This window comes from Chaetodon auriga, chromosome 16 (assembly GCF_051107435.1).
Source record: "Chaetodon auriga isolate fChaAug3 chromosome 16, fChaAug3.hap1, whole genome shotgun sequence".
Lineage (NCBI taxonomy): Eukaryota > Metazoa > Chordata > Actinopteri > Chaetodontiformes > Chaetodontidae > Chaetodon > Chaetodon auriga.
Window position 1 is genome coordinate 19,914,722 of NC_135089.1, and position 71,771 is coordinate 19,986,492.

At 40.9% G+C, this 71,771-nt stretch overlaps 4 protein-coding genes across 5 annotated transcripts; all 4 read right to left on the minus strand.

Annotated features, from left to right (window-relative positions):
- Positions 1–2,770: 2,770 nt before the first annotated feature.
- Positions 2,771–4,557, minus strand: coa3b (cytochrome C oxidase assembly factor 3b). The gene is made up of 2 exons (XM_076752945.1): positions 4,353–4,557; positions 2,771–3,276 (listed from the first exon to the last, which is right to left on the minus strand). Exons 1-2 carry the CDS (start codon positions 4,519–4,521, stop codon positions 3,170–3,172), a joined length of 276 nt encoding a protein of 91 aa, XP_076609060.1. The 5' UTR covers positions 4,522–4,557; the 3' UTR covers positions 2,771–3,169.
- A 3,801-nt stretch (positions 4,558–8,358) lies between these two features.
- On the minus strand, positions 8,359–18,013 carry LOC143334618 (beta-1,4 N-acetylgalactosaminyltransferase 2-like). Its single transcript, XM_076753478.1, has 12 exons — positions 17,864–18,013; positions 17,055–17,188; positions 16,369–16,509; positions 14,951–15,057; positions 14,727–14,764; positions 12,093–12,159; positions 11,280–11,393; positions 10,959–11,045; positions 10,621–10,802; positions 9,918–10,061; positions 8,979–9,207; positions 8,359–8,876 (listed from the first exon to the last, which is right to left on the minus strand). The coding sequence occupies exons 1-12, from the start codon at positions 17,879–17,881 to the stop codon at positions 8,680–8,682; spliced, it is 1,458 nt and encodes a 485-aa protein (XP_076609593.1). The 5' UTR covers positions 17,882–18,013; the 3' UTR covers positions 8,359–8,679.
- Positions 18,014–29,389: 11,376 nt separating this feature from the next.
- Positions 29,390–44,426, minus strand: LOC143333750 (NACHT, LRR and PYD domains-containing protein 3-like). Of its 2 annotated transcripts, XM_076752009.1 has the most exons (12): positions 44,226–44,426; positions 40,878–40,951; positions 40,165–40,450; positions 36,733–38,413; positions 36,471–36,641; positions 35,476–35,649; positions 35,140–35,313; positions 34,419–34,592; positions 34,156–34,329; positions 32,304–32,477; positions 31,523–31,569; positions 29,390–30,592 (listed from the first exon to the last, which is right to left on the minus strand). In XM_076752009.1, exons 3-12 carry the CDS (start codon positions 40,436–40,438, stop codon positions 30,009–30,011), a joined length of 3,627 nt encoding a protein of 1,208 aa, XP_076608124.1. In that variant the 5' UTR covers positions 40,439–40,450; positions 40,878–40,951; positions 44,226–44,426; the 3' UTR covers positions 29,390–30,008. The 2 variants fall into 2 exon arrangements, with proteins under 2 accessions (XP_076608124.1, XP_076608122.1); XM_076752007.1 differs by lacking the exon at positions 44,226–44,426 and having other exon boundaries at positions 40,878–41,174.
- A 967-nt stretch (positions 44,427–45,393) lies between these two features.
- Positions 45,394–51,763, minus strand: nags (N-acetylglutamate synthase). The gene is made up of 8 exons (XM_076752010.1): positions 51,352–51,763; positions 50,530–50,810; positions 50,142–50,355; positions 49,829–50,009; positions 49,566–49,605; positions 49,238–49,369; positions 48,939–49,121; positions 45,394–48,641 (listed from the first exon to the last, which is right to left on the minus strand). The coding sequence occupies exons 1-8, from the start codon at positions 51,724–51,726 to the stop codon at positions 48,431–48,433; spliced, it is 1,617 nt and encodes a 538-aa protein (XP_076608125.1). The 5' UTR covers positions 51,727–51,763; the 3' UTR covers positions 45,394–48,430.
- Between the last annotated feature and the right edge of the window lie 20,008 nt (positions 51,764–71,771).

Here is a 71,771-nt window from a genome sequence, read left to right on the forward strand (position 1 = left end):
GTTGGCTGCAAATAGTAGCTATTCATTGATATTATTTCATATTAGAACATTGAAACTATTACTTATGTACAGTTTATCAATGCCAAGAAGTGTGAGTTTGAATAAATTGTTACTTATATCCCAAAGGTGGGCCCCTTTTAAAAACAATCCACTCAGTCCCCATCCCCCCACCCAACCCAAGCAGGGGGTTGAAGGTTCTTTCTAGTTTTTTCTGCTGTGTTTTGAATGTATTTTATTGATCCCTGTAGACCAAACAGAGAAACTGTGTCTCGAAGCTGCAGGTGATGATATCTCCATAGAGCAGACTGCAGGCTGAACCAGCAAAAGTGTTTCTCATCCCTCTGACGGATGATTTGCTGTAGCGTCCTAGCGCTCCCTAGTGGTCATGTTGGAAGTCTACCATATTTCTCTCTCTCTTTTTTGTGTGCTTTTAACCCCTAAACCCTTAACAAATCTGTCATGATTTGCATTTGTGTGATTTTTTAGAAGACAAAGACAAGGAAAATTGTCTAACAATGTGATAATCTTTCATTTTAGTGGCTTTAAACTCATGCATGTCACATTTCTGAGACCACAGCTAAAACTTGAATGTTTGCCATATAATGTTTTGCAATGTAACACTGTTCATCAACTTCAACGGGTGCAGAAAGCTGCTGCCTGGATTTGAACAGGCACCAGCACATCCTTGTTCTTTGATAGAAAATCGTTCATTTGTATCCATAGGGTTAACGTACACTGCAGGTCTGCTGCTAACCTTGCAAACATATCTGTTTTTATCAAATGCTTCAGCATAAAAGAGGCTTAAACCTTACATTATTTGGTTGTAACTCAAGCATAAACCTGGTATTTGCCGGTGGCAACGGAAATGAAAATGAGACCCTCGTTCAGACATTTGCTGTACATATAATGTATATATATAAAAAAAAAAAACCGTTGCCAAAGAACTTGAAAATTCTGGTCTCCTTTCATGCATTTGGGTTTTTACTGAGCAAACTAGCCTATTGTACAATCAAGGGACTTATTTATACATATACATCTATATTTAGGAAACCAGCACAGACACACCATCACACATACCAGGAGCTTCCATCCCAAATGGCACAAAGAGAATGCTGAAGATCCAATCAGAATTTGAGAACAGGAAACAGAGTTTGAGGTTGTGTTACGCTTTCAGGAACATTATATACAGAAACACTTGTCTACAGAATGCATACACCAGAGCCAAACAGCTGCACGGAAAAACTTTACGATGAAGAACTGCTCCCAAATGTCACAACATACAGTACACAAACAGAAAACACTAAATGGATTCTACATAGGAACTGGGGTGTTATGGAGAGTGACGGTATGGTAAATCAGATCTTCCCTGAACCACCATTAATCACAATGAGGAGATACTCAGGTCTACAATACGTACACAGCCATCTTCAACCAAACACCCAACAAACATGGTTGGGTCCAAAATCCAAAGGGTCCCATAAGTGTAACCGACAGTGCACATTTCTGAATTTTACATCACAGAAGAAGTTCAACATCAATCATCCATTAAGTTTAGAACAGAATGGCCCAGCTGCAAAATGCAATGGGCAGACTACAGAGTTCAAGCTGAAGGTGTTTCTATTGGTCACGTCACACAGAGAAGCAGCAACTCTGCTTTGACGGATGGAATCAATATGAATCCAGCAGTCACTGTTAGCTCTGAACTCTGAACTGCTGGAGCTGGCGAGCTAACTGTTAGCTCAGTCACAAACTTACTTTCCCTTGGCATTTTGGTCAGGGAGGGACTTTGTCAGGGATGTAAGGAAGCAGTGGGTAAAACAAGTGTTGTTATACGTATATAGCACATAGTGTTGTTTTTATGTGCTGGTACAGCAAGAATAGAACGGCTGCATTCCCATATTTGCCTACTTGTGGTAACTCAAAAAAACACCAGTTGTGTTACTGCACACCATTTTCCTAAGCATACCAAAGCATTAACCTACACTGACTTGAAGCGAAATCAAAGCAAACATGGACATTTTGTTAAAAAAGGATCATGTGAACGTGGCGATTGGTTGAATGAAACCATTCGCTCTGTTCTCGTTGCTCGTCGTGATGCATTATTGTACTGACCTCAAGGAAGATTCAGTCCTCTGCAAGGTCCTTTGTGTTTTTAAATTCCCAGCCAATGGAAAGGTAAGTGTCTGTTTGACGGGAGCATCTGGAACATAAACAACCAAGTATGGGTAATCTTCATACACTGTATGGAATCACTGCTTGTCACTGTGCTTTATTCACTCTCTTATTAGGAGAGTATCACATTGAACAATGTGACAGTCACACAAGATTGTTTACTTTTCAGTAAAGGTTCATTTCTAGGTTCACCAGATTTATTCTTCAATGCATCACATAAAACATATAATCAGCCAAGTAGTGGTAATATTTCAAATGTCTAATGTGTTTCCTGTTTTTTCCAACGGATTAAATCACAGAGACCATCGCTGAGAATCAATCTGAGGCTCTCAGCTGGTTAATGGGCTGGATACAAATTCAGAGTTTGGGTCAAATATTTTCAGTATCTGTCTATAATTTTTCCTGTCTTTTCAATTTGTACTTGTGAAGCACTTAGTAATGTCTGGTTTTGATAAGTTCTATTAAATAAACTCAACTATTATTATGAATAAAACGTTCTCTGAAAATAACCATAATCTGGTGCACGGGGCTTTCGGCAAGGACAATGTGTGTGTCTGAAATGTGCTCAGGGGTTAAGAGACAGAAATGAAGACATGAATTAATCGAAAATTAATGTTTATTAACACAACTGATAACACATATCAAACAATACCATATTGTACAATAACAAACTGTGCAAAGCAAACAAAATGGTCAAGTGTCTATTTCCTCATTTGTTTGGGACTGAGAATGTCTTTGAGAGTTTTAGATTTTGTCTGGTTTAATAATTAGGCCAAACAGAGGAGTTAATGTATGCAATGAACAATTTCAACTGTAGCTTTGATGTATTATATATAATATAAGAGCAGAAATGTGAACATCTGAAATGTCCTAATTGCAGTGGCAGGTGGCATGTAAGCGTTAGCAGACATGACTCATCACATGCCGCTCAGTGGTGTCCAGACAGTCTCCTGTGGTGAGGGAACAGGACGTCCAGGACAGTTCACGGTCAGTGTCATCAGGAGTTGGCCCCGGTCCGGGGCCCTCTGATGATGTGGATCTTGGCTTCGTCATCCAGCTCCTCCATGATTCTCTCCTGCTTGACGGACAGGATGGTGTAGCTAACTGGACAACTGCAGGTTAAAGGTCAACGCTTTAAAACAGCCGCGCACCTTGTTAATTTTGTTGGGTGTTCAGGAAGGCAGGAAAGGTGAACAATTTCAGCTCTCGCCTAAAATGAGAATGAGGATCCAAAATCCTTTCCTGTACATGAATGAGGACGCTTGATTGTTTACTTTTGGTTTTTATTCATTACCTTTAATTTTGAAAAGGGGCTGTAAAAAAGCCGTTTCCTGAGTTTCCTCATAAAGGAATAAACAAAGGCTGACATCAAGTCATATCATCGAGTTTCACTTTTTCATGGTAGACGATTTTACAGTGAAACAGTGCTGTTTGAAATCAATGGGCTAGACTTTGGCACCCCCTGGTGGCAAACAATTATACTGCAAAAAGAAAAGTGACTGTTACGTCACAGGCAATGTTTTCAATTACACAACAACAAACGATGTTAATTACAGACTACATTATGTTCCAGACAGAGTTAAACGCCCGGTGTTCTCCTTTGAGTTCATTTAACTCTGTTTTGAGTGATTTGATCTTTAACTCTCTATCAAGGTTATACTGTAAATAATTTGAACTCCAGACAAAGATTTGTCACTATATACAGCATAGTTTACTGAAGCTTCACTCTTTCTTAGATAAGGCATGATATCTGACACATGTGCACTGTATGCAACCATATTAGGATCTACAGAGTTCATGCAACGCACTCGTGTTGAGAACAGGTAGCAGTGAGAGCACTGTTCAATGCAAACACACACAATAATAACAATAATAACTCTGTTAGTGTTAAAATAGCAGCACATAAGTTAAAACTCAGTGTGGACACTTTTAAAGGCTTTGCAAAAATTCTATATTAATTTACAAGCAGCATTTAAAACTTGCTTGGAGTGTTAAGATTATTATTATCATCCGTGTGTGTGTGTGTGTGTGTGTGTGTGTGTGTGTGTGTGTAAAAAATAACGTCCTGTATGTTACTTCAGGTTCCTCAGTTATAAGTATTGTGTGTTTGTTCTGTCCTTGCAGACCCTGAACGCCGCACTCAGCTCATCTGACCTGAGCAGGAAGCCTGTGAAGGATACACATGCCGACCACAAACGCTCCGATAGTCAGGCCGGTCAGCAGGTTTCGGCGGCGGATCCGCGCTGCATTCGTCCTCCAGTAGTCGAGCTCCTGTCGGCGGCGGAGCAGTTGTTTCTCTGCCGCTGTTTGTGGAGCTTTCGCGGGTCCTTTGGCTCCTTCCTCTGCCATGACTTGTTTGGATAATCAGCTGCTTCAAGTACCGTCTCACATGAACCGGAAGAATTCTTTCAAAGGAAAACTGAAAGAAGCGCCTACCGCCACCTACTGTGTCGGTGGATGTAGTGTCGTTGCATGAACTCGAGTACTGACTGGAAATGAAGTGTATTATTTTCTACAATTGTGTCCCACTTCTACTAGCTAATTTTCTGTAATAATGGTAACAGGACATTACATGGCTTTTGGAAGAATAAATACTTCCATACTTTAACCCCCAGAAACCCACATATAGGAAAAAAAAATAAAAAATAAAACAAAATTTAAAAAAATTAACCTTTTGGTTGTTCTGGGAGGCATGTGATGCAGAAATCAGTGTTTGTTTGTTTTTTTTTAATTTTGACATTTTAGTAATTTTTTGAGAGAGTTTCATATTTAAAAACACTGGATGCAGATGGTATGTACAAATCCTGAAAAAACTAAACAAAACTGAATGCTCATGTTTTACATGTTGATCCATTCAATTGTGGTAGTCCCAAAAGCAGTTGGTCGACCTCGCTTTGGTGTGCTCTTAGCTGTGCCGAACAGGATCAGAGAAGATGCCAACTGGGTCTGAAACCGTCTCCTGTTCAGCACCTCTTTCTTTGAGATATCCAAGGCTTTGCAGTCCCGTTTGTACAGAAGCAAAGAACTGCTCACAGCTAGGACAATGGTGTGCCAGAAGATGTAAATGTAGCAGCGGCAGGACTGCAGTGGAAACTTATATTTTACTGCAAATGAGTCTAACAAATCCACTCCGCCCATGAATTTGTTATAGGCAGTCACGATGTTGCTAAATTTCCCCCTGAAAGGAATCATCATTTCATCCACAGAGTTGTGTTCTTCAGGGACCACCTGTAGGCATTTCTCTCTGAAAGCATCAAGCCATGGTCTGAGTTTCCAGAGTTTGTCAGAGTTTTGTTCCATCTCAGACATAGTTAGATTGTTCACAAAATGTAATGATGTCAACAGAGACTGGAATCTGTTCCGTGACATGACATCTGCGACTGGACTGTATCGTGTGTCTGCTTCCCAGTACATGCGGACTCCAGCCATTTGGACAAGACCCATCTTCAGGTACATGCCATCATCATCATCATTTACTCTATTTCCTTTGTGTTGGTGTTTATGGATGCTCCGTTCTTCTGAAAACTGTACTGATTGGTGTTATCTGCCATAGCCTGGATCATGTCCTCTGTCACAAACTTCTGAAAGTACTCCAGTGGTGTGCAGAGAGAGGGGAGTCCATTAGTGATATCCTGACCAGGAAAATCAGTACTGGAACTGATGGAATCCTTTTTCATCCAGCGATACCTGTGACGGGGCATGGTCTGGGTGTGTGGATGCTCTGCTTCTGATGGGATATGTGAACATCAGAAGGAAGGTGGTCGTTGGGTATCTTGTTTTCCTTTTCCACTTTACAAATATCTCCATACTTCTTCATCACTTGAATCTGAGTCCTCAGAGGACATTTCCACGTCACTGTCCCCATTCTGGATGGCCTCGATAACATCCTGCACACCGTATATGATGCGGCCCTTCCTGGTTTCAGGCATTCGGAAATTTAAAACAACTGATTATTTTCCAGGCTAAATAATTGCAATGCAAATTGACTGTAGCTCAAACAGAGGTCAAACAATTCTATCAGGCAGACCTATTGCTCACTTTGTCATAATATGAGCACTTACACCCCCACGTCCCTGAACATTATCACCTTATTATCATTCAAGAAGCAGCTATTTGGGCAACCAAGCAGAGCCCAGGAAAAACAGGACCAGTACTATAGTATTTTTCAAATTGTGCTACAGAATTCTTTCTGTCATAGACATAGCATGCTCAAAATCTCACAATATCAGTATATTCAATGTTGTCCTAATATCAGCATGATCTACACATATCAGTTATGACAGAAAAAAATATTTCAGGCATTTTATTTACTTGAGTCTTGATTTATCCTGTACAAAACAACAAGGTGCTGTACTCCAAGCCAGGTTCCCAGGTCGTATGACTTCATGGTCAGATTAGCAGGGCTATTTACACATTCTACCATCCAATAGCATTGAAGAACTGAACAATAGGACCTATTAGTCATGTAAACGTGGTTTTAAAAAGGGGAAGGTTTATTTTTGTAGACTTAAATGTGATGTTATAAAATTACAACCGTGGATTGGGTATTGTTACATCAGGGGGATTAATTTGAATTAAAAATCCAAATTTACTGTCAAATATTTGTATTTATTTTATATTGTGTTGGTTTGTTTGTTAACCAGTAAAACAGATTGTGGGGGTTTGTGCTTCCTCAAACATACTGGCTAAAATGAGCTGTAATTAATTGAAGTTGTTAATAGTGGAGCTACAATGACCCAACCTATCAAGAGACTCAAGTGCAAGGATCAGAGTAAAAGTCAGGCAAAGCCCAAAAACATAAGGTTGAGAGAAAACCACTAATATGCAACAACAGGAGTAGCCGAGGCTGGACAGCTAAGATAATCTAGCAAACAGGCAGTGAATCACTCAGGTTATAAAAACTATAGAACTGATTGGATGACAGGTGGTGAGTTAAAATGGAGGGAAACGAAACAAAGACAGAAAGAAAACAGAAATGCACAAGGAGGGTACTACAAAATAATACAGGAAATGCAGTTAACAAGAATGTGTGCACAATGTCACAGGTGCTTGCAAAGACAACTGAAGTCTGATGTCTGTATCCAATGAGTTATTTACAGGCATGTTGTGTTTTGCTAATATTGGATTATCATTTCTTGTGACCTCATCAATACCCCTGTATGTAGAAAGATACTGAAGTGATAACTTCCGCAAACTGAACTTGAACATTTAATGAAGGTGCTACAGAGGAACATCGTATGAATAAACTGTCATAAAACTTCAACAACAGAGCTCTAAATAGACTTAGAGGTGTATGTTTTTTCACCGGAACCCAAACACACTGGGGTTAAATTTCTGTGGGCTCACTTGTGGGCATATTGAGGTCCAGATGTGGTCCTGTTCTGGATGCCAGGCATGGTCATTCCAAACCAGATGTGGGTCACAAGATATTGATGAGTCCGGTCTGCAGATGGTTTCCCTGTGGTGTAGTTTGACATGCTAAACAACCTGTTGTACACTGGGGATGCCCCACGACATCCAGATGAAAAGTCTAACGTGTCGGAATTTTTTTGTCTTGAATTGCCTCGTGTGACATCTCCCATGGTATGTTCTTTAACGCTGACCAATCAGGTACTCTCTCCATATCTGCATTTCAAACGTGCCACCCAGGATCAGATCCTCAGCCACTGTTTTTTTTCTACACAAGACTGCCAGCATCACACACAACTCTTCTATCGCCATGAGTAACAGCTGCTTCACCTGCCTCCCCACTGATCTCTAAACTCACACCTGATGAAATAAGACGTGCCGTGATTGGTTGGGGTCATATGTGTAGTCTTTGCCAGTCACCTGACCATGACACAGAGTTTATGACACTGTGATCGTTAGATTTGACCCGGTGACCATTGACAAAGACAAAAACATTGTGTAGTCTGATCCCAGCATTGGTGCGTGGGTTCCTCTGGGGGCTCTGAAAGGACCTATCTTACATCAATTCCTTCACCCAGGCACTGTCTTAGAGCTGGAGTTGGTTCCTGAGGCTTGCACAGCGGCTGCTTACTGCTCCTCAGAGATGGGTCAGAATGCAGGAAACAAATTTCTCTACGCTGTTCTGAGTGTGATTGTATGTGATGATGAAGAAATCCTCTAAACCTAATGGCAGGTGGCTGGAGTGTGTTTGAGAAACGAAGAGATGAGGCAGCAGTTGAAAATGCAGAGCAGTTTTATTTTCTTTCCCTTTCCTTGTACATTTCTTTATGAGTTTGTGTGCTGGGTTTAAGCTCTGCAAAGACAGAACATGAGACTGTGAGGTCTAAGACTGTTTTTCTAAATGTTTTATTGATGTCTTTTTTTGTCATTCAGTGGCAGTTATAAATAAAACTAGCAATGAACAAACAATAATGGCAAAAGGAAGAGAAAACTAAAATGTATTCATTTGAATCAGTGCAGGAAAACATGGTGATACCATCATTGTGACGAGCCAGTATGTTGCTACAGCCAGAGGTCTCAATGTCTTCCAGTCATCTTCTAGCCGTATTGGACACATTTTAGGTGGTTTTTGAAGAAGTGAAGCTGCAGTTTAAAGTCCTGGTCTCTCTTTGCAGGGTTTCTGAACTGTCTGTAGTGAGTCTCTCCCTTGTCACTTGCTGTGTTGGGCTGATGGCCAATAGACACGTGGCCACAACTGGCAACCAGCAAGGATCCCAGGCCATCCATAAAGAATTCTAGAGTCAGAGAAACACCAGCTTTATCACGGCCAACAAAAGCTCAAAGGGTGTGGACTTATTGGCAGGTGGAACCTAGACTCTGTCTGTATCTGGACCTACCTGAGTGCGCTACCCTCTGGAGCTTAGGGTCAAATCCCACCTTCTGTACGGCATCTGTACGAGCCAGGAAGAAGTTTACCACCCCACTGGCCAGAGAGCATTGTGGATAACCAGGAAGTGAGTGGAATTTTCCATTGGACTTCCTGTACAGGCAGCCACCATCCATTTCCTCTCCCTCCTCATAGTGAAGAGAGAAGTAAAACTGGTTTCCTTGTACTGACCCACCCAGCTGATAAGAGCAGAGACACCAGAGAACTGGTTAGAAACTGGTCCACTGTGTACCTGCCTCTTGCCCAGTACATGCTGGTATAGGATCCAGCTGCTCACTGGTTCAGTGGAGGTTAACAGTGCTGATTGTGAACTCTCTGGACCTCAAAGTTATAAAAAGAAAAAAAAAACAAAAAGAAAAACCAAGAACAAACGAATGAAATCAAAAACCAAAAGCCTGGAGGATTCCCGGATAAACTGGGTCGAGCAGAAACCTGGAGCGCCTTCGTCATGCAAAGTGAGTTACATGAAGCTACAAGAACTCCATTTATTTAACAATATATTTTCACAGCCAACGACAGAAGTAACTCAAAGGGCATTCAGAGAGGGTAGACGTGAACTTAACTATATCCTGGGTTTAAGATGCATGACATTTATTCCACCACGGCCAAATGCCAGATCTCACAATGTTAACAAAGGAGAAAAATAATTTGTGTATCTGCCCTGTGATTTGGATCTGCTTGAGAATTTAATGTGTTCTTCCTTAAAAAATGCTGCACCCTTGTACCTAGTTCTATTACAGTTGGGCCAGTAGTTTTTCCCTAATCATGCTGACAGACAAACAAACAAACTGAACCAAAAATCTAACTTCCTTGGCAGATAACAATACATTCTGCTTACTTGTAATGACATTTTACTTCTGAATGAAATAATCAATGCAGTGATTCTCACCACATCCAGTTCAGGGACTGCCTCCATCACCTCTACCAGCTTCTCTATTTTCGTCTCCTCTGTAAACACGAAGTCATCGTCCACCCACAGGAAGTATTTGGTGGTCACCTGGGAGACAGCCAAATTCCTGCCAGCAAACCAGCCCTGAGGCGAGGCACATGCTTCACATATGGGGTCTTTCACAATCTTAATAATGTTCAAGTACAATGCACTGCAGAGCAACCAAAAGTGCAGCATCTGGATTTGATCAGATTATCTGTGTTAACTGCTGTTACTGCAAAACTTAAATGCATAAAGTATAAAATAATTGCATTTTAAATTAAATAAATAACTTCAAGTGAAATTTATCATAGCAACTAAAAAATGTTATCTCTCAACAAATAATGTGATTGAATCCCTTTTTACCATCACCTGTATAATTCTATGTTATACTTCTTTGTGTGTTGTATTATGAAGATCTTTATATGTGTATGTTTGTAGGTGTGTCATTCACACGTATCAAGCATTGTTAATATATTCAATATAAATGTGGTTAATACTTTCAGATTTACAGATTTTAAATTAATTGACACACAAAAGCTGCAGGAAATCGGCCAATATTCAGATCTTTTGCAGTGTTCCGAAGTTTCCAGTATGTCATTTATGTGTTAAAGTAATAAATTACTGTGTGTGTGTGTGTGTGTGTGTGTGTGTGTGTGTGTACCTGCGCTGGAGGCATGATGTATTGCCGGATGTGGTCTCCAGTAATGTGTTCTGGTTCAAAGTTGTCATCTGCAATGATGACGTCTATGTTGCTATAGAAACGGCGGATGCTGCTTAGCAACACTTTGAGCTTTGTGTAGCGCAGGAAAGTCTTTGTAGTGATGGTGACGTGAGAGCTGACATCTGACAAGTCAGACACAATGTAGCATGAACTGAACTGTGAGACTTATATCTTCCTGCTTCCTCCTTCTCCAGAGTAGACAATTAGCACTTTCCTGCCATAAATAACTGAATGTTGACTTGACTTTAACCCCCAGACCACCACGATAAGTTCACTACCTGTTCCCATGTCATATAGGACTGGCAGGTGAGGCTGCTTGATGGTAATAGGAAACACAGCTTCATGGTCCTCAAATTGGAAGGATGCTAAGTACAGAAAAGCACAGGTAGTGTCTTAGTAGCAACACTCGAGCTAAACATGACAATTAGAAAACAAGGTGGACTCAAACTAAGCTACCAGGGAATCTAAGAAAAACAAAGTGACAAAGAGACTTCACTCATTCTAACTGTACATTAAACACACAGAAACACACACATGCTTTTGCAGATCATTTTGTTCCTTCACTTTTCTGGCCAAGTTCCAATTTCCTAGACACATACCGAGGTCTCCAGTGTGGATATGGTACAAAGTGCTGGTGTAGGACACTTTAGCCAGCAGCTTGTTGAGGATCAGCAGGCTGCTAGATTCCATGACTAACCCCATCTCACCATTACCTACCACATACAAGCAACAGTCAAACAACAGTTGGTTAATCATCAATTTCCAACCACGTCCATAAAAAGTTTTGATGTTAGATTAAAGTTAAGCCATAAAGAATTTCAGGCGATAGCACAGGAACACTGGCAGGAGTGTAAAATATTTCTGCTACAAGATATTCCAATATGATACCAGGGAAAATGACTAATCCTTTGATTAGCTTTTAATTAATATAATATTATTATAATGCTGATTGTGGAAATCGTATTCTATCAAATGGCTATGTCCTGCAAAATCAACATGTCAAATTTAATCTTGTCATGGCAAAAAGATTAAATTGCATTTGCGTATTAACAAGTGAAGTAATTATTATTATTATCACTATTGTTTTGATTTTTATCATAAAGAGCAATACCAGTGCAACTGGGAAAAGGCAAAGTTGAAATACTCTCCAGTAAGGCAGATAATTTTTTGTTTTGAGATGCTACGGTGTTACATGCTGGTAGCTGACTGCAATGTGTGTATTGCTACTGCAGTTATGGCTTATTGGATATGTTTTTTATCCTGACTGATTCTGCCAGAAACAAATGCAGCACAACATCAGCTACTGTCAACTATTGCTTGCTTGTTCCCTTAACCAAAACAGAATTATTCAAACTCATTCAAGAACTACAACTACACCCTATATGAAATTAGCTGTGATACTGGAATCTCACCATGGATCGTCACTGCTTCAGGTAGAAATTCTGCTGTCAGGATGCCTTTGGACACATTCAAGGACACCTAGAGTAGACATACCTGAATAAACTCAGAGTGCACATACAGTGCCTGCATTATCTTTACAACAGAGATCAATTTTATGATTTATGTATACCATTTATTAGACATTATATACATTTCAATATGACTATAGCACAATAGCACTATAGTTTAGTTTAAGCACAAAGTGGTCACTGACAGTTTGTGTGACAGTTTACTGGGTATATAAAATAGATTACGCCTAGAAGAATTTCGTCATTTAAAAAGGTAGTATTTCATCAAATCTGAGACAAAGCGCACACTTGGTCGAGACACTTCTTCCTCCTTATTTCTGTGGGCGGGGGGAAGAACCCCTCGAGGTAAATAATTCTGGTCCAAAGGGAGTTGGAAGGACTTTATGACGTAGAATTTTAGCCACATCTACCTGCGTCACACACAGTCATAGGAAGGGCTCAGGTCCCCTGGATAGCTTGTACCGCTGCAGGTGGCAGTCCTAACCTTTCCAAGGGCTCCAAGTGAACCAGTTGCTTGGATGCACGCATTCCAGGACATGTCTAATTGTAATCATGTGGAAAGGCCGGTTCATAATGCCCTTGTTGCACAGAGACATGTCAAAACTTACCCTCACTGGAGTGTGTAGCCTCTTGAATTTAAGCTTGACATCCATGTATTCATTGACAGGACTTTACCACGAACAGGTATGCACACAACGGTTCAGTGTCTGTTGACATCAGCTTATAGCCTTTTCTGCCTTTGTCTGAAGGGACTGGTGATTTTGTTCATCACCAGGTATGGGAAGGCTGTCTCAAAAGGCTGGCCATTGTGCTGGAAATGTTCAGGCCTTTGTGTTCAACAGTCTGAAACAAGTCATGCTGAGATAACGCCACTAACTCGCCCTGGCTTTCTTTGTGTGTTTGATTGGTGGACGGGTTACATGCTTGCCCCCAGTTCATGATGGGTAGTGTGGAGCCCGCTGAGCCATGGAGGACATCACTACTATGGTAGCTGGGCTCTGCTTTAGTGGTGGGACAGAGGGAAAAACTTTTTCAATGTCTTTGTGGACTCTGATGAAAGGATCACACCTGGAAACCAGCAGTTTTCTTGCTTGGAAAACATTGCCTCGATGAAGCAAGGCCACAGCAGGAAACTTTTGGCTAGTGGTTTCTGGTCGTAAACATCTCTCCCTAATAGGCCATGAGCAGGTGCAAGTCGCTCTGCTGGCATCAAAGTGACTGTTAGATTTGCCTACTTCCTGATAATAAATAGCAAGTCCTGGAAAAAGTCCCTCAGTGGCTGGCATATGGTTGGCTGACTGATGTGGTGAAGACAAGAGCCAAAGATGGATGCCACACCCAAAAGGTGGCACAACTAAATTCATCTGTATACCTTTGCTAAAAATTTAGTTATAGAAGATTGACACAGTGACTACTTGCAGGCCTAGTTGGTGAACTACTGTAGCTGGCAAGCGAACCACTCGCCAGCTGGGAATCAATCAGTCAGAAAAGCTCCCCAAAAGTCTCTCTACTTGTTCTTGTTCTTGAAACTTTGACAGAGGAAGTTAAAAAAGTGGATGGTGCTTCTTCTATTCGACTCTCAATTTCTCAGTCCCATCAAAGACGCGTTGCACAAATTTGCAGATCACAGTTCAACAAAGTAACATTTGCCATGAAAATTTTCTACAGATTTAACTTAATTTAAGCAAATCCACTGATCACGTAGATTACATTGAAATCAGCTGATTTTGCCACAGATTTTGCCGCTTTAAAATCTGGTGCAATAAAACCTTTCGAGTTTTTGAAAGCCAATACTGTGAGATAGTTCAGTTCATAGTCCTGTTCTGCCATGGTATTCATCACCTTTAAGTTTGAGCTACAAGGAAAAAAATAATAATTTGATAGTTTGCCTGACATTATGCAAATACTGCAATTGGTGGGCAAATAATTGGTTAACACTGAATAATTTAAATAATGGTTTGGTATAAAATCAGAACTTGAAAATATATCAATCAGAATGAGATTCACATAATGGCTTTCAAAAATCAAACCCAGACCCTTCTATGCAGCCACCAAGATGGCTGCTGTACAATGACAGATAATGCTAAAGACATGTATCTGCCTCAGTGATATCGCCACAAATCCACAAAATTCTTTCTGGCCATCATGACTGTCTGGGACGCTAACCCTCCACTCGCACTCATATTAAGAAACAAACGTTTGAAATGCTTATGTAACAATCATGTTTACATGGAAAGCTGTAGGAGGCTCACACAACTTGCCCCGAATATGTTGTGTTGTACGATTTCTCTGTTCCCCAAATCTTTGCAACAGAGGTGTGGAGTTCAAAGTTAGCACAACCCATTGTCACAGTGGCTTCATTTATAGGAAATGTGGCAAGTTGAAATTAAACATGATCCTGTAAAACTTTGTGATGTTTTATTTGAACTGATTTCAGCATACTGTATCATGAATCACTTTGAATTTTCAAACATTCAGCAGCCACCTTGACCCAACAAGCCAAATGCTATCATACTATCAGGTTGATCTGGGAGAGAATGATCAGTTTATCTGTTGTGTCTATGGGATCAAACCAACCTTGTAGCTGCTTCTTTGTCCTGCATGCAAGGATAAACCTGCAATCAAAATGGCCTTATAATTTCATGCTATTCTCTATGGAAGGACACAAGGACATCTCGTTCATTACTTTTTGGTGTATTTCATCATGATTAACGTGAATCCATCCTCCTCCAACTTGCTATTGCACCACTTTGTGGTGTAAAGTAGAAACTTCATGTTGATAAAAATAGACTAGAGCATACCTGGTATGAAAGTGGAGGTCAAGGGTCGCACTGTAAAACCCTGGATAGGATACTTCAAGGGAGAATTTGGCAAAGCAAACAGCAGTCTGGATAATAAAGAAGTAGTCCTGTTGAGGAGATGGGGGAGGGTGAGTGGGTGGTGCAGGGTTGTGTGGTTACACAAACACGCATCATCATATTGACAAAGCGATATCCAAAGAATCAGCAACCAATAAAGCTAACAATACAATCGAGTGGGCATTCAGATGGAAACAGTGTGTCTGTGTTGGTGGAACATGTTGTTTCAGGTACTTGTGAGACACTGAAATACAATCCACAAGGTCCAGTTTGAACACACTGCAGCTTAGGAAAACACATTCAAATAGACAAAGTACAGGCAAAATGAGGGCACATTCACAGCACTACAGCCACACTGCAAATATACAAACACACTGCAAATATACAATGACACTTTTTGGTGCTTTTTGGAGAAAGCAATCTCAGTACACTTTCTGCTATTTTTGTTGTTTTCAGGAATACTCAAGTTGTCTTTGAGTACCGCTTGAGTAATACTTGAGTGTACTTGAGGTACACACAACTTTTTACAAACTTTATGTGTACTGAAATACACCAGTGAAAATCAGGATTCATGGGTATTAAAAAAACACTTGCAGTAAAATTGCATTATATCACCAATGTTTTGGAAATATACGTAAATGTAAAGTGAAATTAAAGTATATTTTATTTAAGCATGCTAATAATGTATTACAATGTAAAATAAGTATACTTTTCATGATTGTACTTTATTACTATTAAAAGTATTTGTAATTCAGTACTATTTTTAAAAGTACACTTAAGCACAATTTACAATACACATACAAAAAAAGTACACTTTTTATAAGTGCTTTCAAATACAACAACTGCAATACAACAAGAAGTACTGCAGAACTAATATATTCATTTAAGTAGAACGTAATGACATCTAGAGGTACAGTTTTTAAAAATATATGTCAGACATACTTTAAATTATGCACAAAAGGTACAATTTACATTCTTAAATAAGATAAGATATAACTTAATTAAGTTGTTATTATGACTTGCTATGCTTGAATTATATTTCTGATACACTAAATTACTTTTTGACCTGGGGTGCGTTCAGTGGATGCAATGGGGGACAAAATCCACAATCCTCAATTTGTGTAAAAATGTTGCAAAGTTTATCTGAAACTAACTTAATGCTTCAGTAGTAAAAGTTAAACAAATCAAGTGGATATCTTTCTTTTTCATAGAAACTTCCGTCTTTATGTTTCCTAGGACGTGTTTCTGTTTTGACCTGCACTGAAGGTATAGTTTCAAATAGAGGATTTTACACTGAAAGGGCAACAACTTGAACAAAAGCTCCTGGCATTCATGAATCCATCTATCCATTCATCCACTACCTTGCTTTGTGTTGTTGGAACTCCTTAGCTCGTCGTTGCACCAGCTCCTCATACTTATCTTTGGGGAGGTGATCTTTGAGCACTGATCTGTCAGGACAGGTGCATGGAGCAGTTGAGGCAGGATGACTGGAGACTGTCAACCTGGGTCGGGGTAATATAGAGGTCCTTAAGAGTGGATGTTTGGTCGTATTAAAGAACAGCAACAATTATTAAACTTAACCCGTTTCTATAGTTCACTACAGGTTGGTACACTCAGTACAACATATCACTATGGGGATCATGTCTTCAGACCAATGTGAAGAACTCTACTAGTGTAATCATTATTATTATTGCACATTGTCATTTGAAGAAGTGGTTTTACAAAAGTGGTTTAAAAAGTAAGAGTCTGAGACGCCATTTGGTAATACTATTTTCTTTTTTAAAAAATAACGGCTATAGAAATTCTCAATATTGTCATGCAAACATACAAATCAAGATGTTTTGATGAAACTTTCATTGTTCAACATAACAGGTATATGAATGGATTTCCTGCATTGCTTTGAGAACTTCCTTTGGCGATGTCAAGCTGGAATTTACAGAAAAGTCAATGGATATACCTGAAATAATACTGTCAAATATGGTATGATATCTAACAGTAGATAAGGAGGAGTTAGCATGCACACACAGGGACACAGAGTGGGCTTTACCTCGGTTTTTGTGTAAGGGGAACGCCTTTGGTTGGCTCTCCAGAACAGTTATGGAGTATCATAAAATAGAATGTCACCAGGACGATCACAAATGTAACAAATGCCACCTGGGCTGGTCTGTTAAACACAACCATCTGTAGAGAGACAAAAATTAGCCCATGGCCAAAGCAACAAACGGTCAACTCATAAAGCATTTTACGTTTTGGCTTGTATCTCCTGATCTATGAGGTGTTGAGGCAAACAGTGCTCTAAATATGATCAAATCTTTTGGTATATTTGATACATAAAACCTTTGTGTGTGACAGTGGTACAGCCCGAAGAGTGGTATTATTGGCTGAAGGGTGTGACAGCAGTTTGCATTATATTAATGATTCACCACTACATGGGCCTACAGGCCCTACATGTCGATGAAGCATTAAATAATGTAGCGCACAGAAGAAAAAAAAATGTTTGTACAACTCTGAATAAGGTTTCTGTGTTCTCTTCGGACTAAAAAAAGCTGATGTCCGATGGCGCTAAATATGAATCCAGTGAGTAAATCTCTTTGGATTGGACTTTCAACATTTGGAAGTTACCCAAGGTTTAGTGAGTAGAACTCAGAAACTCAGTTATCAGGATATGAAGCGCTGTGTCAAAATTCTTAGAAGGATAATGGTAATTAACTGGAAGACCAATAGTTAGAGCTACTGTAAACTCGCTGTTCAGAACCAGTCACCAGGATCTAATGCTGTTACTAGGTGTCAGAATCTCACCACGAGAACAAAAACACCACCGTTATGCTAATATTATAGAAACAGTACAGCTCTTACCTTTTCCTCTTGCCTCATTCATGCGGCCAACAACTAACCCTCCCTCGATGGGCAACAGGTAAAGGAAGCACCCTGTGATTTGCTGCCACACCTGCTTTTCAATGAGTGACGGCAAGGTGCGAGTGAAGGTTTGAAATACTGAGGTTCAGTACTTGGGCTCTGACTGTAGACGGTGCTAATTTCTTCCCTGCCAGTGACTCACCAGTCCCAAGAGAGCTGAAAGGAAGCAGTCACTCCCACACAGCTATAGCACGTAGTCCAAAAGGAAACTTACAGCAAAACACTGCATTGTTTTATATCTAAACACTGCCAAGCCGGCAGTGGAAATCATCCTTATCTTAATTTGCATCAGTCCTGTGTTGCCTGGAATCCTGCAGTGCCTTGCAAAGGGATTTGATTGTGTCCCATGTAGAATGAATGGGGGCCAACTTTGTATGGCGCCAGATCATACTGTGCTTAGTGGGAAGTTATCATAAGGAATAAGTGAATTTCCCAAAATGTTGAAATATTCTGACAAAAGAGAAGGAAACTTTTATTTTTTGATAAAGAAACTGAGGCTGCAATGGTACAATTTCTCTATTCTTTTTATTCATCACTCAGAAAAGTCCACTCAAAATACACATTGTTTACATCTTGTTCACAAAAAAAAAAAAAAAAGGAGTCATATTTATCACCTGCTGTTATCCAAATGTGGCAAGCTTGAATGACTTTTCCATATATGTAATATAGAAAAATGCTTGCTTCATTTAAATAATTTCCCTCTTAGTTATGTAATGAACGCATGCCCGAATCATCAGGTTAATAAACCGTGGACACAAATGTTTGATGGGCCAACTTGATTGGGTGGTCAGGCTTTTTTTCTTCAATTAATAAATCATATTATACCATACAGGCCATATATGGAATATATGGAACAGTTGTAATTCATTATGGAGAGTTCTGCATCTCATAGTAAAATGAAAAGCAAACATTGAAAGCAGCCATTACGACACAGTTTTTTTTAAGAGACTTAAAATGTCTGACATGAAATGGAAAATAAAGCAGCCACACATACAAACATCTACTCTTCCCGTCTTCCAACAAACTTTGAGGGGTCATGCTCAAGCATCTGACAGAGCAATGGCTAATCAACTGGATGTATATCCAACTGCCAGTATGAGCAAATCATTAATTATTGCAGTGTGAAATTTAAATAATATAGTTAATTATATAATTTCGACTGTAAATAAAAGATGCAAGCAGAAATTGCTGATGTTCACAGCATACATTTATTTAACCAAGGGGACTGCCATTTCAATAATTCGAGTAAAAGAATAATTGACCATGTACATTTTCTTCATTGTTTGGTGAAATTAAGTCATCAGGGGCCTGTTTCACAAAGCAGGTTTAGTTAAGCCTGACATGAACGAAACTCGGAGTTTTCCGTTTCAAAAAGGGAGGTAACTCAAACCAGAGAAAGAGGGGTAACTCTAACCTGTTTCACAGAGAGGTAACGGTCAGTTACCATAGTAACAGACTCTATGAACCTAACCTAGTCGGGACCAGGTTTTTCTCAATGAAGCCGCACACGGTATTTGATTTCCTCAGTCATTCTGTCAGCAGGCGAGTTTTGGCATAACATAGTTCTGCGGTCTGTTATTTTAAAAAATCAGACAGTAGGCCTATGTTAGAAGTCCACTTTTTTCACTAACATGGCATGTCCTTTTGACAACGATCCCGTGGATGAAGGTGCAGCATTACTGCGCAGGGAATTAAATACTCGTCGGGAGATGGTACGGTGGCCGACGAGGGCAAACGCGCCGCAAATGGCAAAACGCTGCAAACACATGAATGATGCAAAGCCAAAAACACACAAACACATCAAACAAATGCAACAGAAAAACAATGCAAGAGAAAAATGCTCCAATCACAGAAACGAAGCAGAAGCAAAAACTTACAAACACACAAAACAAATGCGAAAGAAAAACGCTGCAAATATCAAAACACACAAAACCGCAAAACAACTGCAAGAGAGAAACGCTGCAAATTCACTCGACAAAACGGAAGTGTGCCAGGCCACTAGGGGGCACTAGGTACGTTTTCCTTTGTGCATTTTTTTGAACACTTGGCCGTAACCTTTTGCAATTTTATAGAAGAGCAGCATAGTTACGTAGCTAATGTTAGCGTGTTTTAATTTAATCTAGCTTTAGTTTTCACTCGGCGATTTCTATAAAATTGCAAAAGGTTACGGCCAAGTGTTGGAGTGGAAAACGTACCTTTTTCACTCTCCTCTCCAAAAGTTACCCGACTTTCTTCTTCTTCATGTCTTTCAAGAGGGTCTGGTCCCACGGTCCCACAGGACCGGTCCATCCTTCAGGTCGAGTCCCCCTAGTGGCCTGGCGCACTTCCGTTTTGTCGAGTGAATTTGCACAGATTGACACAGTGAGATGGATGTTCAGTAAACACCAGAGGTTCATTCTGTGGAATTCATGTGCAACTGTATAATTTAATGCCCTCCTTATAGTATTCCCAGTTACCAGTAAAAGAGATTTATAAAATTCACCTGCTGAAAAAAATCCAACAAAGAAATGCAATACTTGGACTGCCAGATTAGGAGGGCAGATCTAGAAATTGAAATACTGGAGCACAAATTAGAGGTGAGTGCATGGTCACAGGTGAATTATGTTAATTATGTTAACTATTGGAACATTAACTAAGCTAGCTCTTGTATTTGTAGGAAATAAAGGAGACCAAATGAAGTGTGTATTGTGTCTTTATTTGACTGCTGTGGTGGTGGTGGTGGTGATGATGGTGACTCAATCTCTGAAGTGAAGTGACTATGGCATATGGTGTCTCTGACTGCTCTGCCGTCCTGCATAGTTGGCAGGTGGATTGGGTCATCATCAGGGTCTTCAATTTGTAGGACAGGGTGTTGCTCTCTTCTAATAGTGGCAGTATTATGAAGAACAACACATGCCACAATAATATCACAGGCCCTCTCAGGGGTCACCCTGAGGTGACGCAGGCACTGGAAACAGGCTTTCAGCAGGCCTATGGTCATCTCCACCCGGGCTCTCCTCCTGCAGTGAGCCCGGTTGAAGTTCTGTTGGGGGCCTGGGTCAGGGTAAGGGGTCAGCAGCCTAGGCTGGCATGGGTAACCTCTGTCACCTGGCCAGGCCATCAAACTCTCCGGTAAAGTGTAGTGGACACATCAGAGTATATTAAAGGAGGGAGACAAGTGAATTATATTGTGCAAATCTTTAGGCTGCTTACCACATTGCAGTCTGTTGCTCAGGTTAGACTCAATTCAATTCAATTCAATATTCCTTTATTTGTCCCGCGAGGGGAAATTCCAGATTACAGCAGCATCAGTAGAGCAGATTAATATAAGAAGTGCATGCAAATTAGAAACAACATCAGTATATATACAAAAGAGTGAGAATTTTAAATAAAAATAAAAAGAAAGAAATTGTAAAAAAAAAAAAAAAAAAAATTGTAAGAAATTTTTTTTTACAATTTCTTTCGCGATGAATCCTTGAGTCATGAACAGATCCGGGCCACTTGGCCTCCACACTGGAAATTAGATTTGCAGCATCACATATGATCTTGACAGTGCAGAGAATGACAGATGTTGAACTATGGTGCAGTCTTTAACATTTTGAAACAGTATTCAACTACATGTATCTGCACATTTATGCTGTGAATGGACTTCCTGTTCACATAATCTGCTTCATTACGTGATTGAGCCGTGATGGGGATGTGTGTGCCATCTATGCAGCCAATCACACTGGGAAATCCTAAAAGGAATTAAAATTACTAATCCCAGTCTGAGGTTGCAGCACAATGTCATTAACGGAATATAATTTAAAATTGATTTGGATCTCTACATCATTCACCTGCAATCCTGTGGAACTCCTCCTTGATGACTCTGACAGGTTTATGTCCAGGGAAAACCATAAAGATGGGTAATAGCCGCTTCAGGGCGAGGCACACTTTTCTGACCGCCCTGCATACAGTTGCCTTACTCAAGTGCTCTGCATCTCCGACATTATACAAAAAACTCCCATTTGCAAAGAAACGCAGCGCAACACACAATATCTGCTGGGATGTGAGAGCATGACTCCGGCTGGTAATATTGCAGATGTAAGGACGGATTAGGCTGTGTACCGTTCAAAAAGATAATTATCTGGAAATACCAGAACATTATGCGCGGTCTGATAACCATCTTACGGTGGCCGACGAGGGCAAACGCGCCGCAAACGGCAAAACACACAAACACATCAAACAAATGCAACAGAAAAACGATGCAAGAGAAAAATGCTGCAATCACAGAAACGAAGCACAAGCAAAAAACTTACAAACGTACAAAACAAATGCGAAAGAAAAACGCTGCAAATATCAAAACACACAAAACCGCAAAACAACTGCAAGAGAGAAACGCTGCAGTGGAAGTTCAGGGACTGTCCTGCTGCTGCCCAGCCATGCCCTGTTAAAAAGGATGAGGATGTGTTAATACATAAGATAGCACCATCAGAATCTGTTGGGACAAAAGAAAAAAAAAAGACATGGAAGGGAAATAAATATTTTTATGAATAGGCTTAAAAGAGATATATAGGCCTAGGCATATTCCATTTTATAAAGGCACTTGTGTCTTGGGGGGTGAGTTCTGAAGATGAGCTCCATCCAGGCATTCCCTCAGCCACTGGCCCTCCTAAATTCTGGCTTAGGGCCAGCTCCTCTGCCTCCGTTAGAGGTGGCGGTGCTGGGCCACCACCCGTTTTACGGGCATCTGCCTTCTTTCTGTTGGCTGAGCAGAAGTCTGTGTTAGTTTAAATAGGCTTAATTATTTAACAGAATATGATATAGATGAGAAGACATTTATGTGTGTGAAAACAGCATTATGTTGGGGATAAAACAACTGCACAGTCAAACAGCCACTTAATATTTACTTTACAATGTAAAACATGATCAAAATGAGGTACCCCCATTAAATTATGTCGAGGTCTTACCTGTTTGAACAATGTTTTTATGTTTCATCTTAAACTGCTGCCAAGTGCGCTTCTCCCCCGTGGGATTGCACCTACATGAAATAGATTAATGAGCTACTATTCAAGCAGTTCTCCCCTGTAATATTATTGTGATTGCAAAGGACTACATTTAAACTTATGCACTGACCTGAGCAGCAATGTTCTCCAACGCCGTCTCCCTCTCTTTTGCAGCTGCAGTGGTGTTGCACTTTTTTCTAAATACATTTTCAAATTCGCCATATGAGCGCATTAATATTTCCAGTTCTAGTGGGGTAAAAAACGCAGCCTGTTGCCATGGTGTTTCGTCGAATTGGGGCTCCATTGATGTTGGCTTTTTATAGTCGTGGTGCACGCACTGAACTCTGAGTTAACCTACTCTGAGTTGATTGAACTAACTCAAATCACCTGTTCTGAAACCGGAAATTCTGAGTTTCCTATCTCAGGCTAGATCAACTCAGGGTTCAGAATTAGACACGGAGTTTGTTGAACCTCCTTTATGAAACGGGCCCCAGGTCTAGTATTAAGTATTCCCACTGAAATCCCTCAATACTTTTTCCTCTCTCTACTTTTAGTGTATGGACAGCCATTTAATTCAAAACTCCACTCACAGGATTAACCCATATTTTGCACGTCTCTCCACTGTCTTCCCATTTGAATATTGTCCCATAAATCTCCTTAAACCTTTCTAACAACAACAACAACCACAAATGTTGCTATAATGTTGATGGGCCTATTTGTGTTTGCTACATTCTCCTCCGGTACAGCAGGTGGCAGTATGTAACACATTAGCTGTAGCATCTAGTGACAAGAACTCACTCAAACTGCACCCAACAGTAAAACAAGAAGACAGATGAACGTGAGAGGGATGGAAAACCTGTCAAAAAGTTTGTCCAAGTACCTCACTAAATGGGAGCAGGCTCACCCGTACTTAATGAAGAGCAGAGTTGGTCGAAGTCATGCTCCTTGTTTAATATGCCACACAGATTTTAATGCACATGAGGGACAAGCAACAAATCTGCAAACCCACACGTCCAACATGCTCCACCCTCTCTTACCAGTTGTTTCTCTTGCCAGTTGCATCTCTTAAAATCACAATTGAAGCAGAATGTGTAAATGATGTGTACATATCCTTCAAGTAATACATTTTTTTCAATTTATTTGCACACAGGTTGACATATAGATATTACACACAAAAAAGTTAAAAGCTCGGCAGGACAGGAAAGAGGCCCAGAAGGACTTCTATGAGTCCTCACCATCTATTTATACGATATAACATGAGATCGTGCCCCGAGTCTTGCGGCCTCTGCTGGTTTATGACATTCAACTGATAATGGGTGAATCCCTCGAGATGAAAAACAGCCGCTTTCTCTGCAAGTTGTTGGGGTTCCCCACAACAGAGCAGCACTTTACAGGACCAATTACACGTTGCAGCTCCCATTCAGTGGCCTCACTGAAGAGTTTATGGTAACACAAACAAGAGAAGCCCTATAGTGCAGGGAGTGCCGGGACCAGAACATGAGATCACCTTCCATTGCCTTCCTTGTGCAAACTGTCTAAGATGCCCTACTAAGCCTAGCAAACGTGCATGTCTGAGGAAAGAGTGAGCTATCGTCCTGCCCAGTTTGCTCTGCAAGAGGATCTTTAGAACATCTCCTCAGTTGCTGGCCAAAGGCCAAAGGGAACGGCTGCTATTGTTGGCACCATGACCAGGTGCTGATGGTGTTTGCTGAGAATAGCCACAGCCATCAGCACCTGGTCACTGGTACAGTAGGAACTGGAATTAAAAAACAACATTTCTAAAATCTTACAGTAGCTTTAGACACATACTGAGGTCAGATGTATCTTAAAAGGCAATACCAATGTTTTAGCTCCTGAAATACAAACTATCCATGTATGAATTACGTGTATTTTGTTGCATTTTGCAGTACACGCTGTACTGTCACCTTTAATGCATTCTTCCTGCTTCAGTGCTTCTCCATATGATATAAAAAGCAGATGCAGATTACTAAAGCTTGTTTGTTATAATTTTGAATTTCTATAATCATTCAAAATTTTTTGTGTAGGGTTTATCATACAGGTTAATGCAGTTCCAAGTGCTTAACAGGTTAACAGGTGACTGACAAGCTGATAACGACACAGCGCTAATATAAACTGTAAAATAACTGAGACTATGAGGCTGCAACAGCCCAACCCTTTGAAGTTTCAACATCACCAGCATTTTTGGTGGAGTTGAAGTATGGTTGGGCAGATCCACAGGCAATTGCTCACAATGGTGGAGAGGCATGGCACCCGGCCTCCATGCACCATGCAGGGGAATATGGCTTGGATCACATGCCTCCTGTAGACCAGTGAATTGCTTCACTGATCCTCTCACCAGATGAAGCTCGCAGGTACAAAGCCTGCTGTCCCTGGCCACAGTACCGGGTGACCGATAGCCTTCTCCTCCGACACAGTCTCATGGCAGTTCATGAAATTCTCAAGAAATTTAATCAGTTTGTGGCTCTACATTCATCCTCCTTGGTTCGAAAGTTGTGCCCATGAAAAAACGTCCACAAGACTATTAGCTTAAATTCTGTGACTATTTTACAAACTGTCCTGATACCGGACTGTCTTTTCAGGGTTAATGAAACTGCAGCCTGGTTAGCCTGTACTGGAAACTTCCTCTTCTTCCTCAGACAATATGTTTGTTTGATCCACCTGGGCCACTCACATTATCAGGTGTTGCTTGCACTGGCACGTCATGTCGTGTGACTGTAGACAAACACTGCAAGTTTCCTGTTGTACTAGGCCAGTTGTTTTGACTAGAGGCTGAGAGGACATTGGAGAGAAGAAAACCATTGAGGGTTCAAAGGCCTGAGCTCATTGAACCTCAGCTCCTTTCATATTCTTATTCACACAGATCACCAAAAATTCCCCTGCAGAATTAAACGCTAGGAACTAAGTGGCATTGAATAAAGAGTGGAAATGTCACGTAGGAAGGAGGTTGGAGTGGATGGATGATCAAATACAGAATTTCACCCAGGTGACAGAGTCCATGTTCCATTTGAAACCAGAAGTCAATGCTGACTTATTTTAACTTAAGTACATAAGTTAACTTACATAATGAAATCATTTTATGTCACATAACAACTTATTTAAGTTGCATCTCATACGTGAACATACTTCTTTTCATTCAAACCATCAATCAAATAAATCTAACCAGGTAGTTTTGGTGCTTAAACCCAGCTAAACGGCAACTGTTTCACAATGTTAACCCTGTTTTAGAGGGGTTTTCTAGCAGGGCAGGTGTTGCAGTCTCCACACCCCTCAGCTTGTTGGACCGGATCTTGGCAGCTTCCATTTAGAATGGACCTCCTGTCCTAGCTGGACAGAAGGGTTTGACATCTGTCAGCCCGGCCTCCATCTGCTCTAAGTATAGACAGTGAGAGGGACTGGCAACTCGTGGCTGACTTTGATCCCTCAATATGTGAGACCTTGCAGATCACAAGGGCCCCTTGCGCAAGAGTGGTGCGCAGTAATTATGGGGTTGAGTTTTCTTCATGATGCATGGCCAGGGAATTGGAACCGGCCTCCTGGTCTTGGCAAGACATATTACTTGCAGTGTCTCTTTGAAGTTGGCTGAGATGCCTCAATGTTCAGTCAGGAGAATCTGAGAAGCTGAACATAAGCTGCCACGTGGTTGCAAAATCACTACAATGTGTTTAGTGGCATTTTGGCAACCAATTACATAAAAACTGCTAGATATTAAGTCAAACAACACATTTTTTTAGCTTGTCTTAATCTATCATAAAAATGTGGTGAAGACTGGAGGACAATTAATGACATGAACATGATTACATGAATTATCACTCTAGATAATTCTTTCTATTTTTTTTTTTGCTTGCAAATCAGATACTTGCAAGTAAAGCATAGCAAGCAAAAAATATATATATACAGTATATATATATATTAAAAAAAAACAAAAAAAAACAGTATGGTCACCACCACCACAATACAGCAAAAAGTTGAAGTTGAAAATGCATTGTGTGTTGCAGGAGATATATATAAAACAAACAAAATAACTAATCATAAAGCTCTTGGATGATTAAACAATGAATAAATAAATAGATCAAATATGCTGTTGCTGTTCATTTGTCTGTTTGTTTTGTCACAGTCTGTACACATTATTGCCTTATTACCCTGTTGCAGAAAATAGACATCACTATTACCTATATTTTCATTGTTATTATGATTACAAACATAGTACCAGGTTGTCTTGTTTTTATCAAGTTGTAATGTAAAGTTATTATTAAATAAGCAGCTTATGTATCCATGCATCCATCCTCTACCTGGCTTTGTGTTGTCGGAGCTCCTTTGCTCAGCACTGCACTGACTCGCCGTGTTGGAAGAGTACTGACCCATCAGGACAGGTGCGTAGCATAGATTTGTTTTTGTCATTGATGTTAGAGCAACATTATCAAATTTTTTTTTTTTTTTAAACCTTAAAATAACAGCTTTATTTTGATGCCAAACTGACCTGGTGCCTCTGTCTTTCCCACTCTGCTCAACTTAGCTTAACTTACCTTCAGTTTGAGAAATGAGCACAGAGTACTTGCAGGCATGTTAACTCATTTTTGGTTTCTAAAGCCGTTTCAGGCAATCACTGACAGGAGTTTACACTGGAAGGACATTTGCAACAATAACAACAAAGTGTCTGATATAGTGCATTATGCATTATTACGCAATTTCAAGATGACTACAATGAACAATGTTTCTCAAGTAATACGTTTTGAAACATGATCAGTTTACTGTAGAATTTGGTTAAGTTTTACTGTTGTTTTTAATCATCACTGATGCAGATAAACCTTCAGTAGTGTAACATAAAACACCTTTGTACTTTCAAGTGATCCCATATTCTTTATTGCACTTGCATTCTTGTTCTGGAATAATGTTAGTCCCAGCCAAGAGTCATAAAGATAATGTAGTTGATGAAGACCAGTTCTGATAACAATAAATACTCTTGTCTTCTCTCTTCTTTATTTATGATGCCTGTTGAATTAGTTCCACGCCTACAACACACACACACACACACACACACACACACACACACACACACTTACAGGTTGTTTATTACATGTCTAGAACAAAGATATGGTATGCCCAGGCCTTGGGAACCGGCCAATTACATTCTGTAACGTATATCTGAATATTGTACGGGTTGGTCAAACCCAACAAGATAAATGTGAGCTTTTGTCTGAAAACTGTGCTCATTCTGGCTGAGATCCTACAGGAACTCTGTCACTCTGAGACCAACGCTGCACTACTTTATATGCAACCTCAATAAATACTTTGACTGTGAACTGAAGATTGCTCCGGACTGTTCTTGGGCTTCCAACAAAAGAATCGGGCTAACAGTAGTATTAGAAAAGTTTAATAATTAACTTGGTTATTGTTATGGCTCAGTTATGTGTATGCTCTGAGACCATAGCAAATAAAGGAAGCACCTGTGAGGAATTAACTGAGAGAAAGGGATTTTATTAAAAAGATTAATTTAGCTTAACAAATGTAGGGTTAGGGTTCTAACAAATGAAACTGGAAGGGAAACGTGCTGCCAGGTTAACTAAAGAGGGAGCCACCAGACTACCAGGACAGGCCGGCTGTGATGCAACCAATTGCCAGCTGCCTCCAATTCTTTGATGGCCTCCTGCTCCAAACAATCAGCAACACTGAAAGACATCACACCACAACACACACAAGCCCTGTCAGAGGCCCTGACACCGTCATATTATTCAACATCACTCCCTGTATCAAGACCAGACAGTCAGTTGTGAGTGATAGCTGGTGGTGGAGGCAGAAGGTAGAGGAGGCTTTTGAAAGTGGACAATAATTTCCTAGTGTCTGTAGCAAATTTAAGCTATCATGGTAAAATGCAGTAAAAGGCATAAGAGACTGTATCTGTACCATCATTTACCTTTCGTAAGCAGAATGAGCTTGGTAGTGGAAGAGTGGAAATGATGATGTGGATGGGTGGAAACCATTGGTGTGCTCAGCAACTTCAGCAGCATTCTGGACTTGAGTGCACATTGAATGAAGAAATGGTCAGATACATGCACACAGTAACTGAAGGATTGTCCGTCGTGTAGTTCCACATCAGAATGAGATCCAACTGTGGTCCAGTTTTGTAAGTTGATGGGTTGGAGAAGTGTTCTGTTGGATGGTACATAACAATAAAAGGTCTTGACTTGAGTTGTCACTCTGGTCCCGTGGTATTGGAATTGTTGAATAGGAGATCATTGAGTGAATTTCCATTTGTTGAAAATGATAAACCTCCTCGACGACGCAGTAGCAGTGGGGAGAAAGCATGAGGTGCAGATGGACTAGCAGTCTTTTCTGAATGGTTACAGGTTTAGTCAGTACTAGCCTGTCAATATGTGACTGGCTAGCCAAGACAAGAATGAAATAAGATTTATTGACAGTGGACTAGCAGTTCCACAGACCACCTGAGGAGGAGGTATAAGTGAGTGAGGACTGGTGGAAAGTCTGGATGTTATAAGGATTGTATTTATTCATTTATTTTGCATATAGATAAGTTTTATGCTTAGGACAACAGGAATATCCTGGAAACACATAATGCAGAGAAGAGGGAAAGATGGCCTGTCTGTGGCCTTGCTCTGAGGACTCATAGGTAGACTCACAGGTCTGACTTTAACACGAGGAGGGCACAATGAAGTCAATCTTTACAGACAGTACACATACAGTGCTGCATTGAACAGTATAATTCGAAGCTTTATTGTCTACAACTTGGAAAATTGTTTTTAGCTTCACCACACAACATTAAATCAGTACAAGACCATCACTGAAGACAAACACAGCATCAACAAACAACGTTTTCAAGGTATCAATCTAAAAAAATAACACATTATATCAAATTTGGTTACAAGCTTAATCTTATCACGGCACGCTTGCAAAAATAAGTATGATCCTGTGTTATTTTGTTGTATTTGTATTTACAGCCCTACTAACCATGCTTAAAATCACATTTAGTTTTACTGTTAGAGTTATAATCATTATAACAGCGTTAAAAGTCACCCTGAATTTATCAATGGTTTATAGGAGATATTTACAGGAGACTGCATCTGTGATAGTGTCAGAATTCTGTGCTACACAGATGTTATTCCCTCGTCTGGTCTGGACAGAGAAACTGAGGAACCAAACCATGACATTTGTACCGCGTGGCCGAACCTAAACTCAAAGCCAAAGCCAGGATAGAGAGGTTCAGTGAATCTGGAGTAGACAGTGTACATGTGTGTCAGTGTGTCAGAGGAGACTCTGTAAAAGGACAGAGTGCCTGCAGGCCAGTCCAGATACACAGCCACTTTGTTTGTGTCTTTTTGAGGGATACTTATCTCTGTTTCTGTGTCATTGTGCCAAAGAAAGTGACCCATATTATAGTAGTACAGACTCCAGGACTTGTCATTCCCCCCAAATTTACAGTTATTACTGCCTCCTCTCCTGCTGATTCCTTGGTACGTCACTGCTATATAAAACTTTCCCTTAGTCGTGATCTCCCAGTAACAGCGACCAGTCAAACCATTTCCACACAGCAGCTGTTTGAACAAATCAAATCTGTCTGGATGATACCGATAAGGATGTTCCTCTTCCACATACGTCACCTGTCTGTTGTTCTCAGACAGTATCAGCGTCCTGTGTGCTGTGTTTGGGTCCAGCGTAAGTTCACAGGCATCTGATGGAAAGACAATGAAGCAGTAGAACTCACTTGCTATAGACAGTATTTGTTGATACACTTAAAATTGAGGAATTATTATAATTCATAGTCCTACAGTATTTTTATTCTCTACAATACAGGCTCATAACAAATGATCAGGCACTAAACAGTCACTTAAAGGACTCTCACCACCCCAAATATGTTTTTTCCGTGGGACCCGGTCAGTCTGCCTTAACCGTGCTGTATCAAGTCATGATGTGACAGCATGTGTTTGCACTGCTACTACATAGCAGGGAGTAGGCATGCAGAACCACGCTGATGTGGTCCTGCTTGGTATGAGGGCTGGCCACAGCCAATCTGTGGCTGTGTAGCTGCAATGGTAACTGGTGACAAAGCCTGACTTTTTAAGTGTTGTAATGACCTAGTAGGCACATCAGGCTGGCATTTCAGACAGTAGCCATGTTTCTATCAAGGTATTTTTATACAAATTTGAAATATCAATCATTTTCTTAGTGTTTTCTTTTTGTGACATTTCAAAATTTTGCTTAAAATCACTTGGCAACAGATGGAAACACGGCTATTGAATCATTTGTGTTTGTGATTGTGCACCTCTCTCCTCAATGCATATGCATTTAAGGGAGGATTTTGCTAAATATTAGGAGGGTTACTAGTTACTAGTTACTAATGCTTTCCACTGGCTTCATTTCTGTCAGTTTTGGGGGGGTAATTCTCTGCCTCTGAAGGCCAACATCATGTTCTTGGTAAACCTGGCCCTCTGACAGTCTCCTTGTGCTCTGCTCTCAGTGCATGTTTAGCTTCTGTCTGAATCTCTGTGGCTTGCTGCAGGGTGATGATAGTGTATATTCATAATAGATTTGTAAACTTAAGAATGAGGGTTGAGCCCATACGACATGGAAGCTGCTTTGTTCTCAGTAATGGAATACTCACACTTCCTCAGACCAGATTTTAATCTGTGCACTCCATCGTGGTCCACTCTGAAAAAATAAACGTGGTAAGCAAAGGAAACTATGATGGCTCTGAACATTTCACAAAATACAGCATTGCAGAAAACACAACAACATTTCATAAAACGGAAAAAGTGCTCTTCACTTAAAATCTATGCTAAACTTCAGCCTTACAACTTGGGCCTCATTTTAGTAGTTTTAGTATCAGTCATTACAACATTGTACTCACCGAAGTCACAGTTTAAGTATCATTGGCCTGTTTTCACCCCAAAAGATCTTTATTTATGTTTTTTTTTTTTTTTATCAGGTTTTAGTTGACTAAAAGTCTGGGCATTTTAATCTCTTCTCTTAGTTATGTTAAACACAAACTTTTTTAAGATTTAATGTTGTCATTGTCTGATGAAAAACACAGGTTGAGTGAGTAAGAATGAAGATTGCAGTGTCACTTTAAGGTCCACATTCATTTTGATGCCAAGTCAAATCAGTTTTTTAAAAGTCTGTAATATTGTGTTCCTCTTTCTTGTCAACAAAAATTAAGAGGTTTTCAAAAAGTAAACTACACTTTACTGTCATCTTTTTTGTCAACAGTATTGCATTTTGATAGTCACATTGTTTGAAAAAAAAAAAAACCCAGACATTTTGTTATGTTTCTGCTAATGAAATTAACTAATTTTCCAATTAAAATTATTCTTAAGGTCAAGACCCAAGTTGTCTTTTAATATTCCTCTGATCCTGTCAAGTTCTCAGTCCTCTATGAGTCATACTTTAGAGTGTCCAGTCTCCGCTGTGGATCTTCCAGTCCAGCAGAGAGCAGTGTCACTCCTGAGTCTCCTGGATGATTGTAGCTTAAATCCAGTTCTCTTAAGTGGGAGGGGTTCAAGCTCAGAGCTGAGGCCAGAGAAGAACAGCCTTCCTCTGTGACCAGACAGCCTGACAGCCTATTGAAATTGATGCACAGTGAATTATTTTTCGTTTTGACTATGAAGTTAAATGTATTCTAGATTGTTGAGATTAGTGGATGAAAAAATGCAATGAATATGTGCACAAACGTTCAAAGGTTTGGAATCACCTGATATAAAAGCTTGATTCAGGACAGTCAAATGGCTGAGAGGACGACTGTATGTTTGAAACAGTCTTCTTCTAAAATGGACATTTGCAAAAAAAAAAAAAAAAAAGAAAGAAAAGAAAAAAAAAGGAGAAAAAAATGCTGTGCAATGGTTCTGTGCAGATTTAAATAGCAACAGGTTCCTGTTTCAATGTCAAGTGGATAGAAATGCCTATAGAAGCTGGAATTGACTGATGTGTTGGCAAAGCTATTTTTAAAACTGTAGAATAGATAAAATAAACATAGCGTTGGTCTAGGGGTTAGTGCTGCTGGAATTGGATCACAGAATATAAACTGAACATAATATGGACTGACAAATCACAGTTTAAACCTATTCAGTCTGACCACTGAGTAAACTACAGAGGGCACAAAGAAAAACTAAATATTTAGCCCACCTGCATCGCTGTGGTTCAGTAGTGATCTCAGGTCACTTATGCTTTTCTGGACTGGGAAACAGATTAAAAAGAAGAGTATTTGGGGGGAAATGGTTACATCAGTGTTCTCCCCTCACATGCAACACTGTGGGAACATGGACTAAGTGGAGGTTTTAATCATTTAATTATTCTTCTTCTGGGGCAAAAACTATTTGTTACTCCTTCTTATTTAAATAAGACACTATGTGGTAAAAATTAGTGGACGCCCATACTAACTATTGAGTTCAGGTGGTTCAGCCACACTCACTGCTGAGTGCTCGGTGCATAAAATCCAACACACAGCCGTGAACTCTCCATAGACAAACATTTACAGTTCACAATGGGGCAAATGGGGTGAATGTGGCACTTTATTAGGGCGCCACCTTTGCCTCAAGTCAATTTGTCTTCGAGTCAATTGTAAGTGGTATTATTTTGAGTTGGTATCACCTCGGAGCCACAACAGCGCAGTCATGAAATGTAATACCAAGCCAATGCACAGAGTGGGGCCAGTGAGGGCTGAAGTGCATAGAAATCGCAAAAAAATATTGATTACGTCAGTTACTACAGAGCTCCAGTTTTCCTCTGAGGGCAACATCAGCACACAAACTGTGGATGAATCTGGGTTTGGCAGATGCCATGAGAATGCTACTTACTTACTAATGCTGCAGGATACTGTAACTTTGTGGCAACAGATTGGGAAAGTCCCTTTGTTATTCCAGCATGACTGTGCCCCTGTGTGCAAAGCAAGGTCCATGTCTAGACGTGAAACTTTTCTAAACATGGTTAGACGTGTTTGGTGTGGAGGAACTCAATTGACCTTCACAGAGTTCTGACCTCAACCTCACTGAACACCTTCAGGAGAAATTCCCAGATACATTCTTGTTGGGAGATCCAGCAAGCTCATATAGGTGTAATGACCAGCTGTCCACTGACTTTTGGCTTTATACTGCACATTTTGTATCTAAATTATACTGTTTTTATTTTTAAAATTATTATTATTATTATTATTATTATTATTATTGAAGGAAAGAAGAAAAACATCAATATAACAAGTGATTCCAAACTTTTGAATGGTTGTATATATGAGGGTGTTCTAACCTGAGAGTTTCCAGTTTACATTGAGGTGTCTCAAGTCCAGCAGAAAGAAGCTTCACTCCTGAATCCTGTAGGTCGTTGCTACTCAGGTCCAGCTCTTTCAAACTAGAGGTCTTCGAGCTGAGAGCTGATGCCAGAGCTTCACAGCTTCTCTCAGACAGCTTACAGTGACTCAGTCTGGATAAGAATTAATAATGATTACAAAAACATTCTGGGTGAGTCTGCAAATGTGACTATAAAGATACAAGATATTTCACTCTGCTCACCTGAGAGTTTCCAGTGTGCAGTGTGGACTCTTCAGTCCAACAGAAAGGAGCTTTACTCCTGAATCCTCCAGGTTGTTGTTACTCAAGTCCAGCACTCTCAAGTTGGAGGTCTGGATGGTGAGAACTGATGCTAGATTTTCACAGCTTTTTCCTGACAGGTCACAAGTACGTAGCCTGAGGAAGAACGGATTGTAAAAAAGCATGAAAAAATCCTCTTGAGTTGGTCTTGGGCTAGGAATTTACAGCAGATCAGATTATTAGAATTCTAAATGTAATTATTCATCATTCAGTTTTAATTAATTAATCTAAATCAAAATAAGAAATAGGTTTCTTGTTTTGATGTGACTCTGATTTAACAATCTAAACGTTTATTATTCCAGTGGCGCACTCCAGGCTTTATGTTAAGGTGAATGCATTTGTAAGATGGAATTCTGCTTCTCCAGACTGCAAGCAAGCAAGCAAACACGGAGCAGTGATGCTCTGAGACCCTTGTTTCTCTTATATGGATTGGGGGTACAACGTATTTGTTCACAAGGAAGCAGTGAATCTCTGCAACTTTTTCACTACCCATAGCACCCTTCTCTGTGCAGGTTTGCAGAGATATTTATGTGTAAGTCCAGGTTTGGTGGGCAAACTTACTGCCACCTGCAGGTAAAAGTTTTAAACTTCAGCCAGAAGCTGTTATGTCAACCTAATTAAAACAATACAGAAACCAGCTGACCTGAGAGTTTCCAGTTTACAGTGTGGACTTTCAAGTCCAGCACTGAACACCAGCACTCCTGAATCCTGCAGCTTGTTCATACTCAGGTCCAGATGTTTCAGACTGGAGGACTGGCAGTTAAGGAAAAAACCCACAGCATCACAGTTTTTCCATGTCAGTGCACACCCAATCAACCTGAAAAAGAATAAGTGATAAATACAAACATTAATGTTTAAAATGGTGGATTTCTATTTGATAAGACAGAATTTAGATGTCTACTTCAGCATAAACAAGATTTTCAGCTAGCTTTAGGCAGTGTCACAGATTTGGGTGTGGTTAGTCATAAAGCCAGCTGACCTGAGGATTTCAAGTCTACAGTGTGGACTCCCCAATCCCGCAGAGAGCAGTTTCATTCCTGAGTCCTGCAGGTCATTGTCAGAGAGGTCCAGCTCTCTAAGACTGGAGGACGGGCAACTGAGAGCTGAGGCCAGAGCTCCCAAGTCAGTGGATGTCAATTTGCAGCCACTCAGTCTGAAGACGAATCAACGATGACAATTGTCAAACACTTAAAAAAAAAGTTTTGACTGTGCGGTCTGACAGAATGCTGATTTCTTCATAGTCACAGTAGTTCCATTCTGTTATTCTTTTTATTATGCCCTGTTCAACTCTTATCAAACCTCCTTAAATCTATATTATTATGAAGTTGATGATTAGCATATTGTGAGAAGTGGGCAGTGGGAGCAACATTTGCCCGTCTGTCATTACCATCACTGAGGTGGCCTTAAAGCAAAATTCCAGTATATTTCAACCTGCCATATTTCCCAAAATGTATCCATTGTGACTCTGTTGGTCATCCGTTGGTGTGCTGAAGACTGTGTTTCACGTCCCTAAAATCAACTGGACACATTTATGGGGAATACTCCAATTTAAGATATAAATGAGTTTTCCTTTAAGCAATGCACATGATGTGAAAATGTGCAGGTGCATGTCCATGTGTCCAAAGTTTTGGACAAATTGAAATTTTGAACTAATGATGGTGTTAGATGAAATCAGGAGAACAACCACGATTACAATTGATCCTCTAGGTAACATCAAGTCTGTACTAAATTTAATGGCAATCCATCCCATAGCTGGAGCTAGATGAAATGTCAGGGCATTCATTTAAGTCAACAGGATTCATCTGTCAAATGCCAAATGATATGACAATCCATCTGATATTTTTTAAGTATCCCTAGAACCACACTGTGGATAAACAAGCCAAAGTAAGACTTTCATTGTGCCTCAGTAGAGACAATGGCCATAGTTATATAAAAGAGTGATGTAAAAAAAACATCCTTTAGTAACAAACAAACCTGAGAGTCTCTAGTCTGCACTGTGGATTCTTCAAGCCACTTATGAGCACCTCGACACCGCGACTCATCTTATTGTTGTAACTCAGGTCCAGTTCTCTCAGATTAGACATGGAGCTGAGAACTAAGACCAGAGCTTCACAGCTTCTCCAGGACAGCTTGCAGCCACTCAGCCTGAAGATATCATAGCCAGAGAAAGGATGAGCAAGAACCTAAAAATATAACATTAACAGTATTTAATATGTAAAGTAAATTGTACACCCACAGAGCTTGACTGGAAGCTTGAACCACTGGCAGCAACCTCTGGAGACATTCCTCAGAAGCACAGTATTTCTTCAGGTCAAACACATGCAACTCACTTTCTGATGACAATAAGATGAAGACAAGAGTTGACCACTGAGCAGGAGACAGTTGTTTTGTGGATGAACTACCTGAACTGAGGTATTGTTGGATCTCCTCTACTAGAGAATGATCATTCAGCTCGTTCAGACAGTGAAACATGTTGCTGCATTGCTCTGGAGAAAGATTCTCCTTGATCTTATTTTTGATGTACTGGACTGTGTCCTGATTGCTCGATAAGCTGATTCCTGATTGTTTCAACAGGTCTCCAAGAAGTGCTTGATTGTCCTGCAGTGAGAGGCCAATGAGGAAGCGGAGGAACAAGCCCAGGCGTCCATTTGGATTCTGCAAAGTTTTGTTGACTGCACTCTGGAAGAGGTATTCTGATTGCTCCTCAGACAAGAGGTTGACACCAGAGTTGATGAATGACACAATGACATAAACAGCAGCCAGAAAGTCCTGAAAGCTCAAATGAACAAAGCAGAAAAGTCTCTCCTTGTTCAGCCCACGCTTCTCTGTAGAGATCTGTGTGAACAGGCCTGAGTACACTGAAGTGGCTCCAATGTCAATGCCACACTCTATAAGATCTACTTCATAGAAGATCAGGTTGCCTTTCTGCAGTTGCTCAAAAGCCAGTTTTCCCAGAGACAGAATCATCTTGCAGGTCTTGGTGTTCCAGAGTGGATCTGTCTCAGCTGTTCCATTTGCCAGTTTGGACTGAACTAATAGAAAATGGATATACATCTGAGTCAGCGTCTTAGGCAGTTCTCCTCTGTCATTGGTTTTCAGTACATCCTCCGCAACTGTTGCAGTGATCCAACATATGACTGGGATCTGGCACATGATGTGGAGGCTTCGTAATGCCTTGATGTGGGTGATGATCTTGTTGGCCAGTTCCTTATTCCTGAATCTCCTCCTGAAATATTCCTCCTTCTTTGGATCAGTGAACCCTCTCATCTCTGTCATCTTGTCAATGCACCCAGAAGGAATGTGGCCAACTGCTCCGGGTGCTGTGGTTATCCAGAGGCAGGCAGAAGGGAACACTTTGCCCATGATGAGGTTTGTCAGCAGCACGTCCACTGAAGCTGAGTCAATAACATCAGTCAGGATCTCATTGTTGTGAAAATCCAAAGAAAGCTGACACTCATCCAGACCATCAAGGATAAACACAATATGAAGTTTATCAAACCCACATATTCCTGCTTCTTTGGTTTCGGGGAAGAAGTGATGAATAAGTTCCAACCAGCTGTATTTTTTCTCCTTAAGCAAATTCAACTCTCGGAAAGTGAATGGAAATATGAAGTGTATATTGGTGTTGACTTTGTCTTCAGCCCAGTCCAGGACAAACTTCTGTGTCATGACTGTTTTCCCAATACCAGCCACTCCTCTCGTCATTAATGTCCTAACTGATCTATCTTGACCAGGTACGGGTTCAAAGAAGTCTCCTATATTGACAGCATGTTCCAAATCTTCCTCTGTGATATGGAGCTCAGTGTAGATCTCATTCATCAACATCTGCTTTCCAGATTTTGTGTCTTGTGCAAACAAATGCTGAAACTTCTTCTTCAGGTTGGATTTGAGTTTACGCTGGCAAACAGTGAGAGCCTCTGAAAGAATAAACAGCAGGTGACATTAACTACAATAAGCTGCTATAAGTGGAGTAATGCAAACATTGGCAGGTAAATGGACACAAACACATCTATCATCTTCTATCTCCATGTTACCTATTCACCCCTTTTACCTTTGGGTGGAATAGCAGCCTGACAACATGTTGTAAGTCTCAATTGTTATCTCTGAAAACAGATTTTCATGTAACCAATTCAATCCCTTAAACCGGCATTTTAACAGGTTTTTTGGCCACTCTGGGCAGCAGAAACAAGCTGCACATACAACACGGACAGATATGCACCTTTTCATTGACATGGTGATATCATTTTTAAACAGTCTCTTATTTACACATCCAGCATACAGAGAGAAAAAGTATTCATTTGGGGTTGTACTTTTGATCACCTGGTAAATTTAAAGTATTCATGCCATGTGTTTTGAATTGCGCCAGGCAAAAGAAAACCATGAGCTTAGTTAATGATAGAATTCTTCGTATTAAAGACAGAATTCATCACCTCCTGCCCTCAATAGGTACTGATTTATTTTCAAACACCAAAACAATAGAGATGATTATTAAACCTGTGGTTTTTAGACAGTTTTTCTCCTGTTGACCTTCACCAACTAATTTCAATAATTTCGTCATCAAAATCATCAACCTGTATGTTAGATCCCATTCCAACTAAGCTGCATAAAGAGGTTTTACCCTAAATTAGCTCTTCTTCTTCTTCTTCTTCTTCTTAAGTATGATCAACCTTTCTTTATCAACAGGCTACATACCACAGTCCTTTAAAGTAGCTGAAGTAAAGCCTCTTCTTAAAAAGCCTACTCTTGATCCAGGGGTTTTCTCTCAAAAATTCTCGAGAAAGTTGCTAATCAGCTGTGTGACAATAGTTTTTTTGGTGATTTCCAGTCAGGATTTAGAGTGTATCATAGCACAGAGACAGCACTGGTTAAAGTTACAAATGACCCTCTAATTGCAACAGACAAAGGACTTTGAGTCTTGTTAGATTTTAGTGCTGCATTCGACACCATTGACCATGGTGTCTTTTTGCAGAGACTTCATTGACATTATTGTAATTGCACTAAACTACTTTTCAGATCAATCTCAATTTTTATACATTAATGATGATTCCTCTGTGCACACTAAAGCCAGTCTTGAAGTCCCCAATTCTATTCACCCTCTATATGCTTCCTTTAGGGAACATTATCAGGAAACACTCCATAAATTTTCATTGCTATGCAGATGATACCCAACTATATTTATCAATGAAGCCAGAAGAAACCAATCAATATAGTACTACTCCAAGTGTGTCTGAAGGACATAAAGATCTGGATGACCTGCAGTTTTGTGTTGCTAAATTCGGACAAACTGAAGTTATAGTACCAGGCCCTAAACACCTTAGAAATTCACTATCTGATGAGATAGTGTGAGAAGTGTGGATGGCATTGCACTGGCCTCCAGCACCACTTTTAAGAATCTGGGAGTTATCTTTGATCAGGATATGTCCTTTAACTCCCATGTAAAACAAATTTCAAGGAAAATCAGGCACATCCTGTCTCAAAACAATGCAGTAATGTATAGTAGAAATAATGAAAAACACTACTTAAACCATGTGCAATTCTCAATCCTCAATTTTCTATTTTTCCCACTAGCAATATCATTTTTCAAGGCTTATCTTATTACATCCATAGTGCTGTATTACATACATATATTGTCTGTTACCCATAGGTACTCTATTTTCCCCGTACTTACCTTTGGATGTTGAGATGATGTTTGATAACCGCTCCACCAGATCATTCTTTTTGATCATCTTCAAAACTTTAATGGCCACTTCCACTGTATTTTTGTTGTAGGTCTCTGTCATCTCATCCACGGTGTCCAGCCTGTCTGCATTCTCTAACTGGCTCTTTGTGATTGCTGGAAAACCTTCCAAGACATCAGCCTGCTGCAGGAACCATTTGAACTTTTTAAACTCTGCATCTGCCAAATCCTCAAATGTTGCCAGCAGCTCTACAGGTGTTGCCATGTTGTGTTCTTGCTGAAATACCAGTAAAAATTGTTAACAGTTTGCAATATGGGTGCGGTTATTCAAAACATCACTTAATACACCAAAATATGTCACATCACTGTAATTTTGAAAGTGGAACGTTTTCCAGCAATTCAGTATCGCATAAAGATGATGGACACAATTTACACAAGAATGGTCAAAATCAGGGGATAATGAATCGTATGTTTCCCCTAATGCAACCCAAAATTGTCATCGGACCACAGAGCAACAGAAGAATATATTAACACACTGAGTCAAACTCCTCATAATGAATAAACTGGAATTTAACGTGTAAAAATAGATGAAGTAGAAATTATTGTCCTTGTCCATTTTTGACAAATTTTTGAAGCCCGCATAAGGATATCTAATTGAAGGAACAGTCCACTGAAAATATATCTTTTGAGGCTTGAACACTGACCTCATATGGCTCTGGGTAGTGACTCTGAAAAGCTTGTTGCTTGCTCCTTTGTGGCAGATGGCAGCTGTAATCAGCTTGGAAACACAGCAGTCGAAGCGGATCAAAAATCAAAAGCATCAAAACAACTAACATAAAATAACTTACAGTAAGTATTTAAATATAAATCACTGTCTAATAGTACATATCAAACAATTGCATTCCCATCTTAGAAAATAAGAGTGTATGTCTATATTTTGAACTGTGATCAGATTATCGAAAGTGAACTAAAAAAATATAGAAAATCTCTTTAAAGAAATAGAATACACTCATGATATCGTGTAGATACCTTCTCATCCTGAAAATAAACTGTTACCACACAGACTGAAAGTAGAGCAAAGAAAGAGAAAGAGAAAGAGAAACATTTATCTACACAGATATTCATCACTGTGACCATCTCAAAGGACTTTGTTGCAAGTTTGCAATGCAATTTACAAAGTGTATCAAGAGAGACTAATCATTAATGCACATATTCACAGGCAAACATCTGCTGATGCATTAAACATTAGCAGCTGGAGGGGCCCAAGGAGAGAATAGCAAGACATTTTTCTCCCCGAAAAGACTTTCACCTAACAGAGAAAGCATTCCTCCTCCAGTTACATGAACAAATATTAGGTCACACCCTTGACTCGAGTTACAGTACCTCAAAGAATCAAAGCACCAGCAAAAAACTCACGAGTGTTCTCTTCTGCAGCATACACAGAGCTATCAAGTCATTCCTCAAGTAAATGCGGTATGTAGTATATGTCAGGCAGATTATCTGAAATATGAACTAAGAAATTACTCCGATATCTGATTTGTTTAATCCTGAGGCACAAGTTTCATCTAATTGCCTGGCAATCTCACAATGACAACAAGATTTGACATCAAGAGGTTGTATCGAGAGGGGTTTAGGACCCAAGCACAGAACCACCACAATTCAGACATAGTTTATATCACCTTTGGCAGGTCCAGATAAGCAGCAACAATACGGTGTCTCTAGTACAGACCATGCACAGTGAATGAAACAGCAAGCAGTCACAGGCAGGCAAAGACTCAGGAAGTGCTGAATGTGCTGAGATATTTACCGGGAATACGAGGTATAACAGGTATGATCAGAAACAGGCAGGTTCTTGCATGAGAACCATGACAGTCTGGCAAAGAGTGAGTGTGGCAGAGCAGCTTAAATACTGCACTGATTGCTGTGAGCCTGACAACCGCAGCAGGTAAGAGAACTGAATATACTGGGACAGGAAGTTTTCATTTAGGTTTTTGTACAGATATAATTTGATAGAACAAGATAATATTATTCTTTATTAACAACACAGTGGGGAAATCTGAAATTTATATAGAGCAAAGGGGATGTAATCTTCACAAGCATCAGTAGGAAAGTAGGATAATACAAAAATAAACAATATAATAACTAAAATATAAGTCAAACGCACCAATGGTAACATTATGGCACATTGGGAGTATTGATATTACACAGTTTCGTATGTATTGATGTTGTACATGAGTGAATGTCAGTTTGGGGATGTGTGTGGTCGACTGGGAGAAGTGTTGATTGTAAGGTGTGACAGCAGCAGGAAAGAAGGACCTGCAGTATCTCTCCTTCACACACAACGGGTGAAGCAGCCTATCACTGAAGGAGTTGCCCTGTGCAGAGAGTCCTGCATGGGGTTGGACCTGTTCTCCATCAGGGATGATAGCTGAGCCATCGTTCTCCTTCCTCCCACCACCTCCACTGGGTCAAGGGTGCATCCCAGGACAGGGCTGGCCTTCTTAACCAAAAGACCAGAGTCTCCTCAGTAGATACAGTCTAGTCTGTGCTTTCTTATATAGTGCATTCATATTGTCAGACCACGCATAATGCTTTTCACAGCTGTGGCCCTCCCCACAGCTTCAGGCTCAGGTTGAACATGTGTTCAACTATCCCACACAAGTGGTCTGTACAGGACCTGAGAAGCCTTGAACTCATACCATCCTGTGTGCTGGAGGTAATGGGTGGAAGGGGGTAGGGCATTGGACATGAAATTCAGTTGATGCACAGGATAGTTGTGAGCTGAATGTTGTGGGAAGGGGGGTTTAGGTGGGGGTGGGTCAGTTCACAGGGGCTGCAGACAATGGGTGTTGGGGCAGGGAGGATTGGACAGGGGGAGGAGCAGATCTATTTAAGAAATGGCTCAGATCGTTCCCCAACAGGCTGGAAGATGGGTTTCTTGTAGCCAGAGATGATTTTAAGGCCAGTCCAGACTTCACTAATATTGATCTGCTCCAAGTGATTCTCCTTCTGTCGCTGTATCCCCCCTCCTCAGCTCCCTCTGCAAATTCTTCAGCACATCCTTATTTCCTGACGCTTTCCTTGAGGAGAGCCTCTACGTCAGTAGTAATTAAGGGTTTGTTGTTGGAAAAACACCATATGGTCCCGGTGGGAACAGAATTCTCCACACAGAAGTTGATGTGTAGTCCAGATACAGATATTCATTACTTGTCAACGTAACAAGATTAATGTGAAGTGATGGATGAAAGGGGCTATGAATAGATTCTTCCAACATGAAAATGCAACATGTCACAGAGCATTTCTTCAACAGTATATGGCTCCAGAAGTTCAGAAGTTATTCCAGCTTCTTACAGAGCATCTCTGGGTGGAAATTGTTCCAAGTGCAATGGTTTTGATCAGGACAAAATTCTGTGTTTAGGTCTAAACAGCCACTAAACACCAGCATATGGAGTGTTTTATTGGGAAAGGATTTAAGGGCTTAACTTTATGATTCCTAATCATGCAGACAAATTAAAGTAAGAGTAAAAACAGCAAATTGGAGATTTACAGTGATTTATTTGCATTGACCTCCTAATTCTCCATTGGTATCCTGGCACTTGTAGTTTTTATATTTTCAGTTTTTGTGGAGACAAAACAAATGTAAGATGTTTATTTGTAAGTGACAGAGCCATGACAGCCGTTTCCCCTTGTTTCCAATCTTCATGCTATGCTTAGGATGCTGGTGGTAGCTACTTAGCATACAGGCATGAGAGTGATATCAGTCTTCTTGTCTAACCCTTCGCAAGAGAGCAAATGCATCTGTTTCCCAAAATGTCAGACTATTCCTTTGATACATGGCAATTCACAAAAAAAGTTAACAATGAACAAATGCACAAAATCAATTGCGAAAGTTGCATAAAACTTGCCTTTTTATAGCCTTGTTCTGATCTTTGATGGCTATCATGCCAAAGCTGGGTGTGAATAAAGCCTCATAATATGCTCTAAAGCAAGCTATTTGTGCAGGAGATTAGCCAGGCATTATTTTGTCAAAGCAGTAAATGAGAAAGCAATACCTTTCCTTTCTAGACAGGTCTTGTTTGAAGCTCCTTCTCAAGGCTGAAGACTTGAATCCGTGTGGTGTTATATCGCCTGACCAGCCACGGAAAAATACAGAGAAAAATAAGAGCAACATAGAAGTTCCTCATATACAGTCATTCCCTCTGGCAAGAGGAATAAGCACCACCACAAACTGCATATGTTTGCTGTTTGCTGCTGAGCAGGAAGTGTTCAGTGGGTTTTTAGAGCTTTTTGCTGAACACGAACACAGTACTGAGACAGCAGTGAGGAGGAACCGAAACATGATCCATTTGAACATTGCGCAACAATGTCTGTGCAAAATGATGAACTGAAACTCCCTTTAAAGCTCTGTAATGCAACAGGGAGCTGCAGATTTAGGTATTCTTAGCCCACACATGTCAGGTTTTATCTGTTACCTAACTTACACTAAACACAGAGTAAGATGTACTTACCTAGGGGTGGGTTACAGCCCCTTAAATCACTATTAAACCTCTTCAGATCAATTAATTTCAAGGAAAACAGTTCTTAAAATGATTTTTTTTTTTTTTTCTTTTGCATTGGGCCCACACCCATGCCACCCTCCCTCTGTACACAGTTATTTCCAAGTTCCCATTAAGTACAGGGCACATTGCAGCTTTATTTATTTATTTTTAGCCTTCACTACTATTTACTCTATGCATAATAACCACAGTATCCTCCAAATGAGCACTGCAGTGTCCCATTTTATGCTGATGATACCATGTTGGGTGCCACTGGGTCTAAAACAGGCTCTGTATTTATCAAATTTCTAAGAATTACACTTATGAATGCTGTAAAGAGTCAATTTAGGAGCAGAGAGCTTCCCAATGTATCAAACTGCTTACTCCTATGCACTGTAAACTGTAGGGGCAAGAGCAATTCTCAAATCATTGTGAGATTTATCACATGTTCAGAGCAGGAATAGCCAGTCAGACAGAAGGCTTTCCCTGACATATGCTCCATCACTATTTCTGTAAAAAAGGAAATTAAAAAATCTGAGATTTTACAGTTTTACTAATTTTGTGCATTTGTTAAGTCTACAACACACACACACACACACACACACACACACACACACCATTTCGTCACTGCATTTGAAATAACATTAAGAAAACACAAAATTCTGATTGAAATAAAGAGTCCAGGTTTATTATTTGCATGTTTTCTCCAAACAGAAAATCATATTGTGAGCATACAAATCAAATAAAGGCCCATCTTTGCTACTTTCTCTCCCAAAAACAATACAAGCATATATAAGCATTTTTTGTTTTCATTTGCCTCTTTGCTCATCAGATGTATTGACGTGCCTGAAGAAGAGGCTTGCCAAGAGATGGCAAAAGACTTGGAATGAACAAAAGTCTAAATCTTATGTCCAGCCATCCACTTCCTTCATCCGGGAGACTGTCTTCTGTCTGCCATCTGCTTCATCTGCCGGTGTTGACACTGCTTATCTGAAGGCTCCACCAACAGCTCAAAAATAAAATTGCACCGACCTTCACCATCTGACCAGCAGATTCAGCATTCTAACTGCTGAATGAAAACTGGTCAGCAGGAAATGTCACATTATGGAAAATAGCATTCACTGAACAGCAAATCCAGTATATTTCCAGGCTTTAAAAAACAAAAAAAACAAAAAAAAACAAACAAACTGTGTAACATGTTTTAAGCCTCACTTTTCTGTTAAGTTACTACAGCTATTCAAGTTTTCCACATTTCATTTATGAATTAAAATGGATTCAGTTGTTTTTCATCAATCTACACACAGTACTCCAATGACAAATCAAAAACGGGTTCTTGGAGTGTTCTGTAAACTTACTGAAAAGACTGAAACATCCCATTACACACTCAAGTCTTCAGACACTTCATTTTGACACTCACAGCTGAGCTCTGGTGCATCCTACCTCTATCAATGGTCCTTGAGATGTTTGTACATCAGAGTGAAAAGTCATGAGGTCCAGAAAATGGTCCAAGAATATTTCTGCAGCATTGGAAGTGCTGAACAGCGTGACAGCCTCTTTGTTCTCAATTGGTTTGGAACCACCAACAGTCTTCCTAGATCTGGCCGTCCAGGCAAACTGAGCAATCAGGGATGAAGAGGGCTTTGGTCAGACAGGTAACCAAGAAGCTAAAGGTCACTATGACTGAGATCCAGATCCAGAGCTCCTTTGTGGAGATGCTGAAACTTACAGAAGGACAACCATCGTTGCAGCGCTCCAACAATGAGGCCTTTATGGTAGAGTGACACGACGGAGGCCATTCTTCATGAAAAGGCGAATGACAGCCCTCTGGGAGTTTGCCAAAAGGCACCTGAACGACTCTCAGACCATGAGAAGTGAAATCTATGTAGCAAAAATCCCAACGGCATGTGTGGAGGAAGCCAGGCACTGAGCATCACCTCATTAATACCATGCCTACAGTCCGGTGCAGATGGTGGTGGAGGCATCGTGCTGTGGGATGTTTTTCTGCTCCAGGCACTGTGAGACTCATCAGGATGGAGGCAAAGATGGATGCAGAAAAATACAGAGCAATCAGAGTGAATGTCTTTTCTAGAGTGCTCAGGTTCTCCAGCTGGAGTGAAGGTTTACAGTTCAACAAGATGACGACGCAAAGAAAACACAGGAGTGGCTTCAGGAAAACTCTGTGAAAGTCCTGCAGTGGCCCTGCCAAAGTCTGGACCTGAACCTAACAAGGCATTTCCGGAGAGATGTGAAAATGGCTGACACTCCCCATCCAACCTGGCTGAGCTTGAACGATTCTACCAAGAAGAACGGGAGAAAGGTGTGTCAAGCTTCTCATTTCCGAGAAGACTTCGGGCTGTCACTGCTGCCAAAGCTGCTTTAACCAAGTGCTGAGTGAAGGGTCTGAATACTAAGTGTATGGAAATGGGATATTTCTGTCTTTTATTAGTCAGTTTTTATTCTTAAAAACTGTCTTTTGCTCAGTTTGCTATCATATATGATGGAGAAGAGCAACAAATCCTCACTCTATAGAATCTTTTTGCATTTTCATATGCATTTGTTTTAAGCCATATAGATGGCTTGGCAATGTTTATTTACAGGCTACTGTATAGTGCGTACTAGTAACCTTGTTTGTTTAAAGTGATCTGTTCATACAAATAAAATACATAAAAGGTGGTGCCATTTTATGCATTCAGAATTTTACCATGAATAATTCGATCTGCGGTGACAGGAAAACTATAATTTGGGTTGGTGTAGGAAGCTCCATGAATAACTCGTCAACTCTCAAGGAGTGTTTGAATGTTCAGCTCGACTCCACAGAGTGATTCTGAGACGCTTAATAAGTGTGCAGCCTGCCTGGGCATGAGGAGCGTTTGGTCTGAAGTGTGTTAATGATCCTATAATATTACACTCAAATACTCCCTTTGGCATTAAAGAAGCGCGTGAGAACCAGGGCAAGGAGGGCTTTTTTTCTGAACAGCTGCCAAAAAAGGTAGTGGATTCTGCCAGCCAAAACAAAAGGAAGCTTCTAAAACCTCTTCTTCCTTTTATCTGTCACTCTTTAATACGTGTGACAACAGGATTTTATGGATTAAAGGGGTACCCCTGCTAATAACGTAGGGGGACTTGCAAGTGACTATTTGAAAAATCGAATGGTCAAAGCTGAAGTTGAGATATGCTGACATTAAGGCTTAAAACATGTGATCCTACATTTCCCACAATGCAACCTGATACGGTCTTTCACCAGTCCCTGCCTGACTGGTAAACATCCATCATCTACACACGCGCAGGTTGTAATCGGGGCTTTCTGTTAAGAATTTGGAGTTTGCATGCCAAAGCCATGACAGCCCTGATGACATCACTATGATATGATCGGGGTTATTTTCTCAAACGTTAAAAAGCTCCCTACAGAGCCACAGAAAACATCACATGACAGTTTTCTGGGCAGAGTAGGACTTCTCATGACCAGTAAGCTGCACTTTGTGTAAAATCAGTAGAGCCGGTCGAAATACTGCATGTATGAAATTCTCACTGCAGCTTTGGCTTTCAAGTTTCAAGGTAAGAGAAAAACTCACGAAAACCAAGTCCAGAAAGGGAAAAGTGAAAAATGAGGGGAAAAAAAAGGGTCCATAGCTCCAAGGCTGAACAAAAACAAAACCCAGAGCCTCTGAGCTAAAAGAACTACAGCACCAATCATTCTCTGAGTCAGAGAGAGAGAGAGAGAGCTACACAGGCAGCAGCTGGGCGGAGGCAGCTGAGGACCCGGCGGCAGGTGTGGGGGGCTGCTGGGAGGCAGCGAGAGAGGAGGCATGGAAGGAGTCGGGGAGGTTCTTGGCGTACTCCACCAGCTCGTAGGAATCTCTGATGTCCGTCAGGCCGAACCAGAAGACGGTCCACACCCCGTTAACGAAGCTGCCGTCACAATGTTTAAAGTACCTGAACATACAGAGACAGAGCACAAGTCAAAGTCCACTGTTCATTTTAAATGAATGTTGTAGCAACACTGAGGGACCTATTTAAGTGTAGAGCGGTCGGTCTTGACCCTGTCATATTTTAGTTCATGTATATGCAGATGTGCAAAGTACTGGGCTGGTGTGGTGGAATATAGACCAGAGTATACAATGGATGGATGGATGGATGGATGGATGGATGGATGGACTTTGGGCAAAAGCATCTGCCTAATGAACAGAATGTGATAACATGACAGTTTTAAAATGGGTGTAGGTGTCTCACCAGGGGTTGATCCTATTGGTGGCTCTAGACCTCCAGAACAGCTTGCCCAGGTCCTGTCTGATACATTCCCACAGGATGTGGCTGGTGCCCTGACCCTGCTTACTGCTGCTCACCACAAACTTGTCAAGGTAGGGAGTGCCGCTGTTCACCGGCTCCATGGTGATGATGGCTGCCGCACTGTAGCTGGAGGGACAAAGGGATACGACATCCTCAAGAGAAGGGCCCACTGGGTTTAGATCCATATAATACTTCCATCTTTGTTTATTAAGGAAGACAGGATGCAGACTAGTAACACACACCCTTCAGAGAGGTAGATGGAGTGCAGTCGTCCTTGCAGCGAGTCGATGTAATCTCGCCTCAGAATTTTATCAAACGACTTGTTGATGAGAGCCAGCAGACGCTCTACATCAATCCCCTCCAGAGAACTGTACCTGCACGCACACACACACGCACACACACACATCATTTACTCTGGAGGCATCAGATGAAATGCACTGTCTGTTCTGTTAAACTTGTGAAGGAGAGAGCAACTCTTTTACGTGAGATAAGGTCATTTGGATTATGAGTTAAATGTGGGATTGTGGGTCAGATTACACGTGTTCATGTGTATGTGTGATAAGTACTCACCGATGTATGGGGTCTCCATTTTTAAAGAGTGTCCCTGACCCTGAGCCAGAAGTGAATATAGAAAGAACAAGCTGTGACAGACATCACATTCATATATATACTCATGTTAATAACCGCTGGGTGGCCATGACCCCCTTCCCACACATACACACACACACAAATATGGACCAGTGCCCTCTTGGGTTACACCTAAAAATAGATTTTCCATGCATGTGAATGTGCACATGTGAAGAGAAAACCGGCGAGTCGATCGGCAGTCTCACCTCTGTGGCTGAACAGCTCGCTGAGCAGCGTGTCAGCGGAGGTGATCACGGCAGAGGACTCCGTCGGCAGCTGATTGAGCAGCCTGGCTATGGTGGTCACTCTGCGGCGCTCTGCTGCACTCAGCCACGCCGCCGTGGACAGACTGAGCAAGTCGCAAGGCAATGACACTGTGCCCAGCACCTGCAGTACAAACAGTTGAGGAGAAGTTGTACAGGTCATTTCATCGACTGTTTATTTACATTTATTCTGGACTGGACTTTGCAGTCTGTCTGATCTGCAAACCCGTCAATGCAAACACTATATTGATCATGCCTTGCGTTCTTGGCTGCGGAGGCCTCCGGAGTTGTTCAGGAATATGACTTTGTGGGGTTGCAGGGCTCGGGAAATAGATGCCATCACCTCCGCTGGGTCCAACATTACCGAGCAACCTCGTCCATCCCTCCCTACCGGACAAACCAGAGGGATCGTCCCGCAGTCCAGGCTCCACTGGAGGAGGCTGGTGTCCACAGTGACGGAGGGTGGGACACTGCGGAGGAGAGGAGAAGGCAGAGGATGAAGGTGGGGTCAGAGGGACAGAGGTGTAAGAATGAAATGTATGGAAGAAAAGCAGAGGAGGAGAACAAGCACTTATGCCTATTCAAAGCGGCAAACCTGCTAATGGAACAAGAAGCCTGGAGGCTCGCTACGTCTCAACCCTCACCTGCTTCCACGCGGGGCTTCATGCAGCAGGAGGAAGGACTCGGCAGAGAAGAGTGGCAGGACGGAGGCTGAGTGCTGCTGCAGAGCCTCGGTCAGCTGCTGGCTCCGACGCACCAGCACTCGTCTGCACCGGGACCCGGTCACAGGCTCCCTGGGCCCCGTCTCCTCCTGATCAGACAGGCCCATCACGACCACTGGCTTCATATCCATCCGCTGCAGGAAGGAGAGCCCGAAGGCCAGGCTCTGAACCATTTCCCTGCTCTCAAACACGGAGCTGTCCACCTGGGAGAGACAGAGACAGACAGGTGTGTGGTGCATATGTATAACTGCAGGTTTTGGTAGTCAAATCTGGAAATAATATACAGTATTTATTAAGAAATACAATATTTTACCTTTACCTTTCTTAGTATACTTTGCATACCTTACTTTGTTTTGGACTTTTATTAAAGTCTGCTCATCACTGGTTTTCATTTTCATCACTTGTCGAAAAGTCAGTATTGGAAAAAGTAGCACAGAATTTTGTATTTGGAACTTTTCATCAAAAGTGACTTATTGGTTTTTTATGAAATAGAATCTTACAACTATGACAGCACTGACAGCGATAGCCCTGCCATGAGTTCATGTTCAACTGTGACATAACGGTCCCCCTCTCACCCTCCCTTTGTGTGTGTGTGTGTGTGTGTGTGTGTGTGTGTGTGTGTGTGGCGCGCATGGGTAGTTGGCATATTCATCTCAATAAATCACAGTCAGCGACTATATGAGACAAAGTTTCACCGTCCTATGTGAAGTTTTTGTGGTTGATTTAAAGTGACTCGTGACTCACCTCCAGCACGGCAAAGGCAGGGGACTGAGCCGAAGTCGCTCTCTGGAACTGTGTCAGCCAGTACCGAGCCTCCCGGGGGTCTCCACCGACTTCATTGAGAAAAGCCTTCACGTCCCGGTAAATCAGATTCCGGTTGGCCAGCACATGCCGGTCTGCGGCGGAGAAATAGCCCAGGTACTCCTGCGGGGCCAAAGCCGCGGTTTTTCCTCCCGTGCCTGCCGCGTCGGAGCTCATCATGCGGCGCTGCGGACCGAACATCTTCCGCTGCCGCTGGCCGGAGCTCCGGGTCAGCGCCGGCGGACCCGGGATGGACAAGTACTTTCCTGCCATCACCACAGCCCGACAACCTGAGGAACCGCTGTTCACTTTGGCCATGTTGCTTCTTGACAAAGTTCCCGCTGACTCCCAGAGACGGCTGCCTCTGCGGCGGACGCGCAGTCACACAGCGCGCTGCTGCGTCGGCACTTCTCACATTTCACCACGAGGCGGGTTCCCGCTGAGGATTGTGGAGGGTGGACGCCACCTGTTTTATTCTGAAAGGCGGAGAGGTCATCTTTCTGCATTAGCGTTGGAGAGAAATATCACAAGTGAATCAAAGTACAGACATGTTATGAGTTTGTGGGTTTTGTGGGTGTTGCATGTGTTTTGCTGCTGAATTGAAACGCAGCTGGGTTGAGTTTGGAGCCACAGTGCACAAACATGCACTGATCTGCTGTATGTGTGTATGTGTAAAATTATCTGTCAAAGAACAGAAGGAAGTTGAAAACCACAAATACCTGGAAGTGTAACACCGAGGCTGTCAATGAAGCGTTGGTCTCTTTTACCAGTCTGTTGCTGCGTGGGTCATTTCCTTTGCAGCCATCTGTGGTGGCAGCAGCAGCATCAGAGCCAGTGATGCTAAGAAACTGAACAGACTGACAGAGAAGGCTGACTGTGCTGCAAACTGCTTCACCCTCCACATCCCCCGCATGACCTACTGATCTAACAGCAGAGTGCTGGAGGCTTCTTTAACTACAATGACTCCCCTTTGTCTGTCTATCTCATGTGTGGATGTTAAAGTGTTTTGTTGAAAAACACAAGCTGTACATATTTGTAATTACTGTTGAATTATAATTTGTGGATTTTTTTTGAGACTTTTTGCGATTGTTTGATTTCAAAAAGTGGCATTCCTGCTTCAATAATGCACTACACCGTTACAGTGTTACAGCTGTGTGCTCTCTGTCTACCCCTGGAGGAGAGAGAGGGGTACTGCAGTGATCAGGCCCTGCTAACCTGAGCCTGTGGTTCACCTTTCTGAGAGAGAAAAAAAAGAAAAAAAAAAAATCTTATTCCCAATTTAAAGTTTTCTGTACACCTGAAATGTTTGTGTATATTTATATTTATGTTATGACATATTTAAAGTGTTGCAAAACCCCAGTAGGTTTGCATAAGTCTGGTACTGAGGATGTGTCATAAAAATGAGTTAAAGAGATTTATTGTAACCATCTTAAGTGATTTGATCTACAACATTTTTGCATGTGAGTCAATACTTTGTGATGTTTATTCCATTTTTCCAAAACTAGAGAGCTTAAATTTGACCCCAAAATTAAATATTTCCCTGAAGGGTTATTTCCAGGTTTCTATAGTTAGAATCATTTTTAGTTGTTATTTCTCTGCTTTTCATTCATTGTCTCTAAAACTCAGATGAGATTTCAGGGCCTTTTTATGGTCTCTTCAGGCACTCACAGGACTTGGTTGAGACATGGCGTGTTTACTTGATTATCATTCAGTGAAGCTGCAGCCTTTCCAAACCCAGTCCTAACCACACGCAGGTGTCAGGAGGTGAATCTGGTGTATCTGCCGACCATCCAGGCTTTCTTTTGACACTGTCCTCTCAAGAAGACCCACAGCACCAGTCATTCCAGCAAGTGTTCCAGAATGACATGTGCTGACCCTCAAATGACAAATCCCTCCAGTGACTGAAGTAATTATGACGAGAGGAGAGGAGGAAGGCCGGAGCTGTCATCGAACGACAAAGTCCACGTAGGGAGGAGGTCCCGGTGGTTGGATCAGTCAACAAAACATCAGACTTAAACACTGTTTGTTTCTGGTTTGCAACCGACAGTCAGCCTTTCCTTTTTTTTTCTTTTTGAAGCACGACCACGACCGTTCCAGAACCTTCACCACGTGTTTATTACTGTCACCATGAAGTCAACGTCAAGAAAGTCATTTTAACCCAAACCATCATCTTTCCCTCACCCGAACCAAGTCATTTCTGCTCCCAAACATAGCCTGACATTAACTGTAGCGTCGTCACATCGGAGAACCGATTTCTTTTTCAGAGAAGACGACGTCATGCTGATAGTGCCGTCATGTGGAGAGATGTGTGTGTGTCAGTGACCAAATTAGGTAACTGTTGTTTAATTTGGTGGACTTTCGACCAATTTGATCAAATTATAGTCACAGTTGTAAGTTTCTACGACCACAGTCCCAGTGGTTGTTATAGCTCATAGATACACTCCTCACAGTCTAATGTGCAGGGACACCAACATACCGCAGCTTCTTCAAGGTTACATAATGAGGAGAGAGAGCATCCTTCAACTGACAGATTAAGACAGATTAAGACACAGAATTCTGACATTTCTTTTATCATGACTTCATTAACATCTGCCTGGAGTCAGTTTTTCTTTCAGCGTCACTGATATTCAGTTTCACCTTTCAGTGTTTTCCTTTAATATCCTTTTATTCAGCTGCACAGTATTCAGTCAGTGCTCATCCTCCAAACCAAATGCTCCTGCGTCTTCAGTTCCACCCCTGCTATTCCTGAGACGCCTTCACTGCCCCCAAAAACCATAATAACGCTGTGACCTGCCAAAGTCATATGACAGCTGGCTTTACCAGCACTTCCATCTGTTTATTTTTGTAGTGTAAAAATGTGCCGATGGTTTTGGTCAGTTTATAAGCTTCATGCACTTCAGCGTGACTGCCAAACTTATTTATAACTCCTCTTGGTTGTCACTGTTTGATGACATCATGCTTCTGTCTCTGTTTCTTCCCTATCTCTGTCTGTCATCAGGCGGGGCACGGAGGACTACATCTGCCCTGGCTGCCCTCAGGCAAGCATGCACACACACACACACGCACGCACACACACACACACACAGTGAGGGCAGTGCAGAGGTGCACGTACTGTGTAATCTTCAGGAAGTGATTAGGGGGTGTGAGATCAAAGGCTTTGTGCGACGGGAAAACATTCCTCCCTCCGATCCCCCTCGAGGATAGAAGGACAGACAGCTTCCTCATGTTTAACTCCGAATGCCTCGACTGACACTCCACAGCGTTTATGCTGCCAAAAGCGCCGATCCCAAAAACTGTTACAACAAAAACAAAATGTTTTATTCAAAAAGATGTTTCGTCAATGATTTTTAAACTAACTTCAGTTCTCTCTGCATTTTCAGTGGCAGGAATGGTTCTTTGAAGTGTAAGGGAAGCATCATTTAACTATCAGGGCTTGTTAATGTTAATGCATTAGTAAATAATCCGACAACATACACTGTAATACTGTCTGTTCTTCTGCATAAACAAGACTTGATTTGAAGAATTCCAGTTTGTCTTGCTCACAATTCTTTTATTCAAAGGGGAGCGTTTGTGTACAGTTCTTCCTAAAACTACACATGTGAAACATTTGAATAAAGCAGTTTGTGTCTCCAGAGGGAGCTGCGCAAAATCTGATAAATTTCCCCAAGGGATCGCCAGTCTGACAGTATTGTAGGAGTGCAATGCTAAATTGATGGAGTTGCTCTTTGAGTGCTCTTTTAACATTTTATTGCAGGACATTTTTTTATGTTTCTTTTGTTAATATAGATATAAAAAAAAGATATAGATGGATATAAATTTGGCATTAAAAACATGGTCCTTCATATGGATCCAATGTCCCTTTTTAATACAGATAATAAAGACCAAATAAATAAATAAAAAATGTTGTTCTTGTGGAGAAGGTTGTTCCTGAAGGTTTCTTGAAGAGTCTTGGAACTCCCCTGTGCTGATGTGGCATTAGTGTGTCGCAGTAACACAGATGTTTTGTAAAATGACACGAGAATCCATAATATTAGTGAATCCATAATATTAGTGAATTATATACATACATTGTTCACTTAGCAGGTTGCAGGGGTTTGTTTTTTTTTCAATAATTTATGAGGCACTGAAATGTATTGTTTTGAACCTTTGACATAGGACTTCATTTAGAATTCATGAATCATCCATCAAACCCTTAAAAACAGTTCATTCACATGAAACACTTCATGCAGCATACAGTACAGGGGCATGCATACCCATATACATATGAATGAATAGACATATGAGTGTTTGATAAAATGACAGCAGTGCTGCTGAACACACAGTTACAGTTATATTAAAGAGAATTCATTCGAACTCCCAGGAAGAAATCCACTAACTCGAAAACTGTGTCTGTTTTCTGATCTGTCAACATCTCACCCCATCAAATAGAATCCCAAAATATTGACTATACTTCACATGTCATCAGAACACGTCATCTTCTGATGTGGCAGAGTAAAACAACAAGAGAAGTAAAGCTTAGTGCATCCACTGTGACTATATGTCAGTATGAACTGTGTGAAGAACAGTAGAGGGCAGTAGACACCAGGGGCTGTAGGTGTGTGTTTGTGCATGTGTGTGTGTGTGTGTGTGTGTGTGTGTGTGTGTACCAAAGGACTGACACCAACATAACATTTAACGAGCAAGTTAAATATCAACAAAAACACAGAGAAAATATGATGATATGACTGTGAATCTTCAGGTTAAAACAGCTTTTGGTACTTCTGAGCTGACACAAGCATCAGATGTACTTTCAGCTTTGACGAGGAGATGTGACGTTTTCTGTGCAGTAATTCATGGCAAGTATTTTTCACTGGCAATCATGAGATCATTTTAAAGTATTTTCGATTAACTTGCAGGACTACAGTTCATTTTTTTTTCTGTGCATACGTGAAAGTTGTTCAGATTTTGAATAGTAGACAAAATACACGCTTTCGGCTTTGACAGCAATTTAGCGAGCAAACACACTTTCTGAAGAGGGCATGTGGCCGAGACACATAAATGTTTTTAATTCTTGGCAAAGCACGGACTTGTACGTGTTTGAGGCCCCAGCCACTGTAAATATGAGCCATTACTTCTAACTACGCCTATAGCCAGTGATCATATTGTCATGTAATGTTAGCACCAGGGTCTCATTGAACTTTCATCAGACTGATACTTTCTTTGAGAACGGTGTAATCTATAAATGTACGACCACGACACAATTAAACCAACCGCATTAAACCACCACTTTTTTTTTTTAAAAAAACCCAGATGCTTTTTGCAGAATTCACATCAAATGTGTATCTGTACCTGATTAACATGGATGGGCAGATGTAGAGCTGAAACGACGAGTCAATGAAGTGATTAGTCGATCGCCAGAGTTTTTTTTTAATCCATTTTCCAAACTTTCTGGTTCCAGTTCATCAAATGTGAGCATTTAAGGCCTTTCTCTGTAATGTAGGAATCAGAGGCTAACATACTGCAACTGCATTTCTTTTTTAATATTATTTAAAAGCATTTTTAAGGGCAGTTAATTACTTCATTAGATTAAGCCCCTTCTTAAAAATGTCTTTAACCAAAGTCTAATTTCCTGTTTAACCATAAATAGTGCGTAAAGATTTCCACAATCATTTTTTCTACCTTGCAAAGCTGAGTGTCTTACGGTTGCAGGAAGGATACACATGGACCTTTAATTGTGAGTCCAGGCAGAATGTGAAGTGAATCTTAGAGGTGACACATTTTCAGTTGAAGTCACCGGATGAATGAAAAAGGATCGAGTTCAGTCAGAAACTGAGCTGAACACAAACAAGCAGGCACACTCCCGCAGACAAAGCCATGCATCCATTGCTAGCTATCTTACAATACATTGGCTGTTTGGGGTGAATAAACATAAATGGTACAGTGGGCAAATTATAAATTATGTGAGGCACAAATTTGCTTTGCGTGCAGTTCCACCAGGCACGCCACAGCTCGCTTAGGAAGGTTTTTCCGTGCTGTTCTGTGAAGAAACACACGCCTAGTCTATCTTTGAGGGACAGCGCGTCAACTTGCACAGAGCAGATTGAGTCAGACAGGAAGTCAGACTCAGGATCGACATCGAGAATATGGTGAACATTCAAAATAAAACACCCCATGCAGACTCCCAATCATATATCAGCAATAACACACTTAAATCAGACCGGAAAAAAAAAACATTTAACTAGCCTAATTCTACCCATGGCAGAAGCACAAATATAAGGAAAAATGACCAAATCAGCAAAGTCTCAGCAAGTCAACAAAATGAGGCAGGCAAAAAAAAAACCTTGAAACACTTCTGAAATGCTCCCTGTGGGGTTTGAAGCCACGTGGAGAATGGAACAAAACCACGTCGCAGCCAAAACGCTGCTTTGACAGCCAGAGCACAAGAGCTTTAGTAAGTGGATGCTTGCTGGTGAGACAGCCGTGGCTAGCAGGAGCTAAGCTAACAAGAAATGCAGCTCTAGCTGTGAAGCTACTTCTTAGCGCTTCAGTTTATTGAACATAAGCAGCTACATACAGTCCCGATGGAGAAAAACACCAGCTGAACTGCTGCTGAAGGTGAAGCAGATCTCGGCAGCTGCCATCTGAGCACTTCATTCAACCACAATTCATTTACGCCTTTAAAGCACACACTGTATATTTAAAGATATTAAATTGTCAATGAATTTATTATATCAATGTCTTAATAGTGTACGGACAGACTGACACCTAGTAACACAGAGATACCCTCCTATAAGCTATGGACTCATAAGCATTTAATAAACAATGTTTCCTAACTGTCTGCCTGTGTGTGTGTGTGTGTGTGTGTGTGTGTGTGTCTGCCTGTGTGTGTGGGTGGTCATTTAATCACAGACTGTATGTGGTCCCTCATCCTTCTGAGGGCGAGAGGGCAGATTGAATTAGAGCTTTAGAGCATCTTTGATTACACAGGCAGCAGCTTGTGTGTGTACAAATCCATCAACAAGGGGTGTTAAAGTGATATTTCTCTCCGGTACAACAGTTTCATCTTTTTTCAAACACATGACAGCCTCTAGGACTCTACTGGGCAGTAAACATGCGAGATCTGTTGGTGCATGACATATGGTTTCAATGCTGATGTGTTTTTTATACAGTTTTAGTTCAAAACAGAGCAAAGTATGTTTGTAAAGGCCTGTCTGTAGTACACCCACAACACAAACACACAGTGGAGGTACTCAGAATCCTTTTATTCATGCCATTGGTAGAAATCCAAGATGTATTGATCATATTGATGTGAGATAACTGCTGGGGGGGGGGGGAAATGAGAGCCTGAATTAATAGTGAATTAAAAGTAAATTAAGAAAGGTGGTAAAAATAAATCATAATAATATCTAGGAATAGTAATAAGGGATGTGGAATGGGGAGATGAGCTTTCAACTTGCAACAGAAGCTGAGGAATGGTTGTTATATGTAATAGAAGAGTATATAGAAGAGCATGGCACAAGTCAATACATCACAGCCTGTTTTTTTATTGCAATATTACTGTAATACACTGTGTAAACTACTATGAGCTATGCGGCTTCCTAATTCCCTGCATTTTAAAGGGGCAATTTGTCCAAATTATATGAAAGAAAAAAAAACTTTTCTCTTAGCCCTAGTGGTATCTAGCTACAGAGGGAGTTTTGGGACATCTGAGGTTTTTACTTTCATACATAAACTGAATTGAATTTGTGGAACAGCATTAAAAGACAAATACAAAAATACATAAAATTGCTTGTGATGTTGTAACTTCTACTGATTGCAGGTTGATTGCAGAAAACAGGTTGCTTCTGGTGTGCTCCAGAAAATAAGGGGTCTCCAACTCAGCTTTTACTTCCTATATCCTTTTCAAATTAAAAGCCCATGTTTCACTTTAAAAGCCCTCTAGTGTGCAGGGTCAAGCAATGTACTAGTTTTTGACCTAGTCTTGTTTTTTTATGTTTTGTGAGTCATAGAGAGAGTACTTTCATTATTTTGAAGACACAAAATGACTTTGTATCTGTTTTTTAGCCCTGTCAAATACCAATTACAGAATACTCAAAAGTATTTGAAATACATATTTCAAATACAAGTAACAGACATGCCGCCCATCTCTGACTGGGTGATGTGTTCCTTCATTAGCATGAACACGGGCACTGTGGTTCATTTTAATTAAATCCCACATACTTCCAGATTAGTTAGAGCAACACTTCTTGTTTGTGATTTGACAAAAGTGCCCTTGCACACATTTTAAACAAAGTTTGATGGGATGGAAACCATCCTGGGATATTTTAACAAATAGATTCATATTTTCGACATATGTGCGCTTTCAACATCTGATGATGTTTGTGTGTTATGACCCTCGGGCTCGCCGTACTGCAGAGATGTCAGGGATGGATATAATAAAACCTGGGCTATTAAAACCAAAACCATCTACCAAGTGAGCTCATTCAGCTTTGGTTTCCCTGCTACCTTAACAGACTGAATTAAAGTTGAATTCTTAGTTCAACATTGTTTCGTGAGTTGTGGAAACTTGAATGAAAGATATCATGACAGACTTAAGACTCAGTGAAGTGAAGGCTTTAAATTGAATCAACTTTAAAGTCAGATTTGCTTTCACTTTACATTTTTGTGTTAACCGACAGCGCAGAGGCCACATGCAAGGCTGCACCCATTGATGTTTTAAGTGCACGTGTATAAAATAATACACAGCAAGTTTCCATCATGCAATTTTCCTTCAAACTACAAAAAAAGAAGGAATATGGAGAGTTTTTACTTTCAAAGACTACACGCCAGGAAGCCTGCAAATCTATTAATCATGATTCTTCAGAAACTTCATGTGTTGAGTTGAAGGAGCTCTCGGCAGCACATTCATTCAGGTAATAAACTCAACTCAAAAGACCTTTGAAGTGGTCTGAAAATAAAAAAGAAAAAGCTGAATTGATTTGAAATTATTATTGAGTTAATGACAAAAGATTAGTTGATTCCTGTGTGAGTTTTACAGCGTATGTTTTTGGTCATTTGGGTGAAGCGACTCTTTAAGATAAGTACCTTCTCTGCTTCCACCCCTCCCTCCAAAGAGCTCTGTCTTCCTCCTCTTTCATTGAAGCACATCTCTGAGCACTTTCTTTGTTCTAAATACCGCTAAACAAAGAGGTAGTAATCAACATCCATGCCAGCACACATGCATACCTCTCATTCACGCTGGCACCGTCACAAACTTCAGTGATAAAGGGTTAAAAAACAACTTCACAACAGTAATTCCCCAAGTGCTCAGTAGAAGTGACAGTGTGTAAAATGCAGCATTTTTCACCAAACAAAATGAGAGGCTGCTTTGAAGCCTGGCAGACAGCTTGTGGGCACATGCCCCCCTGGCAGCGTAGACACCCACAAATCCCCAGCGGTGCCACCCTGCCACCCTGCCACCCTGGTGCCACACAGAGACTTGAAACGTTAAATTAGAGTCAGTTGGGACGGTGGATTTGGATGCAGAGTCAGGGTGGGCTCATTGGTGTGGTTGGATATGTTGGCGAAATGCGGTTATGTGTGGGTATAAAGTATTTATTTTGGTGATAGCGGGCTGTGTGTGTGTGTGTGTGTGTGTGTGTGTGGTCAGCGTCTGTGTGTGCATTGAAACCAGGTCTAGTCTGCATGTCCCACCATGTGATCTCCTGATTAAAATGTCACTGCACAGCAGATCGAGAACTAAACAGGCTGTCAGATCCAGTCACAGTATATTTTACGACAGAGTAAACAAACACCCATATCTCGTTCTGTTCTACTTGTTTGGTGAAATGTAGAAAAATTATGCATCACAGGTTTATGTCCCTGATATCTTTTATGCTCTTCTGTCTTTTTGGACTATTTTTCTTTCAAAAATGTCCTCTTCTGTCACATACCTTCAATAAGAAATCAGAAACAATAAATCATGGGTAATAAATAATAAAGACTCTGACAGCTGCTGCTCACGCTGTCCACGCTACTTCAGATTAAAACTTGATCTGGACAGTACAAGAAGACAGCGTTCAGAGGACTTTCAGGAGGAAACGACCTGAAACAATAAAAGCCTGCTCAGAAATCTTACTGACGCTGTTGAGAAGAAGCCCTCACAAAGGGTTTATGCATTGCAGGGTGTTGGGTTGCATTACATTTTACAGGTGTCTGTACAACATCGCACCCAATCTCAGACAACAGCTGGCTATATTTGACATCATTCGCAGAAAAATAAGTATAAAACTGAATACATTTCCATATAGGTGCAGGGTGTAGGCCCAGGGGTGTTGTGCAAGCCAAAATTCTGACATATGCATTCAAAGACTTTGAGGGGATTATTTTCAAAAATTCACTCAGTTTACGTAGCTCAGGAATCTCCCACTTTATATCAGGGTAAGTACTGCGTATTTATTTCGAGATTTTCATGTCAAGTGTTCTCCATGAACCTTAGTAACACAGCGTTTAGCTGCAGCCTACATTTCCTCTAGCACTGATGCGGGACAGAGCGCTGTGGACCTGCTGCTGGGAACTGATTCCATTCTGCAACAGAAACCAATACCACAGAGGGAGGGGTGTGACTTTTTGCAGTATGATCGGAAAACACATGATACACATACACACGATATAAAATAACCATAACAGCATGTTAGAAAAATAATAGTAATAAAACAGATATCAAATCCAGATATCAATAATCTGGTGGGGCGTGTGTCCCTCCAGCTTTAATGGGCGTGATGCGTCTTTGTAGCCTCGTTCATCACTTTGTGGGTACATGAACATGACGAGTCCTCACTGATGTTTTTCCTTTCTGGTCCAAATCCTTCAGAAGTTGGGCTGCTGTGTAAAGCATACAGAATGCAATCATTTGCAAACAAACTGTGTTTACCGCCCACAGTTTTACAGTGTTTCTGAGCTCATGTATTAATCTCCTTTACGCAATCATGTGTTGACAAAGTGGTGAACCTCTCTCCATCCTCGCTTGTGAATGACTGAGCCTTTCCAGGATGCCCCTTTTACACCCAATCATGATACTATCACCTGTTACCAATCAACCTGTTTACCTGTGGAATGTTCCAAACAGGTGTTTTTGGAGCATTCCACATCTTTCTCAGTCTTTAGTTGCTCCTGTCCAAACATATTTGAAACATGTTGCTGCATCAAATTCAGAATAAACAGATATTTACAAAAATCAATGAAGCTGATGAGGTCAAACTTTAAATATATTGTCTTTGTGTTGTTTCCAATTGAGTATACGTCAAAGGATTAGCAAATTATCACATTCTGTTTTATTTGTATTTTGTACTAGTCCAACATTATGTTCTTAACTTAAGTAAACTAAGTTAAGAACAAGTAATATTTTATTTTGCACGCAGTATTTTGTGAAAACACAAAAGCGGCTTATTTTAAGAAAAGAGGAGGAGGATGCTACAGACGTGCTCTCCCACAACCCTTTGAGCAACTAATAGATGGACGGACGTTAACACTGATTTCTTTTCTCCTTCCTTTCTCTGAATAAGATAAGAGGACTTGTTGCCTTGAGTAATATGTTAGTGTGTGTGTGTGTGTGTGTGTGTGTGTGTGTGTGTGTGTGTGTGTGTTTCTTACATTTTATCAGCCATCATCTGTAGTCTTTTATTTGTCAAAAACAAAACACATCTTTCAAAAAATCCAAAGCAAACACTCCTCCTCCATGCTTTGAATGACAGGTGATCTCTGGGAACTGAAGTGCTTTATCTCCAGAATTGTTGCCAAAATAGAAGAAGACATGGAGCTCATGGAGCATCACTTCTTCATTTATTTTTTTTTTTTTACTAAATGTCATTTGTTTTCAGTTAGTGCTTTATGTCTTTTGCTCAAAGTGATTGCTACAAAAGAAACTGGTGTCCATTTAATTCTCCCCACAACTTACTTTTGGATCTCAGCATAGCTATAAGAAAACACCTTTTACACACACACACACACACACACACACACACACACACACACACCATAAACAGTCATTGAAAAGCGCCTTCCTTGTATTTCATCCAAATGTTTCTCTTTTTTTTTTCTTACACTCAGAACACCCGTCTCTTTTGTTTTTGCCTAAACTCTGGTGAAATTCCAACACGAGGCGAACGGGGCAGGAGAAGGACGAAGGAAAAACATGTTGGAATTTTCTTCTCCTCTCAGATCTTCAGGGTTTCTCAGCAGCAATTACACAGAAGTGTTACCAGATGCTTCTCGCCATTGTCGGACCAAAAACCACGTATCTGCACAAAGTCAGTCTGCCTTTCAGGATTGGGAAATGCTTTCATTTTAGTTTTTTTGCTTTTCTTAAATTCACGTCGGTGCAGTTTTGAAATATCACAATGGATTTTTAACGAAATACCTCAGGGTTGATGAGGCTCACTCGGCGCTCAAACCAACAGCAGAACATTCACTCTGAGGAAGAAAAACACTCAAATTGCAGTTACATGGTTATTTCCCGACTGCAGAGTTTGGTTTCTGCAATCTTATCTTATCCTTGAGCCTTGACTGCTAGCTCTCTCCAATTACTTTCAGAAAAACACACTGACATGCACGCAGTTCCCTTCACACACAATTGTGCACGTGCATGGACGCACGCACACGCATTCTTTTCTGGACAAGTGGTACATTTTCAGTGTGCACACATGCATCGATACACAGCACACAGAGCAACGCACACCTCCATAAAAACACGTTCTTCACTCACACACCACATTGCTATGAGCAATTAATCACTCGCAATTCACTGTGTCATCCGTTACACAGCTAAAACAATACTGTGAGTTTTCAACCCTGAGTCTTATCTCTGTCTTTAAACGCACCATAAAACCTCTCAGGTCATAGATGTGATGGAGGAAATTTTCAGGACATTTATTTAAAAAAGTGTTAAAAATACGTCTCTACAGGTAAAAGTCCTGCATTCAAAATCTGCCTTACAGTACAAAAAGTATTAGCCGCAAAATGTGCTTAAAGTATCAAAGTAAAAGAATTCATTACACTAAGCGGCTCCTTTCAGGGTGTTATAAAAATTATAGCATCATTATCACTGATGCATGCTGGAGCTGATTTAACTATAAAATGGAGTTTAATCTGCAAAAAGCTCAGCCTTGTAAAGACATTTCGGTCTATAATCAAGTCCTAAAAAAATCTATTTTGTAGCACAGTGAGAATATTTACACCTGGTTTTCATTTTAACGTGTTTCGAGACATTCTACAAAAAGGTGGTTTTGAAATTGAAAGAATGAATAGGGCACGTCACGGTACCAGGATTCTGATTAAGTACATTTCACAAACTTCTTGAAATAAATTTGCATGCGCAAAGAAAAAAAAGGAGCTGCAAATAATCTGCAAAATATGCAAAAAAAAGAACAGTAGCAACAGCATCTTTTCAGTTGTTCCCAGTGAGTGTATGCAGCAGAAAAGGTGCTGCACCCAGCGGCTCCACGGTGCTCCAACTTGAATGACCGCTTCAACCGCTTCTAGCTGAAGAATCTCTGAACTTTCCAGAAAGAAGCTTGTGTTGTCACTGTCGCTCATGGATTGGATGGGGCGGGACACATCACCCAGGTAACCAAGAAAATGAGGAGACGTTTGTTGTGGGTGTCTGCCTGTCCTGAGCGTCATGATGTGTCAGACAGAAACAGAAAGAGACGAAGGCTTTGAGTTCTCTACCACATTTTGCTGTCATTTATGGCCATGGTCAGGGCTCAGCTACACACACACACACACACACACACACACACACACACACAGATGACAGCAGAGCAGAGAGGCAGCAGTTGACACAGTAAATCAGGTGAAGTGCCAGAGGAAAATGCTATGCAGTGTTTCCCTCTGAAATGTGGTGAGGCAGAAGTATAAAGTAAAAAACTGATATACAAAACTGTACTGAAGTACAGCACTTGAGTAAAAGTACTTCGTTACCTTGCAGTTCTGCACGTGACGTCCATTTACTCACCCTGTACACCTGAAATCTGAGCTTGATCTGTTTTTCACACCACATCATGGGTCAGATGTTGACTGGAAGTGCTTCAGTAGCTGAACAGATTGAAGCTGTCTGTTCTTAAAGGAGCCACGTTTCCAGTATTGTTTAAAGATGTTTTGTTGGCCTTTTTGTGTTTTACAAGCACAAACACATGGACAGATTGTCATCACCGCCGACAGTGGGCACATTCACTCAGGGCCCAAGCCTACACGTGCATACACACCTACACTCACCCAAAGCACAGGACAGGCAGTATGCTTAACTGATGTACTTTTGTGTGCATTTTTGAGGTACTTCTGTTTTATCTGAGTATTTCCATTTTATTTTACTTCATACATTTACCCCACAACAACTCAGAGGGAAACACTTTTCACTCCAATGCATTTCCCTGTTAGCTAGCTACTAGTTTATTTTCAAATTAATATTAAACATACAGAATATATGAATAGGCTCATACAGTGTGGCACACTGTAATAATAAATACTCAGCAGTATATAAAGTGCATATTATTACTTTTACTTTTGATAAGTTTTGCTTACTAAAATGACATTTAAAGGCTGGACCTTTACTTGTAATTGAGTATTCTACAGTTTGGTAAAACTACTTTTACTCTGGATCTGAATGCAATTATGTTGCAAAACATGTTGATCTCTGTGGTGCATGAAATTAGTCACATCTTAGTTCTGTTTTGCAAATCATACATCATTTCTCTTTAAAGAAGTAGTTTGACTTTTTTGATAATAAATTTATTCCCCGTTTTGAGCTTTTACTACTTGTCAAGCAACTAGTCCCGACCAGGAAATGATCCGTCACATATCCTCTGTAACAGGATCATTTTTTTGCTTTTGCATCTCATTTTTAGACAAAATGAACAAACAAGATTTAACATGTTAGTGAACATCGGAGGTGCTGGTAGATGGACTTTCCTTTGGAAAGACCCAGGCCAACTTCTTTCCCCTGTCTAACCTGCTGCTTGCTGTAGCTTCATATTTATTTTACAGACATGAGATTGGTATTGATCTTACCTAACTCTCCACAAGAAAGAGGATATGCATAGAAATCAGCCCTCTTAAGCTTATTTTTAAGGCCTAAGAATGCACTGCACTAAAATGTACTTCCTCTATAGAATGCGTGCACGCACATATGCGTGTTTGCATCCGCTCGTACACTCCTGATGTGAATGGTCAGAGTTCAGACAGCAGCAGAGCCAATGACTGAACATCTCTACGGGCAATTTAGCAATAATCCACCAATCATGAGGCTTGCTTAGCCCAGCAGGTTGGCCCCACCAACTGCACAAGGCTAATGGTGCGATTATTGACAAATCAAATATTTCTAACACTGGTCGCTGTCTCACTGGCTTAACCTCAGAACGCATCAGCTTTCAGTTTTCAAATAGCTGGAGCTGGAGGCCGTTTCTAAAGGGGAAACTGAATACCACATGTGGGCACACGGAGGGATTATGGGTATTTTTGGTTGTGTGGGTAAGATCAATTTTCTGACACGGTCGCTTTGGGGTTTCAATTCAGAGCAGAAACACATTTGATATGCACACACACACACACACACACACACACACACACACAGATGCATACTTAAAAATACTGTAAGCATGCACACACATCTAATCCGCACGTCGGAGCTCCCTCCTCTCACACACTCACACACACACTCTTACTCATTCAGACACACACAGAGAAGCTGCCTGTGCTCTCAGTTTCTCCCGGTGTCTCGGGGGAGAAGGTAATTGCTGCGGAAGCTGAGCTACTGAGCGCCAGCCGCCTGTTTGGTTGATAGGGATCAGTGGGCAAAGAAGTGTGGAGTCTACAGAGTGCAAAGCAGAAGTCTTCACAACCTTAAAATGCAACATACGCATTACTGTTTTCTCTCTGGAACTTCTATTACCTGTGTTAGCAAGATCCCTGCCTGGATTAGTACTTATAGATTTAGTTACAGTACAGTTGCTGATGTTGACTGTTGACCCATTATGGCACTGAGATGGCACTGTCGAAAAGTGTATTCAGACAGAAAGCACAGAAAGCAACACAAATTTACGCGTTATTCTCCACAAACAGCCAGTATACAGCTGCACAGTCGTTGGCTGTAAGCGACCTGTGTGCGTCCAGCTGAGCCAGTGACTGATCAGCAGAAACTGTGATTCATTCTTTTATTTCCGTCTCTCTCATTTTTCCTCTTATCACACAGACACGGCTGCGCTTCACTTCACACTGACTTTCTATGTAATCACGCAACCTCTGAAATTTGCTCCATGTTCTCACACACACGCACACACACACACACACACACACACACACACACACACACACACAAACAAAGTCTGAAATCAAAGAGTATTCGTCATCATCCATTTCATCCATTTATCTTCACCATTGAACTCCATTCATAGTTTCTGCAGCTCAGATCAATCAGCTAAATGTGTCACATAGTAATCAATACTATGAGGAAAAGTGTCGATCAACCAAATGTCAGTGCACTCAACAGCAACAACGTTAAAGAATAACAAAGCACATGCATGCATGATAGATGCATAATAATAAAGCGTGTTACTGTACATGGAAAATCAAGGTCAAACACTGAAAACACTTAATGTTGTGCAATTTCTGAGCAGATTCTGAGACTGCTGTAAGCTCAAGAGAAGGGAACAACAATTGATGCTATGGCTGTGTAACTTGGTCAGGTCAAAGTCAACACATCCAAGTGAAGTGTCGAGACATCTACTGATGGATTAACACACAGCTTTGTCAGACGTTCGTGGTTCCCAGACGATGAATCTTAATGCCTTTGATGATCCTTTGACTTTTCCTCCAGTGCCGCCACGGTTGACATTTGTGGCTTTCAGTGAAATGTGAAAACAACTATTGGGTGGATTGCCATCAAGTCATCCTCATTCCCTGCACCATGAATTGTAATAACTTTGATGATTCTCTGAGTGTCATCATCAGGCCAGATCTTCCATTTATCTAATACTTTGGTTGATGTCCAAATACCTGCAAAACTAATGATATTTCCAATGAGCCTCAGATCTGATCTGTGTTTAGTGTTCTTTAGCAAATGTTGGTATACTAACAGGCTAAACTATGATGGCGAACATGGAAAACCTGCCAAACATCAGCATATTAGCATTGTCACTGTGAGCAGGTTAGCATGCCAATCTTGTTTTCTTACCATGTCTCACAGCTCAATCTAGAGAAGCCATAATTACTTTATTTTGCCACCGATGAGAGACGTGGTCTCACAGGAAACTGTCACATTCATGTGAGAGGGAGAGGCTTTGTTTTTTCCCCTTCAGCAGGTTGCAAACCACAATGTTTTCCCCCAGCGTGCTGCTGACTGACTGACCCTGTGAGCTGCACGCACCACCGTTTCACCACCTCCACCATGCAGCCACCTGCTCATGTGATCTTCAGTGTCCTGCTCGGGGAAATTTAGAGTATGCGTTGTCCGTCTCATGTAGTCAGAGCAGTCCAATATGCTTCAAAGATCAAAGTTGTGACTCCAATAACCTTTAAATCCTCAAAATCAGACACCTTCAAAAGCTGTCTGTCTGGCCTTAAATACGTCATTTTTGGGTGTAGTGACTATGAGTGAGACAGACCCAGGCAAATGCTTGATAATAATAATAATAATAATAATAATAATAATAATAATAATAATAATAATAATGATGCTTGGGACAACATTACAGATAAATTGTCCCTATCACTGCAGTACTGTCATATGCTAAATGTTATGTGCTCAGCTGCCTCTTCACATCACTACAGTCAGTAAATGAAATGCAGAGTCTCACACGATTCTGTAAAATCAATCCCCTCTGGACTGTGGTGGAATTTGTACTGCTCTGATTGCCAGGAATAATTAACTTAAATGCTTAAAGTAAACACTGGGAACAGGACAATGAGAGATGAAAAGGCTCTTTAAAAAAAAAATTAGAAATCCCACACTGTGTTCGCAACCACTGACCTGCCACCAAGGGCAGCTTCAGTTCAGCAGGATGTTGGTTTAACACATGAACAAGTTGTGATATAACTCGCTGTTGATTCATATCAGGAACCAAGTGTGACCATTTTAGCTCTGACAGTCATCTCTGACAAAGCTGAGAGAAACACTGGAGGGACGAGAGTGAGCAAAAGTGAACGTGAGAAAAATGAAACCAAAGGTGGGAAGACAGCAGAAATACAGAGAGAGAGAGAGCTGAGTCTTTACCTCTGATACCAAAGTGAAACTGGTGACTCAGGGCCTCGTGGGAGTTCAGTCATGCAACAGACTCTGGTATTCTAGGGAGTTTTGTGTGTATGCAGTCACTAGGTATTTTCCACTGTTTTCTTTTTGGCCTCTTTAACTTTTATGCAGTGTTTATTATCATTAATAATATTAAAATTACATAAATTCCAATTTTGGTAAAGGAGAGTATGTCAGGTGGGGATGAGCCATGATGAGCAACCACCATGGCTAAGGCTGGGACTAAAGTACTGCAAAATACCTGTTATTGTCTATATTATGAGGATGTGTAAAGCTGAGCAGAGTGTTTTTATTCATCTTATGTTGTGTGTCACACTACAGGCTTTAATCTGCCTTTCAGTGCAGCCACAACCTGCAGCTTTTCTCACACTGTGCAGATCAATTGACCAGTTACATGCAGCCCAGAAAAGCATGTTCCAGCCTTATGTGTGATAGGCTTGGACACCTGTCAGTCAAGCAAACATACTGTCAAACATACTTGGGTTTGACCCTTTGATCGCACATACAGATATACATTTGCGTCAATTTGGATTAAGTTGTCTCTACAACCTTTTGGGGAAATGTTTGGCTCTTTATTTGTAATCTTTCCACTACATTCACCATATAGTTGCTAACTTTGTCTCTCTTCCATTCTGTGGTGGGCAATTCATGCTTTAGAGTGTGCAATTAAGCTTTTTAAGTAAAAAGAGCTGCCTCTTGTGGCTGGAAATGAACTTTGAAAGAGGGATGCAGTAATGTTGTGGGCAGTAAAACCAAACCAGTTAGCTGAAAGATGCTAAACGCTCAGTAGAGTTGAAGGAAAACAGTCACAGATCAGGTGATAACTCTGCTGTGGGTTTGTCTTTATTCTCGTCTTGTATTTATCAGCGCAACCTGAAAAACTGTCATTTGTAAAGTCACCACCAAGACGCACTTTAGAGAGACTGAGGCTTCTAGTTAGAAACAGGTTTACTCCGGCAGTTGCAACTCTCAATAACAGCATCACTATTATAGATAATATAGTGATTTATTACATTAGATTATGCACTTATATCCTTGCTTTTTGACTTCTGTTTTATAACTACCCCATTCATTTTGGCCAGCGAGTCAAAAGTACTTGTTCTACTTCATGTGGTTGTCAGGCTCCTCAGTCACACTGGAGGACATTTGTCTTTTCATCCACACTACCTTGCTGTAACATAGTGTAAACCGTCATCCTCAGTGCAGCATCTGGGTGGTTTGAGAGGGCGCGGCATAAACAACATTTCAGAGGGATTCAGTTTGATTTGATTCCCTCCACGCTGGGAGGATGGCTGCTGCACAAGGGTGGACAGAGTGTTTTGAGTTTTGAAGGCAAATTGAAGAGAGGGTTAGCCGAAGCCACACTAACAACAGAGCAACTGAGAGACACTAACATTTATGCAAAGAAACCGCACACACATGGATGCACATGTACTGGGTTACATGGTTACATAAAAAAAAATGGTTACATTTACATAGACAAGCCAGATACACACATCCACAGGAGCATATGAAGTGGTGTACATTTCCAACACAGGAAAGGAAAGATGGCAACATTTATGCAGGGGGGAAATTAATGCAAACAAACACACACACAGACATACACGCACACACACACACGCACAGATGGTGGCAGCAGGGCAGACCCCCTAGTCTGTCCACATATGGCTGCAATTGACCGGTAGGGTGGGTGGATAAATGGCAGCCGACCAACCGGTGGTATAATTATCTGACCAGCCTCTTTATGTAGCCTTAAATAGCAGTCTTGTTTGCACTAAAAATAAACTGTCATTTCAGCCTGCTGACATTTGACCCCCGACACCTGACCCCAGGCCAGAAAGGACAAAGGTTGGCCATCTTGGACTTGGCGCTAAAAATAGCAGGAGGACCTCTCTTCACCCTTGAACCTGAATCACAAAAAGGTGTTTAGTTTTTCTTTTAAGCCAAAAAAAGGAGCCACTCACCACCAAGTGTCATCTTGTCTCAACTGAAAACACAATCCATGAAACAAAAACTCCTGGCACATGAGAATTCCAGTATTTTTAATCCTGGGTCTTACTTTCATAAGTCTGTCTATTCTGAGTGGGTCATGCTATCTTTGCAC

Coding starts and splice junctions, on each gene's coding strand:
- coa3b (XM_076752945.1), bottom strand. CDS start 4,521: ATGGCAGAGGAAGGAGCCAAAGGACCCGCGAAAGCTCCACAAACAGCG. Junction 3,277..4,352: donor AGCGTTTGTGGTCGGCATGT/GTATCCTTCACA, acceptor GCAGTTGTCCAG/TTAGCTACACCATCCTGTCC.
- LOC143334618 (XM_076753478.1), bottom strand. Junction 12,160..14,726: donor GACAAAGAAGCAGCTACAAG/GTTGGTTTGATC, acceptor TGTCTACTCTAG/GTGTCCTTGAATGTGTCCAA. Junction 9,208..9,917: donor CAGTCCCTGAACTGGATGTG/GTGAGAATCACT, acceptor TGCTCTTATCAG/CTGGGTGGGTCAGTACAAGG.
- LOC143333750 (XM_076752007.1), bottom strand. CDS start 41,009: ATGTTAGTTGTTTTGATGCTTTTGATTTTTGATCCGCTTCGACTGCTG. Junction 40,451..40,877: donor ACTACCCAGAGCCATATGAG/GTCAGTGTTCAA, acceptor CTGGTATTTCAG/CAAGAACACAACATGGCAAC. Junction 35,650..36,470: donor TGCAGACTAGAGACTCTCAG/GTTTGTTTGTTA, acceptor ATTCGTCTTCAG/ACTGAGTGGCTGCAAATTGA.
- nags (XM_076752010.1), bottom strand. CDS start 51,726: ATGGCCAAAGTGAACAGCGGTTCCTCAGGTTGTCGGGCTGTGGTGATG. Junction 50,811..51,351: donor CTGCCTTTGCCGTGCTGGAG/GTGAGTCACGAG, acceptor TGTCTCTCCCAG/GTGGACAGCTCCGTGTTTGA. Junction 49,370..49,565: donor AATGGAGACCCCATACATCG/GTGAGTACTTAT, acceptor GTGTGCGTGCAG/GTACAGTTCTCTGGAGGGGA.